The sequence below is a fragment of the Buteo buteo genome, chromosome 8 (assembly GCF_964188355.1).
Source record: "Buteo buteo chromosome 8, bButBut1.hap1.1, whole genome shotgun sequence".
In the NCBI taxonomy this organism is placed as follows: Eukaryota; Metazoa; Chordata; class Aves; order Accipitriformes; family Accipitridae; genus Buteo; species Buteo buteo.
Window position 1 is genome coordinate 43,922,920 of NC_134178.1, and position 70,083 is coordinate 43,993,002.

Here is a 70,083-nt window from a genome sequence, read left to right on the forward strand (position 1 = left end):
GCAAGTTCAGACACAGGTTTTTGCAAGCAGGTCTTTGCTTCACCCGTGGACAATTTTCATCTGGATGGTTTGCCTCCAGCCCCATCTGTTGTTGTGGCCTCACACGTACAGCTCGTGGCTTGTTCTTGCCTCCTACTCCTTGGCCTGCCAAAGTCCCATCCCTGTTGCAAATACCATAGCCCTGAAGCAACCAGGTACAGTGCTCCTCTCATGTTACAGGAAAATCCATCCTTTTCATCCACAGAGAACTAGAATGGCATTTAACTGTCTTCTGAGTCAGCGCCACTCTCGAAGCTAATGAAATGTCAGGATTTGGTCCACGGTTTCTGCAAGGCTGTCATACGGTACACCTAGGCTGATCCCTTCTACGTAGGTGAGGCCAAACTTTGTTTACAGCAGGACATTGCTCCACTGCTAACCTCTTGCGTGGACACACTTTCTGTCTCTAGTGTTATTGTCTAACCCTCCCACAGTTCAGACCCGGTGTCACCCCACCAGTATTGCAGTGGAGTGCAATATTGTCTCGCTGTATTCAGCAAGACAAAATCATGTTTGCAGGTAACATTTCAACAGCTCTTCTTAACCAGCCTGAAGCCTGGGGCATGTTTAAGGTGTTTGGCTGAGTGCAGGTAGCTTCATTTTGGCATGCTGATGGGACCTAATATTGTGGCCCCGTCCTCCAAGGGGTTCCCCTTAGCTGCAGTACAGTGTCACAGCATCCTTTCTGCCACCATATGGACAGACCTATGCCATGCCTTCCGCTTCTCCTGCGGCCAGGACCGCGGCTTGTATCACCTACACGTGCTTGTACTGGTATCCTCCTCTTCATGCACTCAGAAAGGGGAGGTTCTGCCTGTAGAAGGCCCTGGAAACCCAGTATGAATCCCCTGCGCTGGGGCTATTGCTGGGATACAGTTGTCATTGCACAGTAGACCCTTGTAATTCCCCCCAGCACGTTCTCGTACAAGCTTTCAAGAGCAGGTACGCGCTTTTCACCACCGGAGCAATCGCATCCTGCAAATCAAGGTGTACTTCACGTCGGCGGCTGGGTGCCCCCTCCCAGTGGCAGTTTTGGGTTGGTCACTGGGACACGTGGGGACCGCGCCACGTCCTCAGCAACCGGCCTCTGATAGTTCTGCCTTTCTGTGCTCGGCGCTGAATGGCTTCGCCTCCATCCCCAGAGCAGCTCTTCCACGGTTCTTTGGAGCTGTGGTCGGCCTCACAGGTCCCCGCTCAGGCTACATGCAAAAGAAACATCCTCCAAACCATAAATGATCAGGTGCTACTTCTATTGAGGGCACAACTGGGAGTCCCTGCCCTGAGACGAGAGTTTTCCAGTGGAGATCTGTGCCAGCAGACATGCTCTGTGCAAACTCCTGTGCCGGGTCTGCTTTCCGCCTGGGGTCTGAACGAGTCACATCTTGACTGCAGAAATGCAGTTGGTGATACAAACTGTCCTAATGCATACAGACCAATCACTGCCTGTCTTCTTGGGTTCCCGGCTCCAAAGGATGATTTTTGAAGTCCCTGGCAAAATTTATTCTGAATTTGTACTCTAAAAGGGCAGAAACCGTTCATGCATTTCCTTAGTGCAGAAAAGGCGGAAAAATTCTTGGATGGTGACCTACCGTTTAACATGCTGCTTTTGTTCGGAGGCTTTCTTACACTGAAAGCCAGGTCTGATGCTTGCTTAGCTGCTCTGAGCAGTGTGAAAATACTGTATTATGTGGTTGTCAGAAAACCATGATGAGGCTTGTCCACTTGGGAAATTTTACTGACATAACTTCATTGACTGTATGAATTATGCTGGTGTAGCTAAACAGATGATAGATATGACCACATATTATATGTCATTCCTGAGCTAACAATACCGTGCAAAGAACATGTTGTGGGCGATACCCTGTTTTGATGTCTCTGGCTTGCGTAGACAGCGGCTTCCTCAGAATGCAGTCAATTCCCAAGATTGCACAAAGGTTATGGACTGCCTCCAAGCTTCCAATTGGGGACCACTGTTGTGTGTAGGGGTATAGTAATAGCTGAACTATATAATTACTTCTGATCACATTCACATCAGGGACTTTAGGACCAGGCCTTCGCTGCATCTGCTATCAGTTAAGGCTGTGAAGAAGTGTGATCTTTTGCTTACTGAGCTGTGTCAGCAAGTCCCTGCTGTCTTGTACATGGAGGAGTTGAAATAAACTACAACTGGTAGTTAGTGTAAAGCCCCGTGTGTTTTGCCGTACAATATAGCAGTGAGCTACCTTGAGAAGGAGTTTCTTAATATAGACCTTGCAAGAGAGTGGCCAGCCAAGAGAGTTTTGCAGCTAGCAGCCTGCAATGAGCCTCACCGGGCACCTGCATGAAGACAGGGTAAGGGTTTTGTGGTCCGAAGGGCAGCAGGGACAGGTCCCAAAGCAACCGAGTCCTGCAAAACCCAAGCAGGGCTCAGATCCGTGCAGTGAGCTGTTTGATAGCAAAGCCTAACGACTCTTCACGTCCTGCCTGGTCCTCTCTGTCCACGGACACCTTGCCAGCTTCACCAGCTGATGGGGGAAGCGGGCTCGCAGCAAAGAGAAGCGAGATAGCCCTCTTCCACGCCGCTCAGTCCCTTAGCCTGACCAGCTCCATCTGGACACCGTCAGCTCCAGAGATGGGCAAGACGCAAACACAACTAACGTAGAAATGTAAGACATCTTTTTTTTTTTTTTTTTTTTTTTCTTCTGCAAGGAACAAGTGGACTCCGGTCTTTTACGTTCCCTTATGCAAGAGGGCTGATTAGCAAAGGGCAAAGCTGGGAGGCTGCGTGCCTCAGGTGTAACCGAGATCCACGTTATGCTAACGAGGAGCTTTGCTACACACGGTGCCATTTGTTATGCCGCTGTTTGGCCAGGCTCCTGCTGCTCAGCCGGTCACGCAACAACCGCTCGCTCTCATTAATGCTAGATTGGGTTCCTGCCGCCGCTCTCCCGCTGCTTTTAATCATGTGGCCACTGGCCAAGAACTGCTGGGGAAAACCCTACCTCTTATGTTGGGTGTCAGCTGATTCTAACTAAAGCATATAGCTCTTGGGATGGGGGGGGAGCATAAAGGAAAACAGCAGAAATGGGGACAATTAGTGGGAGAAAGAGGATGAAGGTCAGAGGGTTAAAAGTGCAAGAATAGGGAGCCAGGAGGGGACACAGAGCAGAGCCCCACCATTAGTGCCCACCTCTCCCTGCGAGCATCCGAAGTGCGGGGAGAGAAATAGTTACTGTGGTCGCCCCTCTCCATCTTCCTCCTCCTCCTCCTCCTCCTGGGGCTGCAGGGCCAAGGGCCAAGAGGAGACTGCCAAGGTCTTGTGACACGGTGGGGCCGCAGGTGGAGAGGGTGCGAGTAGAAAGGTGGGGAGGAAAACACGTAGCCCTTGGGATGGGAGAGGGGCTGGGGCACGTCGGGTGGATGTGTGCCAGGGTGTCTGTCATGCTGCAGAAGGGATTTGTGTCCGGGGACCCATAAACCATGCTTGTGCCTGCTGCTTCTGTGGGGTGTCAAGCTGGCTTGTGGAGTGAGCGGTCCTGCTGGTGTCCTTCAGCATCTTCTGAGTGAAAGGGCTGACTCCGTTTAGGGGTTGGGAAAAGGGAGCAAGTGGAGTCCAACCACCTGTAGTCCAGAAAGGCTCTGATCTTGGTGACACCTTGGTGACCATCTGCACACGAGAGGTGGAGGAGAGACTGACCAAGGACATCCCCCCTCTGTCCCTTGGTGGTTGCAGGAGACCTGGTTACTCTGAGATGGTCACTCTGGGCGCTCGTGCAGAGAGGCAGGGGTCCATGGAGAGTCAGAAAGTCCAGCCTGGTGGCACTTGCTGTACTGGGGTACCACTGTAGCACTGGTACCGTGGTGGTATTTTTTATTTTTATGGGCAATGACGCTTGTGTTCCCAGGCATACAGACACAAGGTCAGTCTGACCCTGGTACTCCTTTCTGTCCCCCAGCCCCAGAAAGTTCCCCACACAGGCCCTCTGAATTGCTCAGCAGCTTCCTAAATGTCCCTAACAATCCCTGCTGCCTGGACACGGGGTCTCGGGAGGGACACGGGCCACCTGAATGGAAGGACAGTGTGGTGGGTTGACCATGGCCAGCTGCCAGCCGCCCACCCAGCCATTCTCTCTCTTCCCCCACCTCAACAGAACAGTGGGCGAAAATAAGATGAAAAAACCCCCTCGTGGTCAAGATTTTAACAGTTTAACAAGAAAAACAAAAGCTGTGCATGGAAGCAAAACAAAAAGAGGAATTCATTCACTACTTTCCATCGGCAGCTTGGGAAGACAAACTCCATAACCATGAACGCCCCTCCTTCCTCCTTTTCCTGAGCTTTTATTGCTGAGTATGATATATAGTATAGTCATACAGTAGAGAATGTCCCTTTGGTCAGTTTGGGTCAGCTGTCCTGGCTGTCCCTTTCCAACCTCTTGTCCACCCCCAGTCTACTTACTTGAGGGGTGCAGGGAGGAGAGAGACAAAGCCTTGACACTGTGCAAGTGTTGTTCAGCAGTAGCCAAAACAGTGGTGTGATATCAACGCTGTTTTAGCCACAAATGCAAAGCACAGCATCATACAGGCTTCTGTGAAGAAAGTTAACTTCATATAACTCTGTCCCAGACAGACCCAGGACAGACAGTATATCTTGTCTCTTTTGTACACAGACTTGCAATCACCTTTTTTTTTTTTTTTTTTTTTTTTTTTTTATGCTTTTGCCATCTCACTTGGACCTGGGTCTGCCTCCCCAGTGATACCCATTTCTTAAATGCCATCGTGCAGCTCCATCATGTATACAATGAACCGTTCTCTGATGTCCTCAACAACCTCAGGAGTGCTCCCGCTCAGAGATGCCCATTTCTCTCATGCGTGCTACCACAAACACCGGCAAATGAGCCATTACACACATTTGTGCTCATACGCACCCATTCGTTCCTACCACAAATACAGCTCGAACACAAACCTGAACCCCTGCGCTGGCAAGCTACTTAGCAAGCTGAACTCTTAACATAAACTAGACTGACTGCACTGGTGAGCGGCGCTTACAGCAAAAATCTCGTGATCTTCCCTTCTGGCTTCCCATCCAGACAATTCTGGCAGCCTGGGAGTCATGTTAGGTCAAGAGATGTAGAAGTCTGAACTAGCTGCAGCCGCCTCCAACAGCTCTGGAAGGATCTTTGTCTTTGTTCGGTTTTGATCCTGCTTTAATAGGCAAGAGTAACTGGTTTAAGGAAGCATGCAGAGTCCCTGGGAAACCCACTGCTAGAGCAGACGCTTGGCTTTGTCCGGCGCCCGGGCACCTCATGCAGAATGGGGACTTTGTGTTTGCTTTTAGAAGATAACTAATTCACATAGGAGGTTCATGAATATTCAGCTTGTGCTTAGGGTTGGGAGAACAAACCCTAAAACAAAGAGGCAAATTCTTTTACCCTTCATTTGGGGGAATGCGGTTTTCAGCCTACAGGCTGCGAGTAGCCTGCGGTCCCTGTCTGTCACAGTAGGATCCATTAATGACCCATTCCCAGCCTGTGCGTGCGTGGCTTGTGAAAAAAAGGATGCAGTCAGCAAGGGCTTGGATTTAATGTTTCTGGATGAAGGAGAGTTTGGAGGTGAGTCCAAGAGCAGAAGGAGCCGGGCTGCAGTCAGTCAATCTAGCTGTTGTAGCTTCTCTGGCTTTGTCCCCTTTCTGTGGCTGTACCTGTCCTGGGAAGCTGTAGCAGAGCAGTCTCCCACCAGTGTGGACATGGCTTTTTCTGCTTAGCTACTGTAGCTATTCCTCTGCGCAGTGAAAAACAACCGGCAAAGACTTTGTCTTCACCGAAGAGGTTTGTCAGTAGCATGCTATTCCCAAAGTTGTATATGGCCTCCTCCCCCATTTTCCTTGCAGAGCACACATTTTAGAGCTTAGACACATTCTCAAGGTATTGATAGTAGCAAACTACTAATAAATAATGACTGTACCTTCTTTGTCTATGTTCAATGACCCTGCACGTGTTGTGAACTCAGAGATTCCTTCCCAGGCAATATGCAGCTGATAAGGAGGAGTTTGCTACACCACAGGGACCAGGGTGCATATCTAGGCTCTTGTATACATACTTCTCCATACAAAGCAGTTGTTGACATTGTTTGCAGGAAATTCCAAGTGAAATAAGCTTTCCTTGTAAAAGTGAAATAAGCTTTCCTAGTAAGAGTGCTCTTTTGCAGCATAACTCTACCTGCCCTTGGGTTGTTACTGCTCTGACAAAGTGTCGTCTTCCTTCCCCTTCCCAGCCTCCTTCCAAAACCATGACACTGACACCACTTTTAAGTACAGCCTTGTTTTCCTTGTCATCACCCTCACAGGAACCCTCCAGGCTCCTGTAACAGTTCCCTGTTGTCCAACCAAAGCAGTAGAACGTGTTGGGCGACCACTGTGTGACTGATCACCACCCCACAGCGGGGAAGGCAAACAGTCGGGGCTGGAGCTGGGCGAAGCGGGCACCTCTTGCACCAAATGAAGGCGGTGTTACTTTTGTGGACCTCTGGTCTGGTCCCAAAACTCTGCTCCAGCGGTGGCAGGTGAAGACGGTTGCTAACTGCGTACATCAGGGCTGCCTCCTGGGTGTGCAAGGCTCCTGCCCGGAGATGCGTGTGCTGGGAAGGAGGCTCTGTGTGACCTCTCGTCTTTTCCCACTTGCCAGCAAATACGTGCAACACCAGCTCCCGTTGCCAGGCCCTCCTCCATACTTCCACCCGTTGCCTTTCTTTTGCAAGAGTGTTTGCGTGCTCCTTTCTCCCCTTCCCTCTTTTACCCCAGGATCTCTACTTTCTCCTTCTGCTCAGCTCTAGCTTTTCCATCCTGCCCCATACTGCAACCCTCCATTCCCCCTGCCTTCCTTCAACCCTGTCTTCCCCCTCCATCACCATTCCTCTTTTTTTTTTCCCAGGAGAGGGGCCGCTCAGACTGTCCACCTGCTGACCAGGGAGCAGGAAGAAGGATGAAGGAGAAACGCGGTCCATGGGTCCTGGTCCTCGTGCAGCACACTCGTAGGCTGCTTTTACCCGGATTGATGATGGAGAGGGCTGTCACTTTGATATTGTTGTGTTGGTGTGGCAAAGGTAGGAGGGAGAAGGCAGGGGATGGAAGGGAAGGGACTTGAAACTTCAGCTGCCCCTTTGTCTTTTCACCTCCTCTGGTTTGTCTGGTGCCCTGTGGAATTTATGATCCTCCCCCCCCCAAAGGGCTGTTGTATTTCAAGTCACAGAGTGCCTTCCAGCCAGGTGATAGACCTCGTGTCGTTCGGCCAGCTAGCCTGCCCTTTAACAACCTCGAACGGCTTAATGAGCAATAACAATCTTTCTCCCAGCAACAGATTTGGGAAGACTGATCATCTCTGTTTTACAAGTGGGGAAACAGTGCAGATCCAGTCCAAGTCTCTGTGACGGAGCTGAGCGATGGATACAGCCCACGATTTCTCATACATTATTCTAAGGCTGCTAATGATCCCTTGTCCTTTCTCCCTCTCCACACTCAGCTGGATATTTGCCCAACTTAGGGAGAATAAGGACATTAACTCTTGTCATTTGAAGGAGCGGAGAACAGGTAAAGCAGAGGAGAATGGGAGCGAGTCCAGCAGAAGTCAGCCAGAAAAATCCCATCTCAGCAGCAGTTGTCATCTAGGCATTGCTTTTCAGGTAGCCCAGGCGAAGGACCTTAGCAGTGTCAACCTCATCTGCTTCTCATCTCATTGCTATAGTGGATTGCAAAGGGGACAAGAGGCATGGTTTGAGATGCAATTGGAAAACCACAGCTTCCAGAGCAGGCCTGCCAGCGATGTTTTTTAGAAGCAGAGCAGCCCCTCGGTGAAGTCCCAACACCAGCAAACATGAGGGGCACCCCACCACCCCGTGTCAGATCACTGATCAGGGTCCACCTTCCCCTCTCCTCCAGGCACGGTCACACATGGGATGGGTCCCGGCAGCACCGGGGCAGCCCTGACTCTTTCGGACCACCCTGCCTTTTTCTGATTAACAGGACACAGCTGAGAGGCATTGGGAATTACAGATAAGCCCCAGCTCGGGGAGCACGTCTTCTGCCAGCCCTGTAACGTGGTAGGAGAGGCAGATGAATGCAGAGGTGTGGATTTCACACCCTCTGTATGAAGGATTGAGGCATCCCCAGCTCCGGAGGAGGGAGGCGAGCCCCGAGCACCTGGGGACGTGGCAGGTTGACCAGAAACCCTCTGAGGACGTGGGTAAGTGCCGATGCAGCCACCGGCGTGCTGGATGAAGCGCTAGGTGCCAGGCTGCAAGGTATCGCGTGTTGCTCCACGTCCCTCGCCAGCTCAGCCAGGGGTGGAAGGACGCACAGACCTGGGGCAAGCAGGGCGCCTGGCAGGTATGGTTTTCTCTGAGCATTACCAGCCCAGCCTGCTTCGCCTGGGGACCTGGGGTGGCTTTGCTGCGCTGGTACAAAACGCAGCCGCACCAGTGCTGCTGCGTGCTCTCCAAGAGCACTTGGGGCATCACCCCGCAACCGTCCCGTTCCCTGAGCAGCCCGAGGGCCCCGTCGATCCTCCTCTCTGTCTAGGCATGTACAGTGCCTTTCGGGCTGTAGTAGGTAGCTATAAGACTGTAAACCTCTTCTTCCCCATCCCAAGAGGGAAACGCACAGATGCAGTCGTGCCAGGCAGAGCTCCCGTGCAGCTGAGACCCACGCTGCTGGCTTGACACCAGTGACCTCCTCTCTATGTGTAACCTGGCACTCCAGGTGTGTCAGTCTTCCTCCGGGATGCTACGTTTCAGGGGTCAAGCTGATACCTGTGAGAATCAGCTCTCTTGCCATCGCTTTCCTGCGTGTGGTCTCTCAGATCCTCAAAGGCAGGGACACATAAGCTGCAAACTTGTTGGGTTTGCATTTTGCTTTTTATGTTCATAAAACGTGAAAGGCCTGTTCCTCAATAATCTCCAGCGCTGCTGTACTGACATCCTCTCAGTGGGATTTGCAACAGGATAGCTGATGGGCTACATGTTTCTTGGATCGATTTCAGCTTGCCTGCCTTGTGGCTCTGCCACGGCTTCTCTGGTTACCACACGTAGATGTGCTGAAACCCAGATCGCTAACACACACCCGGCCTTCTGCTGCCCACGCTTGCAGGAGAGCAAGAAGAAAAGCCAGCTGCAAAGGCTCCTCCAGCTCTGCCGCCACATGCAAGCCTCGGTGCTAAGACCTGCAACTCAATCCACGGGCGCAACCTTTTTGGCAAATCAAGCCTAGTGTCCCAAGTTTCTAATTCTCCTGCATTATTAATGTTTTGCTCAGGAATTAATGTGGGTCAGGCTCTGCTTATGGGCCTATGTGCTCACTTCAAGTGTAAGCTTATCCGGAGTTTGGAGATGGCTAAAGGCAGGATTTTGGCTCCGTCTTTTTTTTTTAAAAAAGACCCTATGAAGTTATGACCCAGGGAGAAGTATCCTTATAGATGGATGGGACCCATGTTTCAGTTTTGTTTCTACTCCCTCACCAGGGAAATTGTTCACTTAGGGCCACGGGTAACTTTATGTTGGGGTCAGAATTCAGACTAAGTTTGCATTATATCGGGTTAAAGACTCGGAGACGTGAGCAAAAACTTTTAAGAGAAAGCAGAAAGCTGGGCAGAGGGCTCAGAAAACATGGCCTTTGAGGAACACGTGATAGAGTCCAGCGTGTTTTCCTCCTGACACAGCAACTGGGGAGAGACCAGAAAACCTGCCGTTTTGTAAAAGTTGCGATGTGTTATTCTCCATGTCCACAGAGGCAAAGCGGGCCTGGCTTGATTTACAGTAAGGATGATTTATGGTAGCATTGGGGAAATATTTTTCAAGTTTTTAAGGGTCGCTAGTCCTCCAATTAGTACCCATAGCCTCTGCTGCTGGGCTACCACCCATCAGTGCTTAAAAGTCTCCTCAGTTCAGGCAGGGTGGGGTAGGTATCCCTGATCCTGTCCCAGAGCAATGGGTGGGTTAGATCAGCATGAGCTAATCGGTGAGGCAATCGGGTACAGCCCATGGCCTTTTTCCTTGGAAGAAGGCGGCTTTTGTGGGCCTGGGTGAGCAGAGCCAGAGATCTCCCCCCTGTACCACTGTAGGAGAAAGCGTGGGGACACCCTGTATATAAGTGCATGGCCCAATGGGGAACTACAGGTTTTCATTTAGGATATAGCTGGAGTTTCCTGGGCTCCATGGTGAATCCTCAGCAATTAGTACATGGTGTTTTAGACTTAAGTATAGCTAGAAGTGGGGCAATGCCTGTGCAGTGAAGCTTACAGCTTGATCTTCCTCATGGTTCAGCTCTAAACCTTACCCCTTGGATCAAACGTTTCTTTTCCTTTCAGACTTAGGGTGGAAATCTAGTCTCAGAGTCAGACTGGTGTAAAGGTCTAGTAAGAGTGAGTAACATCTCAGCCACACGGTGCTAAGCACAGAATTAGGTGCAGTACTCGGATTACCTTTTTTATTACGCTACAATCTTCCTTCAAGGCATACCCTTTTATAGTGGCAATGACCCAGTTCATACTCATTAACTTGGGTGGGCTGACAACAAGGAGCTTGGCTTTCCTGCCCTGACCACATCAAACAAACACAAAAAAATCCTGCATCAACAGAGGCACAAGCACTACTTGCCAGCAGGAACCAGAGGTGTAACCTGCATCCACTTGCACGGTTGTTTTCCACCTCAGCCTTCTCTGACCATCACATTTGCTAATGGCCTTGCATCCACAAGAGACCTTTTGCAATCAATGTTCCCAAGCGGAGGAAATGAGGCCTCACATGGCACAACAGGAGAGTAGAAATTTAAAAAGTTGACAGTGTGAGGTGGAGCACCAGTTATGCCCACGTGCCTCTGCAGTCCTGAAGACCTTCAGGTGAGGAAGGGGAGCTGACATCTCTCTACTGCCCTCCAGCTTGGCACCCTGCCTGGAGTTCCCATCTCTGATCACACACCGGTGCTTGTTGTGCTGTGATTATTTCTCACCGCCTTAGAAAGTGATTTCAGGATGGCTCGATGGCCACAGATCACAAAGGCACCTGTTTTTTGCTACGGGGGACTTGGGAACCAGTGCCAGAATCTAGCCAGCTCCCAATACACTCCTGCCTGTGTTGGCAACACAGACAAAAAGTATTTCCAAAACTCAAATGCAGAGCAGACTCCCTCTCTGGAAGAGCAGTAAACAAATCTCCCTTCCTCTTTTACCCTAGCAATCCTTTTTTTTTTTTTCCCCCCCTTTTCTATTTTTTTCTCCTACTTCGGAGGGGGTTGTGCCCTTTTATCACCCTGTCTGTTCTCTGTTGCCTGAGAGAGGCAGAAAACCCAACATGACAGATCTGTCTGTCTTAGGGTGGGAGCTCTCCCAAAAGCCTCAGCATATTCAATACCTCAGAGAACCACCCACCTCACTCATGCTAAAACCATTTCTTGAAAGATCGCGTGAAACGGTCTGTTGCGCAAGTCCCAGAACATCAAACAAGCCCCTTATTTATAGTATATACACTTACAACAATAAACCTGCCTTCTGAACTGCATTGGCCAATATAGATTTAAAAGGCTTATTTCCTACTAATCAACATCTCCATTTGTTGTTTAAGCATTCAGTAATTTGGCTTGAGAGGAGCTGGTCTCATGACTTCCTGTAGAACTAGTTGATTAGGTTTGCAAAACCTTCTGTTTCCTCCACTGTTGTTCTCCGGGAGAAGATGGTACCGCTCCAATTTAGTAATGCCAGCTTCTTGCTCAATATGCTCAGCTTGCACCAGGAAGCCTGTGTTTTGAATTTGGAAGTACACCTGGGAAATGTTGCCCCAAAAATGAAGGAAGAGGAAAAGGGCATTTCTTCAAGCTGTTAAGCAAGATTAAAAAATATCTGTAAAATGCGAGAGGCCCTTTCTGCAATAGCTGCAGCCTGTAAAGGCCAGCAGCAGAGCATCAGCTGCTTGCAAGTAGTCCCCTCCGTGCCCACCGCAGCTCTTTTGGCCAGCCAGCTGAAATAAGATGTTACTGCCAGTGCCCTGGGCACTAAGTCGGCCTCAGAAGACACATATTTCTCTTAGCTCCAAGCTGGTGGCCTTGGCCAAGGCTGAGATGAGGTCCCCTGTGATGGCCAAGAGAGCCAGGCTAGCTCAGGCTGGGTGGCAGGTCCTAGCCTGGTGCTGGTCCTGACGGATTAGCAGCACCCTGAGCCCAGACAAGGATCACCGCAGCTGAGCAGCTTGGGGTGCACGGAGCCCTCTGCCCCGCTCTCCAGTGCTGCTGCCCAGCATGGTGGTTTTGGCTTCCCCATCACCCAGTTTGTTCCAGCTCCAGACCCCTGTTATTTCAGCTAGAGAACAGCTGACCCGCTCCCCTTCCTCCTTGGTCTTTTCCATCTCTTCATTGCTGGCGACTTCCTCAGGGCAAGGAAATACTTTTCTTTTATGCGTTGGTACAATACTTAGGGAATGATTTGCATGCTTTTATGGGCGGTGCGTGCCCTTGCCTGGAGATGCAGGAAAAGAGGATTGCATGGGCGTGACGTGCATTAGCTCTTCAGAACATACCTCGGGGAGGCTGTCTGGTGAGTTTGGCAATGCCCTTGGAGAGGTTTGTGTGCACACCGTGAGGGTAATAAGCTGCTAAGAACGAAGACAAGGCTGGTGGTGGTTGTTACTGGTGTCTTCCTATTCATCGGGGCATAAATAACAGAGAAAGCTCCCACTGTTTATGTAGGAACTGGAAGCAAGGCACAACATTCTCACCTGTCCACTGGGATAGACTGGAGATAACTCAGGCTGTTTTCCTCACTAGCTCTTTGCAATATATATATCTATTTATACCTATTTACTTCAGCAAGGTCTTATTCTTGAAAATTCCAGAAGAGCTATGCCAGCAAACCTTCCTCGTGGGAGTACTGCTTTTGCTGCCACAAGAGAGTTCTGTTGGTTTAGCTGATTTCGATAAGTGAAACAAAAATGACTATATATTGGCAAAAAGACTTATAAGTGGATTCAACAGCATTTGCACTAAGGTTTTTGCCATTATGGAAATTTCAGCTTCTCTACCAAATAAAAGGGTGGGGGAAAAAGAGATGTTCCTTAACAATATTGCTATTCTGGCACCAAAAAAATACTTTCATAGACCTGCCTTCAAATTAATTTTCCCAGGTATTCACTCAGCTCATGATTAGCCTCTCCCCACTAAACATTTTCAATGTAACTAGGGACTGGGCTTGAAGCAGGCTAGCACATCCAGCAGTCCTCCTGAACGCTCACATATGGGAACAAGATCTGAACTCTGACAGCCCTCAAACCAAAATAAAACCCTCAGGCTCTTTAGAACTGGGAAAATTCAGCTCTGGAAATGCTGGGTCTGGTGTTTTTTGCTTTTATCTGCAACAGAGGAATCTGCTGGATTTGAGCATTAGATCAGAACATCTTGAGGCTTAAGGGTGGATCTTAATTATGCAGGTCAGGTCTATCACTAACCATAATGGGCTCTCTGCATTGTTTCTGGAGGACGTGCCCGTGCAGACAATAGCTATGTGCTGGCAAGCCAATGTCTAAACGTATCTAAACACTATATAATCGTTAAAAAAAAAACCACGCTGGGGGACAGGGAGCTGGGCTGCTGTACTGCATGTACTTGGCAGATACCTGTGCACTGTACAAAGCAATGTCACCGGAGGGGCAGAGCGCGTTCTCCTGGGACATGCTATTCCTCAGAGGTGCTCCCCTGGTTGTCTGTCTCCACTGTAATTGCCTCTTGGAGAGCCAGATGTTAACACTATAGCCCCAGGGAATGCTGCTTTTTCAGCAGGCTGTGGGAAAGAACAAAGAGGGTGACAGGAGACACGGGAGTAGGCCTCTTTATTGGGGGGAAAAAAACAAGCTACAAGTCAGCAGATTTACCACAATTTCAGGTGCTGTTAACCCAACACTGCGGTCCTGGTATGCGTATGTCTTGCGTCAAAGTAAAGCTGCACTCGCCCAAAAGCAGCCAGTACCAGAAGGGTGTTGAAAAGAACCATTAGAATCCTGGTGAAGAGCTGATATCCACCTAAGCAGAGGCTGGGCTTTCAGATTTGCCTGGAACTGGGATCCCAAGCAGAATATGGGCAGATCTGAGGTCAGCCATGAACTTTCCAAGAAGCTCAGGCAAGACAAGTTTTGGTGCAACTCACTGCCCCTAACTTTAGCTTACTCAAAAGTTGAGGTCTCTGAGCAGGACCAAAGTTAGTGGAGAAACATGGGGTCTTCCAGAGCGATGCCTCACTCCAGGTTCAGTGGTGGATGTCAGCAGAATGAATTGCACTTTGGAGAGGTGCTCTTTAGTGAGTATGGAAACACCACAAATCCTACCCTTGCCCTTCTGTGTGCGTTTCTTTCTCCTGCCTGTACAATGTAGATAATGGCACCATGAGGCTTTTAGTGTGGGACTACACTTGGAGATACAGTTTTGCCAGCTGGGTAAATCCACAAGTGGCTAATGCAGTGCATCAAAGCCACTACGAGAGCGCAAGCGAGCTCTCAGACGGGTGTACCACGTGGACCTCTTGTCACTTATGACAAATGGACAAGCATCCTTAGCAGGCATTGCCTTGGGCAGCCAAAGGAACCGATGCATTATAAAGCCACATCATCCTCCCCAGAAATAACTTGTTTCCGTGTACATGGTCTGTGCTCCTGCCGGCTGTGAGCTCGTACTTCAGACTTTTGCTAATTTGGTTAAACACAGGACCACTTTTTCTTAATCTGGGTATAATCCCTCAGACAGAGCCTATCACAGCCGCTCGCCAATGCACAACTCTTTTATTTTCTAGGGCTGCCAGAAGCAGCACAGAGGGGCCACCGAGGTGCCTTGCTGGTACAGGGGAGTGCCTGGGGCAGCCTGGAAGTTGTAACTCAGAAGCACATCTGGACAGGTAATTTGGAGCAGCCTTTTGGCCATCTCAGAGCAGGGCTGTAAATCCCCTCGGCCTGCAGAGCCCCAGGGTAGGAGAAGGTGGAGGAAGAAATGGAGCAGCATCCTCCCCACAGCTTCTTTCTCCTCGGCGGCTGGCTCTGCGCTGCCAACAAGGACCGTATGACTTGCACGCCTGGAGGAGGCAACGTGGGTCCTTCCCTGGTTTGAGGCTGAGCCCCCGCTGCTCTGTACTAACTTTTGGAAGGATGATGCGCTCCTTGCTGCTCTGGTCTGCACTCAGAGCACGGCTATGCTCAGCATACAGTCATGCAGGAGCGCTAGGCTGGCAGGGTCCAGACACGATCCTGTGGGTATGTCGTACGTCCGTGCGACAAACCCTTTCTTTGCAACGCTTGCTGAAGCTGATTAAAGTACGAGAGCCTCTGTGTCCTCTGGTGTTTACACAGAGTAAGCAGCAATACAGACAACGCTTGCTAGGACTTCACTCTAATTTTCTGGGATCTAACAAACTTCATCAGCAGTAAAGGCAAACCTGCAGGTTTATGCAGGTTCTTTCTGAAACTGTAGGGGAACTACATCTTGTCCTTCCTGTTGCAGTAAACAGCCATCCCGAGCTTATTTAAAAAATGAAGCAAACATATATGCATGCATTTGTGTGAAACTCTGCTGGAAAAATCTCTGGGCTAGCACTTGTCCTTGTGGACACCAGAAACCTGAAGTAATGCCAGTGAAGGAGAGTGGGTTAAGCTGTGCCCTTGTGACAAAGGACAGAATGGATTTCTAAGTATTTGCTTTTGAAGAGATGCTATACCTGTCCACCGTGCAAAGGAACCTTTCTCAAGATCTCAATTACCACTAGTCGAGGCTGCTTTTCAGGCTTTCTTGTTTGGGTTCTGAACACACAGACACAAAATTTTTAAAATGACATTTTTGTAAAAGCCAGCAACTTTGTCAACTATGCCTGTCATCTGAGTTCTCTCTCTCTCTCATCAATCCTCTTCTTGTAATTACTTTCCTTACTTTTTTCCATCGGGTATTATTACAGAGTGTTGATAAGCAGTTCTTTTCTTTTGCCCCAGAACAGTGATCAGTGCAAACTGGTTTTAAAATCCTTGAAGAGAAAGATGTTCTGCAAACAGAACTTGTTACTGAATCAAAATTGCATTGCAGATAAGGAGGACTCATAAACTTAAAGCAAAAATCTCTAGCTGGTCAGCGTTTTGCTTGCTCATGCCTATTTGAGCTGCTCTGGGCAGTAAACACTCTGGGAATACAATGCATCCTTGGGCTATAGCCCATCTGCATAGAACAATTTTGCTGCTGAATGTGCATTTCTTCTAAGGGTAACTGCTCATCTCAAGGCTATAATGATACTGATGCACTCATGCCATGAACTGCAACCCACTGTTCTGGCAGTTCTCTTGTTTTATTTCCCCACCGCAAGAGCTGGAATGAATTGTATTTGTTGGTGAAGCTTATTTTTGCTGGCTTTCCATCTCAGGCAGTGGAGGATTTTATGGAGCTATCTTGTCTGTTTCGAAACCCTTTTTTAATCATCTTGTTTCCCAGCAGTTACATTGTCCTGAAATAGCCCCATACATAAACACCAATCATGTGTATGTGCTTCACATCTCCCAGGGTACAACACTGGAGAACTACTAGGCTGGCTGGCTGGCTGCAGCTGGTGTAGGTGACATCCTTGCTCTTTCCTAGACTTCTTGTGCATCTCAGCAAAGATGACAAGCAGCTTCTCTGCACGAAAACTCCAGGAGTCAGGAGTACTTCTGAGCGTCAGGGATTAGGACCATATTCAGACTGTCCCAAATCCAGACTGGGGTGTTTCCTAGCCCCTTCCCCAGCTCTGTCACTTCTGCAGGACCCCAGGGACATCCTACGTGAGGTCCTACCTCCATGCCTCAGGGCTACAAGAGCATTTCCTTATACTAATTCCAGGTGGGCAGGATGCTTTTCCTAACAGCTATGAAGTGCTTGGCCATTATAAGCTATGGGACCCGTGTAGGAACTGGACTCGATTACCAGCAAGTCTGGGGGCTCTTGGCTCCCACGCTGTGGTGGCAGTGCCAGTTTACAGCAATGCTGCCTTGTGCTGGAACTGCTGTTTGTGCAGACCTGATGTGAGAGCAGATCCCTGAATAAAAGACTCCAAGGAAAAAAAAAAAGGGAGGGGGGGGATGCTTTCTGCGTGTTTGCTTTAAGTGGGATCGGTTCTCCAACCTGTTTCACAGTGTTTGTCCACAGCACTTGGGCCAACACAGCTGCTGGGAGAGATGGGAAGTGCCAGGGCAGCAGAAGCAAGGGACAGGGGATTATGGTAGTGAGGCAAACCTTTTGCCCTGCTAGTGCTGACGGATGTTTTGGGACATCCAGGCACGGCCCCAGACTCCTGAATGATGAGATTACCCTCCCTCTTTCTTAGTGAGACATCCTTTGAATGTACCTGGGGGATATGGCTTTTTTCATTTTGGTTTCCTCCTTACCACGCGCTGCTTTTTAGACAATTACATAGAGGTACTACTAAAATGCCTGCTCTGTAGCACTTGCCTTATCACAATACCTGGTTTTGTAGCTTTTTGCAAAAATCTTCATGGGGGCTGGATTAAACCCAAAGTGAACCTGCACAATGACTGACTCCATTTCAGCACCCAATACTTTCAACCTTTTCTCTATAATCCTAAGACCGTATAGAAGAATTTCCCTGGTTCAGGGGGAAAAACCCCACCAAATCAGTACCACTTCTAACCAACAACTAGCTCCTTCCCCAAGCTCAAGCACTCCCATGCCAGTTTGATAACTACCAGCTGAAAAATTTGTCTGGTGGAAGACCCAGAGTGAGAGTCTGGGCCTTGAGAACAGAGTGCTAATCCATAACCTATTACTGTGCGCAGCACTTGCCAAGAGAGCCCACATAGTGAGGTAAGGTTGCACCATGCTCTCTCCTTCCTTGAATAAAAAGTGCCTGCTCTAATGAGAAGCAAGTCCCTGATTCAGCAAAGCACTTAAGTGTTTTGATGAACCAGAGCCAGACTCAACATCTTGTGCAGAACTCAGTCGTCTAACGAACAGTATCAAATATTTTATTGATGGATGCAGACTTAAGTGAAAATTAAAGAGATGGCTATTTAAGGCCATAGGTGCCCAAATTCATATTGTTCATTTTTTATTGTATTAAAGTAATCATTTGTACGGGAACAGAAGCAGCCACCTCCAGAAAATCCATCCCTGTCATGCTGGGAAGAATATTCTCAGTCCTCCCCCAGCACCCTGTCAGTTTGACGGCTTATGTAGCTTGCTTAGAAACTTGTCGCATTCAGGCTATTTCAGATCAACAAGTTTCAGCCATATCCTCTCTTTTCCTACCAGGAATGCCCAGCTTTAGTACCCCTATTGGCTGCATGAGGTATGGGGAAGTGAGGCACGGCCTCCTGTAGCCCAGAGCAGGTATCAGAAGGTATGATCGACATGGTGGAGCACCACTGGACAGGTCTTAAGATACTGCTGTCACCCTTACTTGGCCATCAGTCAACAGGCAGGGTGCTGAGCTCCGTGCCGACCTTGGTCTCTGAGGTTGCAGCCAGCAAGGGTCCCCATCAGCCTGCTCTCCTCTCTTTTAACACCTCCGGCCATCCTGCTAGAAGGGGCTCTCAAACTCGGAGAACTTTAGTCTTGGAAAACGAAGCATTATGGCAGGTGAAGATAAACGTCGGTCTGTTAAAGCTGGCTCCCTCTCATTCATTGTGCAGCATTTCACCCGACATGCTGGATGCGGCAGCGTGTTGTAACTGAAGGCTGCGCCACAGTGCGTGCAGACCGGTGAGAGGGCAGAGGTTGGACTTTGGCACATCCTGACTTTGGGGTGTTTCTCTTTGGAAACGTTGTATTTTTCTAACAAAAAATTTTAACGGAAAGTTATCAGTGCCTTTTATGTGTTTGAAAACGTATCTGTAGCATAGTAAAATGCCAGAGCTGTTTCTAATATGTCAACATATACTTTATTTTTTTCCCTTGGTCACCCTAGAGCAACAATCTTCAACTCCCTTTTACTTATCAATAATACACCCACTTCCCTTCTCAGCTAGGTAAAAAACAGTCAAAGTATGGATTAAAAAAAAGAAATCTGGCATTTTTCACCAGCTTGTATATACTTATATGCAGTCACCTCCCTGCCATGGAATACAGGCAGGTGCAAATGGGGGGGGGGGGAAGAGTACATGCAGATATTTTTGGCTCAACCTTATGCTCTTTTAGATATATTTCCATACAGCTACTAGCGCTCCAATGATTTACAGAGCAGGCGTAAGTTACATGGCACCTGGTTTATCTGCTCTGGAATGGCAAAGTGCATACACAGATATACACTGTGGTTCCAGGCAGTCTAGGGATTTCAAAGCTGCTTTATCTCCCAGATAACTCACTGGCAAAGAAGGGTAAATTAAAAACAGCATTGGTAACTAAAAATGGAATGATAGATTATCATTATGGGCTTTAAAAAAGAAGTGTCACTTAAATGCATGTTACAGATTTGTCCAGAGCAAGAGTTTAACCCTTTCTTTTTTTCATTTGTGGGTTCATAAACATTTTTCCTGGAGAAGCACAAATCCTTGAATAGTGTATTTCAAGCTACTGGTGATGGCTTTGCTTTTCGTGCTCTCACAGCATTCCCCCCTCCAAGCAGCCTTTGGGGCTTTGTGAACCAGTAGTAGAAACCCATCTCCTAGCAGTCGGACAGGAACCACGCTCTCCTAAATCCCACACATTGATCTGATTCACTGCATGACTCTACTAAGCCTCCACCTCCTCTCTGGTAAAACACAAAAAATCCACAGTTTTCAAGTTTTCAGGCTGAGGCACTTTGAGCTTACTATTGAGAAAGGCTGAGCAGCCAAAGTTCCCACCTACGGAAGTGCCAAGCGCCCAGGAATTTTGTACAGGCATAGCACTGAGGCACTTGAAATGACGGGAATGCTGCCTATTTCTGCCCTTCGCCTCTGCAGCCCGCAACGCCATGGTTCTGAAGCAAGGTAATACCATTTATATGCAACGGCAAAGGCCAGAGCCCTAATTTTCACAGGGCTTTTGAGGAGCCTTTGCCATGTTTTTGCCACAGTATTTGAATGACTTGGAAGGCTTCAGAAAAATGCAAAATACTGTAAAAAATGCAAAATGTTTGTATCACTCAGCCAGGGGGGAGGAAAAAAGGGCAGGAAGAAGCTTAGCCAAGCCTGACCGGGTACAGTGGATCTTGATCTTTGCTCACCCCATAGTTAGATATTGTTCTCCCACGCATTTAATGGAGTCACTGCCTTATCTCTTAAAGTGATCTCATTAAAGGCAGGGGACAAGACAGCAGGGGGTGTGAGAACTCCAATTACGGAGGGAAGGTCGATAGAAATACAGTTACATACAATCACCTTGTCTTCTCTGGGTCCCCTCTTAAGGGAATTATCCTTCAAAAAGCATGAATCCCTTTTGACCGCCTTTCTGAACCACACTGATGGAGACCTCATTGGTGGAGCCCACCTCGCTTTATCTGCACAGCTGCTGCTTTTGTTGCCTGCTTTAGTCTGCTGTAGGTAACCCCATCCTCTGGAGACTCCTGAGATACGGTACAAGTGGTTGAGGGAAAAGAGTTTATTTGGGCCCAGCTCCATTCCTTTTCTTTTCTGCTGAGTAAGCGGGAGCCACGGGAGCTTTTCTTCCCTGCTAGGAAGGGCGCTGTGCTGTCCATAGGCAAACCACCCCAACATGGGTATATTAATTGCCACTGAAGAAGCGGCTGTGATTTTCAAGGTGAAGGCCAAAGTGTGGCTCTTCTTGCAACACACGCAAAATGCTGGTGAACACAGGAGATGTCATAGAAAGAAAAAACAGGTGGGAGATAACATTCGTTCCTGTTCTAGGTAGTATCCACTGCTGGGGTCCTAGTTTTCCCAGCAAATGCAGCCCGAGGCTGTGGCAGTTGCAAAGGGATAAAGATTTGCTTCTCTGTGTCGAGCTACATGCAGTCTGTTACTGGAAGCAGGAATATGCCTGAGCAGAAACTGTTGTATCTAGCAGCAAGAGCAAAGGGCTTTCAGACCCTTGGACTCTTAACTAGAACCAGCTAAAGCTTTCCTGCATGCCTGCCTTCCCTCTCTGCGACTCCTTTTTCCCATCCCTAAAACGGCCAGAATAAAACTCCCTGCTGTAAAAGTCTCCCAGCTTCTCAAAGTAAAAAATGCTGCAGAAGGGCCGTGTGATGTCCACAGCAGCAGGTATTCACATAATGCCCTGTAGTGTTTACCTAAGGCCCACCCTCCTCCTTTCATCTCGTCCCATGCTACCTACCCCTGGAATTTGACTGCTGTTCAGCAGCCCACAACTGCACCACAAACAGTCAGCGGTCCGAGGGGAAAAACAATATATTGCTGCAAATCTGCAAAATAATGATTCACGATTACTCCCGGGATGAACCGAGGGACACGCAAGCCAAAGAGCAGGAATTTTCAGGTATTAAAACCTGATTTGGAAATGACCCACTGGCAGCAGTGAAGTTCCCTGTATGTTATCTCTGCTTCTCTCGGTCACCCTGCCAAGGTATCAAAAAGACTTTGTAATTGTTTGTAGATACTGGAAACAGAGCTCTCCTGATTTTTCTTAATCTCGCTGATACCTATTACGGGAGAACACAAGTACTCTACCCTCCCTGCCTGGTTTGACATAATAAAATTTCCTTTGACCCATATGGATTTGCTCTCTCTTTAAATCACTGCCAGTAACAGAATGGAGACGCATTTTTCTCCTGAAAGAGACACTAGGCCTGAGTTTACAGCACCACAGTTGCACACTACAGTTTCATGTTGTGAAGAAATGATAATGCATCAACTATCCCAAGGCAAAAGATGGATCAGACTGATAGTGTGCCAAATTAACTACACTGGTTAGGCGGCACTTCAAGGGGCAATATGGCTCAGAAGCCGTCTGGAGGTCTTCTTTTAGTGTCGTATTCATGATGCTTCACTGCCACATAGAAAGAAAACCAAGTTTGGTATGGTGGCTTGCTCTTGAGTGAAATGCTCTTAAGGAGTGAAAATGAAATGGTGATTTCAGGCTCTGAAATTTCTACCCCGTTCCTAATGCCTATCCCCTTCTCCCCACCCCCTTGCAAGAGCCAGGCCCTTCCTGGGAAGTCTTAAAAGAAAACCTCAAAGATGAGTAATGAGAGCTAACCGAGAGCGCTGCCTCGGGGTCAAGACGGTGCAGCTTGGGAGGGAGACGGCTGCCCAGGTGCCGTGTATTTTCTAGGTAAACCAAAAGCTTCAGTCTCCCAGTCTGTCAACACAGTGCCAGATCCAATAGAAACCATCAGAGGCACAAAACGGAGCTTATGCAGAAGGCTAAAAAAGTGTCTCTGAAATGCTGGCCTGCTGTCTAACATTGCATCTGATTTCACTGCTGATTTTTACTTTTAAGTTCACTACATTCGGTCCCAGAAGCACCTCAATACTGAGTGGGTTGAACTGTTTATAAGTCCAGCTGGAATCACAAAGATGGAGCATCCTGCACGTCTGCAAGCGCCAGATCCATCGGAAGCTCTAAAAGCAGGTCTAGGGCACAGCGACAGGACCAAGCCCCACCAGCGGTGGGGTGCCTCCACCACCTTTTTAAAAAAACGTGATGGTGGTAGTGGCATTCCTTCCCCTTACATGCATGGGTCTGTGGGCAAACGCTCTGATGAGCAAGCTCTTGTGCAGGATGTTTGAGACCTGAATTCAGTTCGCTTCTGCTGCGGAGGGGAGCTTCAAGCCCTGCTTAGCAGGGAAGTGCCATAACTATGTTCTTCCTCTGCAGGAAAGTTCCCAGCTAAATTTTGGGGGCCCTTGGCAGGTGAAGCCTCCTGCAGGCAAGAGGCTGCTGAAACACTTTCTCATTTCCAAGCTCACACATGGTCCTTGAGGTTCTGCTACGCCATCAAGAACGAAAAAAGAGCGGGAACCGATTTTCTTTGCCAGGGAACCTAGACAGAAGTAAAAAGCAAAGCGATCAAACGCACAGTCCCAACTTCTGCATCTGCCTTTCCCAGAATTTGAAGCGCGAGGCAAAGACGACGGTCCCCTGGGCAGGCCGCCTCCCCGAGCAGCAGAAAGGCTCCCCGCGACTCTTTGCCGAGCCCTCGACCACCAAGCGCGCCCATCGCCACGCTCTAAAGCGGCTTCTGGCACGCGTACCCCTCGTCCCCCAGCTTACGGGGCCGCCACCTCCGAAGCGTGGCGGGCGCCAAGCCACCCGCCCCCGTCCCTCACACCGCAGCCCCCCCCACGCAGCAGCAGGGGCTCAGCTCTGAGTGGAAAGGTCCCCTGCCCCTCCGTGTGATGGCGGGGGGGGGGGTGTGTGTGTGCAAGGCCGGCGGGAAACCCACGGGGCACGCCGAGGCTTCAGGCGGTCGGGCTCCCCTCAGGCGAAGGGGAGGCAGCGGGGGTGAGGCGCGGCCCGCCATGGCGGCGCTGAAGCCCGGCCTCGCCCCCGGGAGGGCGGGAAGAACCTTCCCCGTCGCGGAAGGAGCCCCGAACCCCGACCACCTCCTCCTCTCTACCCCGGTGAGGCGCGGCCGGGCCAGCCGAGGTGAGAACCCCCAAGGTAACAACCAGGGGGGGGGGCCGGCCCCGGAGGGCGAGCGGCTCCCGCCCACAGCCCGTCCCGTCCCGACTCCGCCAACCCGCCGCCTCAAGAGGGGCGGTGCGGTGGGGAGCCGGGGCGGGGCGGTGTGTAGCGAAGGTTCTTTTATGCGGCGGGAAGCCCGGCGGGCTCTCGGAGCTGCGGGTGGCTGCGGCGACAGAGAGGAGCGATCCGGGCGGGGGCTGAGAGGGAAGGGGGGGGCGAGGCGAAGGAGAGGAGCCGCCGCCGAGGAGGAGGAGGAGGAGGAGGAGGAGGAAGAAGAAGAAGGGGAGCGGCGGCCGGGGCGCTGCTATTGTTCCGCACCTGCCGCCGGCCGGGACACGTGGCGCCGCTTGAGCCCCGTTCCTCGCCCCCCCGAGCCGCCTGAGCCGCACGCCATCGCCCCGGCACCATGGGCAAAGGGGTGAGCGACGGCAACGCGGGCGGGGTTCGGCCGGGGCCGTGAGGCGTTACGGTCGGGAGTGGGAAATTCAAGGAGCCGGACGATTTGACCGGTCACCCCCCCCCCCTTTTTTTTTTTTTTTTTTTTTTTCTTCCCTTCACGGCTTGAGGGCGGGCGGGGCTCCCGCTTTTGTCTGGGGAGGCCACGTCGTGTGTGAGGGCCGGTAACGGCCGTTAGAGGGCGGTGCCGGTGCCCCCCGCCCCCGTTCCGAACAACGTGCCTCCCGCCGCCGGTAGAGGAAGTTAACGGGAGTGTGTGTGGAGGGGGGGGAGAGACCCCGGCCGCAGACTTGGCCGCGGAGGGGGCCCTGTTGCCTGAACCCAAACCCCGCCGCCTTCTTCTTAACGTCTGTGGGTCGTTCCCCCCCCCCCCCTTCTGAAAAAGGGCCTCCCACCCGCGGGGCGTGTGAGGCCCGCAGCCCCCGGGGCCGGTGTTATCTGATGCCCTTTTGGAGCTGAGCTGCGGAGCGTGGCTGCTCCCCTCGTCTCCTAAGAGTACTTTAGACCTCTTGAGACACGAGGGCCGGGGGGGGGGAAGGGGAGTTGTGGGGATTATTAGGGTTTATTAGGGCTAATTTGCCTATGGGCGTGCTGGGAGATGGTGGCAGGAGGCAGGCGGTCGCCCCTGACTTTGTCGTGCTTACCCTGTTAATTGGGGTGATAAAAGCACCACAGAAGGCCGTGCAGCGGTTTCTGCCCTGTACCTGCCTTGTTTCCACCTTGTAGCCCACAAGGAGGAGAAACCCTTAATTCAGACCGTATCTCTTAACTAGGGAAAAGTGGATGTGAAGGCGCTGGAAAACAGGCGTGAAGACTTTTTGAAGTGGGATGTTGTGATCAAACACCCGTGTGTGGAGCAGAAACACCTCTTAGGTTGCTCTGTTTTTATTTTATGTTGAAAAAGTGAGGAGTAGTTGCTGGGTTTTATTGTTTGGATGTTTGTTTTTTTCCCTTCAAATACTTCCCTGTGTAGCTTGTATAGTTGGATGCGCGTAGACTTCTACTTACTTTTGTTTTAGACCTGCTCCTGGAAAATTCCCAAATCTCTCTGCTGCTCGAGGAGAGGGTAACCACGCAGGGCCGTCAGATGCTGAGGTGGTGGCGTGTCCCTGCCTACAGGTGTTCCGTGCTTCCCAAGCACTGTTCAGACATGGACTTGACTTTGCATTGTCCTCATCGGTGCGGTACAATGGTGGCAATGTTGACATAACCGTGTGAATAGTAGGGGAGCTGCAAGAACATGGCTGAATGGACAGTTAGTTGGAAATGGGGATTGAGGAGTGTGTGGGATGGGTTTTCAGGATTTGGGGGTGTGTGTGTGTGTGTGTGCTCTTTCCTCAGTGAAGTCCTTTTGATGCTTGGCAGCCCAGCGTGATGTATTTCAGTTTGGTGGGCAACAGGCAGCGTGGACGGTAAGAGGTCACCTAAGAGATAAAACATTGAGAGGGGTTTTGGTGTTGTTGCAGTCTTCTGGATGCTTTAAATTGTCAAAGAAGCCTTAGGGTTGTGTACGTATAGATGACTGTAGTGCAAAAGGCTTCAGGGGCTCAGGCTGCCTTGGCTGGACTAATAGGAGGCACAAATGCTTTCTAATATAGAAAGAAGGCTGTTGGCTGTCTTGCTTCCATTTCAAATTTTGTAGGTTGCATGGATAATAGAGCAATTGGCCTGAAGCTGAAGTGCCGACACAAGGGATAATCCAACAGTGTATGGCTGCCTTAGGCTTTCTGGTAGTAAGTCACAAGATTTGTTCATTTAGCATTGAGAATGCGTGTGGTTAGTTGGACACCAGAAAAATGAGGATGTGAGAGAGCAAGGTTGTGAAAAAGGCACTGTGTGGATGGAACGCTGAACAGCATGTGCCTGCCCCAAGTTAGGGTGCCCGAAAAGGAAACCTCTTTCCCATGGGAGCATGCGATGGAAGAGAAAGTAAGAGCATAAGTGTGAGAGGACAAGTTCCTTGTCTTTGTGGCTGTGAGGAGAAGCTGAGCGGAGTGTCTGTTTTACTTTAAATGGTAACGGGACGAGGGGAGGGCCGTGAGCTGCAGGGGAATGTTGTTCAGCCCAAAAAGCAGATTATCCAAGGGGGTGTGCGTAGTGGAGGAAAGCAGACGAGATTTCATTTCTGTTCAGAGCTGCCTGGAAACTGTCTGCGGACAGCAGCATGTTTCGCTGTGTCTCCCTCACTCCGTCTCCCTTGCTGCGTAGGCATAGCACACGATCATTAGTGTGTGCTTTGAGCTGCTTCTGGAGGTCAGTGCTAATGCCTGAACCCCAGTTAAGGGTTTTTTTTCCTGTCAGAAACTAGGAAGGCTTACTGCGTAATGCACCAACTGAGGAAAAATTATGCGAATCAAAGCGATCCTTATCTGGTGCAATTAAGAAATCTTAATATATTACTCTCCCCCTCCCCCATCTTTTTCATTCCTGCTTTTTATTACAATGGCTAGAGGATACTCCTTTTGCCAGAGAAAACCCTGGGCCCAGTCAACGCATGTTTTTGTGAAAGCAGTGTAACAGGATGAAGGGTGTCTGGCAAGTGGTCTGTACCTGTGGGTTGCAATCCCACAACGCAGTGGGATCCTGACCTGCTGAAAACTGCAGAAGGTCATGCTTCACCCAGGCCTTTTCAAGGGGTAGCTCAAGTCACCAGCTCCTCTGGGGGAGAGCTGTGTCCAGTCTACTGATCTTCATGTGTTTGACTGCTAGAGATGTCTGGATTGATGGTAGAGATGCGCTAACGTTCCAGGCAAAGAAGTGTGGGACATGACAGTCCGTAGTTGGCACAGCGCCGAAAAACCAGGAGGGGCTGCTCAGCTCTGCAGCAGTGGCGTTTGGAAGGCCAGCTCTGCACTTGGGTCTTCAAGCAGCTCCACAAGAAGTAGAGATGTTTGTACTAATATCCAGAGAATTCTTAAGGTGTGTGGGTGGTCCTGTTTTTACCCTGATGATGAAAACCCTTGCAAGGATTAGATTCCTTGTTAAGGCAGGAGAGCTTGTCCTTTCATAATTTGGGAAGCAGCAGTCTGCTCACAACGAGCAATTAATAGCTGTTGAGTAAAAACTGCTTCGTACTGTCCTAGATGCTGAGAGTCTGTTCAATTGATGCAGTTGATTAGACTTGTGGTTAAAGATAGGAGGTTGAACACAGCTCTTGGGAGGGAGTAAGAAGGATCCAGAGAAGGCATTCACATCCCTTGCTAAGATTACATAGGGTCATGGAGTGGTGTTTCCACTCCAATAGGCATAGTCTCTATCATGACTCATCTGGTTAATATATTTACTGAAGACTGTCTCATGAGGCAGTAGGACAGTAACTTTTCTGTTTTCTCTGCACAGTTGATTATAATGACATAAGTACTAGAACAGACCAGGCCTCCAGAGACTGTGTAATTTATTTTGGCTGTTGCTTGACATTTCTTGTTGGATTAGGTGATGTTAGAATAGAGTACTTCTGAGTTTGTCTGCTGATTTGCACCCCTTCTGTTTCCTGGTCAATCATGGCTTGTGTTGAGAACATCAGCCATGAATGGCTTAATTAGTCCAGAGCGGAAAAGCATAAGCTGTATCTGAAAGACAACAGGATTTTCTGGGGGCTGTATAAAACTTCTTACACTGGTGTGTACAAATGTTGTGCTTAAGCCAATGCGGGAAAAAAAATCTTGCATGGAAAAAAAAAAAAGCTGTGTTGTTTTTTTTTCTGTGGCAGTTTTGATGAGTCAGAGTTCCTAGGCTAAATCAAGTAACAGGGGTGACATTTCTGATGAGACAGACCTTCCTTTGTGTTCAGGCCATGTGATTAGTTCTCCATAAGATGTGAATCTGGAGTACCGTAGGCTGCCTTCTCCTCCTATGGCAGGAAAAGGAGGGGAGAGCAGGGAAATCCTACAGCGCTGAGAGGTGGGATGAACCCCTTGCCCCTGGCAGCCCAGCCAGCACAAGTCTTTGTTGAACAGGTGGGGTTCGTCTTGCCAAAAGAGAGACAATGGCCCTGAAGGCACAGAACAGGGGCAGGACTTTGACTCCGATCTGTGTCGAGTTCAGATTTGAATGATGGAGCAGGAAGTTCAGACTCTGCATGAAATGATCCTATAGTAAGAGCTGAAACTGATTCTACTGACTTAGCTTTTCTGTAAGGGTGGGATGTGGTACTAAAGTAACAGAAGGGAAGGTATTGTGCTTTCTTTTTATTTTTTTTTAACTGAGGAACTCTGAGCTCCTCGGTAAGATGGACTTCATTAAGACCCAAATACTTGGGTGCTTAAAGAAAGGAGTAACTATCGGCTTTTTGTCCTGACTGCAGCTGATCACTGGGGTTTTTGTTCAGGGTTTTTTTTTTTTAAGCAAATTATGCTTGAACAAGGGCGGTGAGCCTTTTCCGTGTTTGCCCACTTGTAGGTTGTCTCTGCGGCTGAAAGGGCTAAACACTCCTACGTTCCTGTGCTGTTCACCGCTGCCCCTGACATGCTGAGTAACTGTACTTCTCACAGAAGTTTCAAAGTACCAGGAGGTTTTTAGATCACCTGCAAGAGCTTGCCAACCTTTTCTGGGGGGAAGGGGTGAAGCTGAAGGTGAGGGACTGCTAGTCAAGGCACCAGCTCCTTCACCTTCATTAGAAATCATGTCTTGTCTCCAAGCAGTAATCAAGAAGCATGTGTTTTGTGCAGGAGTGTGTTTGGACTTGTCTGCTAGAGCTATAGCAGAAATTAAAGTTTTTTCTTTTGGAGACTTAAAAAGAGAGATGCTTCATGGTGACTTTTTGTGAGTTGCCCCGTGGCAAATTCTTGTGATGTGATGCTGGAATGTGAGGACCGTGATGGTTTAAGTTCTGTGGCTTTTTTTTTTTTTTTTTTTTAAGAAATGAAATGGGAATTTAGGTGCAGGGAAGAGAATGTTAGGAATGCTGACAGTCTGTAGTTCTGTATCCTTTTCCTAGACAAGAGGAGGCAAACAACTCACCTCTATTCCACTTATTGAAAACTGTTTCCATAGCACAGCTCTAGCTGCATTGCAAAGATATGGGGGATGCAAAGCTTGCCTTTACTGAACAGGGCAAGAGAGGGCTTCTGTGCATGTGAACTGTATGACCATGGCTGCAGTGGTGTGCACAGAGCTTTCTCGGAACAATAAAAATCCTTGTCTAGATGTGACTGATGGGTTCTTTTAGAAAAGTCGTTACTTTTGTCCCTTTTTGTGTATGTAGTTTCACTTTTGGTTTTGTTTTCTACTTCTCTTGGAGTAAATAATAAAAATTTCCTGTGCTTGCTGCTCAACAGGACAGTTCTTGGATCTTAACAATAGTTTCTGTGTCCAGATCGCTCTCCGGAATCCAGTTTGTGATTTGAGGTGCTCATGCAAAGATCAAGCAAGGCGATGCCTTTGAAACCTTTTCTTAATCTTGTTAACGGTTTGACTCTGGTGCCACTAACTGCTGTTTCATCTCAAAATACTTCTCAGGGATCTTATTGGGTGAAAACCTCATCGCATAAAACTTGGCAGGGATGTAATAGGACCCATGCAGAAGGGAAGGGAGGAAAAAGCTGCTGTTGGAGGCTTGTAAGATGTATGGAGTACTTAATGAAGGAACTGCACTGCGTGGCTGTACTGGTACCTGGTTTTGGTATCGCGCAGGGTGTCTAAACTTCTTGCGGTTCAGGATTATTTCTGCCTGTAACTCTTATGTACTCTTTTTTTGTCTTTTAAGTGATGTTTATATGTGCTACGTCATGACTTGTTTGTCTGTAGATCCTTGTTTACCCCATCGTGACAAGACCTAAATCTCTGCATGATTTCATGTAGAATTAACCATAATGACAGTGAATGAAAATCCATCTGAATAAAGAGGCTTTAAGCGAATCATCTGCTCTGTGAAGTGTAAGCAGGACTGAGCACAGATTGAATCTGCAAAAGTGTCCTGCTGCTTTGTATACCATTCTTGCTGGTCCAACTGCCATAAATTGAAAGCAGATTTCTGTTGCGTAACCAGCCAGCTAGGGTGCCAAACTGAGAATGAAAGTGTTGGAATTTACCCCCAGATTCGACCAGTCAGAGATACCACCTCTTATTTACCTTCAGTTGATAGGCTGCTCCTTGCCAGAGGATGTGGAGGGAGGAGAAGTTAATGCCTTGAAGGGAACATACGTATGCACTCAGGAATTGGTTTCTTCTGCTCTTCATCACTGTTTCAGCTTGAGCTGGGGCTCGCACATCAACACTGACTGAGTAGCATGTAGCTTGCTTTCCTCCTAGCTAGGCTTGCACAATATCTGGCTGTGATCTGTGTATTGGGGATGCTGTTGAGCACACTTGTCTGCTCATTAGCTCTTTTTTTGTTTGTTTGTTTACTGAAGTGGCATAACTTTAATAAACTGTAATCGTTTTGTCTGCATGGCAGTCTCCTGTACATAGTTCATGTCTACTGAGACAAGGTCATACTACTGTAGAAGTTGACTGTAAGGTGTTTCTAACAGTGCTGTGTCTTTGCTTGCAGGCTGGAAGAGACAAGTATGAGCCCACTGCTACATCAGAGCATGGCGCAAAGAAGAAAAAGGGCAAGAAGGAGAGGGACATGGATGAGCTTAAAAAGGAAGTCTCAATGGTAAGAGTGCAGGGCACAGAAAGAGGAGCTTTAAGAACGTTTACTACCCTCAAAGTCCTGTGCCTCGTGTGACAAGAGAAAAGAGCTGGTGTGTTGACAGCATGGTGTGACTGAAGGCATTGATCTCCCTTCTTGTCCCCTCTGTCTCCAAGCCAGACATGCTGCAAGTGTTTCAGCACCAAGATGACCACGCAGTAGGCCCCGAAAACATCACTTCTCAAAAGGCACTTGACACAGAACCCAAGTTCTGCTTGCCTGCATTACCCATAGCACAGTGTAGCTGTATTTCCTCACCCAGGCAAGCGCTGTCTGGATAGCGCATTGCAGGCTTTATTGTCCTGTCATATGAGTGAGACTGCTGTTTTCATTCCAGCTGAGGAGTTGAGTCTGTGCAGCTCCATTTACTGCTGGCCTCTGCTCAGACTGACCTCAGTATTATTCCTTCTAATCATGTTTGAGTCTGTGGGAAGTGTCTCCCCTCCCCATCTGTGAATGTTGGATGGTGCTATACATCTGTCTATGAGCATCATCCAGCTTAGAGCTGCTCTCCTTGAAGGTGATGCAGGTTTTATTTCTGTGCTGTGGATCTGAGTCTGGGCTTTCACATTTTTGTCCCCTCTGTTAGGGAGAAGAGATGCTAAAGCTTGCTTTAAGGTGAAATTTTGTGTTCAGTAGTGATGCTAACTGAAAGCATCTGCTCCCTCCAGTATAACTTTTTAAGTGAGGCACTGCTCTGCACCAATAGGATCCAATTGAAAAATAGCCTGGCTGCAAAAAGGAGCCTCTTTGGGGGAAGAAACACTGCTTACGCTGACAGCATTACTTAAAAATGTGTGAAATTACAGGGTTAATCTTCTGCACATTCCTACCTTCCTTCCCAACTCCTTTCCTTTCCCCTCCTCACCCACCCACCTCCAAAAAAACCCCACAAAACCACCCTACTGAGGCTTCACAGAATCTGGGGGCATAAAGACTGCACTGAGATACAGTCAGAGTTTGTTTAAAAAGCTGTCATGTCATATCCAAATAGACACAATGCTGAAGATGAGGCTGCTTTGAGTTGTGGAATGAGATTGAGATTTTCTTCACAGAGAAGGTGAGCTAGAGGCTTGCTATCTCACCAGACTGTTACAGATAGGAAACCTGGGCTGGGGGGTGGACTTGCTGAGCTTTTGCTGATCTCTTTCCTCCCCAACCATTTCTTGTCTTTCAGGATGACCACAAGCTGAGCCTTGATGAACTTCATCGTAAATATGGAACAGACTTGAGTCGGGTAGGTAGACTTTGTTTTCCCTCTTTCCTTGCCCTGATCTGAAAAGGATCAGTCTTGGCTTAGAGCACTTCACAAAGGGAGATCTGGGTGGTCTGGGTTTTTTTTTTTCTCTTTTGTTTAATCTCCCCTCCTCCAGTTAAGTTTCCCAGACTTTGGGAAAACTGTCGAGCTCACAAATACTTCTTGTTGTCCTCCCACTGCACAGCCTGGCTGCAATACTTTAGTGACTTTGTTTCTAACAAAGTCACTGTTATCTGCCTCTGAATTGTTCCAAGGTCAAGTTGATTCTTGGATTTATTTTTTTTTTTCCCCAAGGAGCTTGTAATAAAGGCAAATGTTTGTTATATTGCAGATGTAGTCTAGTGAGCTAGCACATGCCCAGAGATTTAATGATGGCTAGTAGCAGTTAAAATTTTACCCTTTTATAGTAAGAAGTGTGCAAATGTCCTAGCTAACATCAAAGTCCAGTGCAGAAGCACTGCAGCAGTTTTGCACCTTTGCTCTTGTTTGTTTTGCTTGATGTTTTTTGCATGATTGCATATAGCAACAAGTCTGCTTTTACTCTATAACAGCGCAGAGACTTGCACTTTCTGTGAGAGAACTTGGCTTCTGAAAGCTGAACTTCCTGGAAAGCCAACCCAAAGTGTCATCATCTTTATGGCCCCCAGCTTTCACTTGTTCTATAATTTGATAGGATGGATTGCACTGGGCTGTTCCTCAGAGCTCAAAGTCTGCTGCTGTAGCCTTCTTGTCCTGCCCCTCTTCAGTGTTTGTAGGTCCATGGCCTGCAGGCTCCTCAAGGAGCATCCAACATCCCATAGCTCCTCTTTTGGCATTCAGCTTTCACATCCTGCACTTGTGTTGCAGAGCCCTGGCAGCTGTGGAGATCTCATTACCTGTTAGCACTCCTTGTTGCTGTGGTAGAACATGAACAATTTCAGGGCTACCTTCCCCAGTCAGTCTTGCCACAATGCCTATAAAAGGAACCTCTCTTCTAGGGTTTGACTCCTGCACGTGCGGCTGAGATTTTGGCTCGTGATGGCCCAAATTCCCTCACGCCCCCACCCACCACTCCTGAATGGGTAAAGTTCTGTCGGCAGCTCTTTGGAGGATTCTCGCTCCTGTTGTGGATTGGTGCTATTCTATGTTTTCTGGCTTACGGCATACAAAGTGTGATAGAGGAGGCCAACAAAGATAATGTAAGTAAAAATGTCTGGTTTACTTCAAAGGCAGGTTGAGCAGCCTGTTTGGCTCAAAGCAGATTAACTTCTTCCTCTAAGCAGTCAGTCCAGAAGCTTTTCCCATAAGCATGGGAAATTCAGTGTGTGAGCTTAACATGTCTTGGAGTGCTTCCACATAATGAAATGAACAGCTGACTTCCTTCGTGTTGTGTTAGCAACACTAGCTTGTGGACAGCCTTTGTGTACAAAATGTACAGAGACTGCAAGCACCTCCATGCTTTGTAATGGGGTACTTAAATACCAAGCAATTTATCTGGACAAACGGGAAGCCTTTCAGGCAGACTGTCCTCTGACTCACTTTCTCTGCTCCTTGTAGCTGTACCTGGGTGTTGTGTTGTCAGCTGTGGTTATCATAACTGGCTGTTTCTCTTATTACCAAGAAGCAAAAAGTTCCAAGATCATGGAGTCCTTCAAGAACATGGTGCCTCAGGTATGGAATACCTCATTTCCTTGAGATCTGCCAAGCTGTAGCTTGGGGTTATTAACTGTTTTGAACATCGACTTCAATTGCAAAAGGCCTGACTGTTAGTGTGGGTTACTAGCTCTTAATTTCGAGGGGTCTCTGAGACTCCTTCCTCTCTATAGTCCAAGTAACTATGCCAGGGCAGTTCCTGGCACCCTGTGAGTTCCACCAGCTTATTAAAATTCAGAGGACACTTTCTCGATAGCCTGGGGAGTTCAGTAACTGGTGTGATAAGTATTAAAACTCAGATTCCTTCATGGACAGTCTGTATTGTACCTAACTATCTTACTGTTACCTCGGCAACAAGGAACTTTAATATCAAGAAAACAAAAATAGCTATTTTTCTAAAATAACATACATATTGGAGATAAATATCTTAGTACTAGTAGAAACCTCATAGAATCATAGCACAATTATTTTAAGGTACTCAGATCTTCTGAGCCCCTTAAGAGTTGCTTTTGACATAGGTTGTTTCTTTACTGTCTTTCAGCAAGCTCTTGTAGTCAGAAATGGTGAGAAGATCAGCATAAATGCTGAAGGTGTTGTAGTTGGAGATCTAGTGGAGGTGAAAGGAGGCGACAGAATTCCAGCCGACCTTCGGATCATATCTGCACATGGTTGCAAGGTACAGCAGTGACATGCTGTTTGAAAACTTTATTATGAAGGATGATGAATTAGTCTGGTTTCGAAGAATGTCTTCTATGCTGTGAATGGGTGGTGGAGTGGAAGAGAAGGGCGGTGGGAGAGCCTAGTGTTTTATCTGCTTTCATTGCTGAAGTCATCTCCCCGCTTGCATATGACAAAGTAATGTCTTCCATGTAGGTGGATAACTCCTCACTTACTGGTGAATCGGAGCCTCAGACAAGGTCTCCAGACTTCTCCAATGAGAACCCGCTGGAGACCAGGAATATTGCTTTCTTTTCCACCAACTGTGTGGAAGGTATGTGACTCTCCCCTAAAGCATTGACAATGCTAGTGATTGAACTGCATAGGCAAACAATGCAAATGCTGTGTGAGTTCAGCGTGTTGGTAGCCTACTCCTACCATGCAAGAGCAGGCTGGAAGTTCCCAGTAAAGGCTTTGCCCATTCCAACTGCAATACCATACAATGGGCAAAGAAGGCTCCACAGCGCTACTGTTTTTTCTTTGTAGCTGCTCCTAGAGGAGTGGTGTGTCTTAAAGCATGACTGCCTTATTACAGCAGTGCTAAAGTGCAGATAACATAATGTGAACGCAAATGGTTAGGCAGAGCTATAAGAGATACTACAGCTGCTGCAGAAAGCAGGAACTTCAAACATCTCTGGCAGAACCTCCTGTTGCAGCAGTATGGTCGTAGGTACTCTGTGCTGAAGCCCAGAGTATCTTTTCCATACCCACAGGGTGTCAAGGTGTGACTGTTCATTGATGGTGTAGAATTCTGCTTGACTCCTATCGTGTCCTCTCCAGACAGGTTCTTACCACCAGACTGTCCCCTGCTCTTTCCCACCCCCCAAAAAAACCCAACCCAGCAAAACTGAAGGATATTCTTGATCTTTCTCAAGAGCCTCAGGGAAAGAAGATGAGCCCTTACAGAAGGGAAGAGAATGCTGTCTACTTCTTGAAGATGGCTTCCTCTCATTCCCTGCAATTGGCATTTGATTCCCTGGGATAGAAGGCAGAGGGCATACAGCTTGACCAGTCACATGAGAATCCTGTGCAGCACTTATCTCCATTTATTTCTCATGCTGCTAGAGTAAAAAAGGCTGCAGTGGGAGACTTTGGCTATTGGAATGCCTACCTGCATTATTTTGGGCAAAGCTCGCTAAACTCTAGGACAGGCTGAACAAACTCAGTTTAGTGTGTTTTGGGAAGGGTTTTTGTTTTCTAAAACCTGTCTCTCTTCTAGGCACTGCCCGTGGCATTGTTATTAGCACTGGGGATCGCACTGTGATGGGCCGTATTGCCAGTCTGGCTTCTGGACTGGAAGGGGGGAAAACTCCAATTGCCATGGAGATCGAGCACTTTATCCACCTCATCACTGGAGTGGCTGTGTTCCTGGGTGTCTCCTTCTTCATCCTGTCACTCATCCTTGAGTACACCTGGCTGGAGGCTGTAATCTTCCTCATCGGGATCATTGTTGCCAACGTCCCCGAGGGGCTGCTTGCAACTGTCACGGTGAGTGAAGTTGGTAAAAAAGATTGAATGAGTTACGTATATGGTTCTTAAGGAAGCGGAGTGCTTCATGCTCAGTGTGCATTCACAGGGGTAAACACTAAAGTAATGGAAGGAACTCTGTGGTGTGTGTGTAGGGCTAGGCTTTATAAATTTGGTGTATTCAGACTAGTTGCCTGTATCAGTGTCAAGTTCTGCAGCTGTTTTTCTAATGAAGATGAGTCCCTAAGCTAGACCTGCACAGAGGCTTGGCATCATAGAACTAAAGTGAGAAAGACTAGTTCTGGACTTGTCTTGCCTTTTTCTGTGGCAAGAAGAGGCCTTCCTGTTACAACTGTTCGGGGCCTCTATACCCACAGGCATACCAGCCCCTCCAACCCTGAAGGGCTGGCAGAGCATCCAGCAAGCTTCACTCTAGTCCCAGCTTTTGATCTGGGACCTGGCAGAGGTTCTTGTAAGTTTGGTTTCCTGAAGAGATGGTGGGAGTATCTAGGTGTGCTCGGCTGTGTAGAGGGTGGTGGTGGACAGGGCTAGGGGCTTCCATACAGCGTTAGGAAGCAGAGCAGCAGCTGAGCTGGGGAATGAACAGTTGGGAGCTGGAAGCAGGTTAAGAGCCTCTGGCAAGAAAGGGTAGCTGGGGCTGCTCACTTCCTACACCAGTAAGTTGCAGCCCTATCACCAGAGCTATTTTGGGCCTTCTCGTATGTGACCTGCCTTCACGTATTTTGAGAGTTCTTATGATTAGGGAACTGCAACTTTTAACTAAAATGTTAGTCTGGGGCATGTTATTTCCTTCCTAATGCACTGAGAAGCAGGGGACTGAAGCCTTGTGAGTCCTTTTCTGGAGGCTTTGTGATGAGGAAGATGTGTCATTTAAACCTAGCAGCTGGGCCTAAATGTTGCTATTTATTTTGCGTTGGCAGGGTGGGCATGGAGTTAGGGAATTGCTGCAGGGCACATAAGCCAGTTGTCATCCCATGCCCACAGTGTAGCAGTGTAGTAGTGCACAAGCACATCTAACCTGTTGTCTTCTTCCTTGTCTCCAGGTATGTCTGACACTAACAGCCAAGCGTATGGCTCGTAAGAACTGCTTGGTGAAGAACCTGGAAGCTGTGGAAACCCTGGGATCCACATCCACCATCTGCTCTGACAAAACAGGCACTCTGACACAGAATCGCATGACGGTTGCACACATGTGGTTTGACAATCAGATCCACGAGGCTGATACTACCGAGAACCAGAGTGGTAAGACCATCTTTGCGCTTGAGGCATTTCATTAAAAAATGGCTTTTCCTGGGGCTTCTTGTACGCTTGTACTTCTAAGAACCCATGTTTCTAGCTCTCCAGTCCAAGTGAAGTTCATAGTGCAAAGACTTCTAACATATGATCTACAGTGAGCCTTAAAAGACTTGCACTGACACATAAAAAGCTTTGCATTGTACCACAGTTTTTTTAATCAGACTCCATATAGGCTGCTTTTGCTCAGAATTACTCCATTGGAATTTAAGCCTCTTGAATGTTCAGCCCCTTATGTTTGTCCTGTATGTAGAAATATTTGCTGTTCTGTACTTCAGAGTACCTGATTATTTTTGCCGAAGTGTATCTGATGAAATTGCCCTATCTTAAGTCTGCTGAAAGTGTGGGCAGCAGAGGTGTTGACTCTGATAATAAATTGGGTCTAATAAACTGGACATAGATGGAAATTTCCCATGTTGAACTAGATGGCTGCCCTCGAACAGGGGTTTTCCCAGAACATCCTCGTTGTGTTTGCAGAGCGGTAGCAATGAATGAAGTGACTGTAAGACTTCAGCAGGAAGTTTCTTGTAGACACTGATAAGAATCTGAAATCTCAGTGTGCTGTGCAATTGAGAGAGGTACTTATCTCTCCAGAACTGTTTAGTACAACCAAATTCAGGAGTTTCCTAGCTGTCATCTACCTTGTGAAATGTTGTGCTTGCAACACATTATTAGCATAAACTTTTTCCAGTGGTGGTGCTGCACCCAGCCCCCAGCCACTCCAAAACATTGTGCTTGCCTGAACCACTTAAAAAAAAAACTGCGTTACTGTTCTTGGTCTTTAACACTAGTGCAAAGTAACAAGCTATAAATAAAGTGGAAGGCACTCAGTTTTGGCCTGGCAACGGTTGGCTTGGCTGCAATAGAAATAAACCTAGAAGACTTCACTTCATGGAAAGTACACTAGCTTATCAGTTAACTCTCTGTTCAGTTCATCTCCCTTGGAGCCAACTTAAGAGCCACCATGGGAGAAGCAGTATCTTTATTTAAGTGTTGTTCCTTTGGGAGCTATTTCATCCAGTTCCTGGGTGATAGATAAAGTGAGAAAACCTAGAGATGGAACCCAGCATCCCTGACTCAAGCCTCTCTGAAAGAATGTTATCTGTCCAGAATTCCTTGGCTTTGTCAGCATGGCCTCTGCTGCTGCTGGATGCAGCCATTACTGGAATCCTGAAAGCAGAGGTGTTCTCTTGCACTGTTGGTATTTCACCCTCCGGTCTTAAAATAATCAGCTACTCCTCAAGTATCTGGGAAGGGAGGAGGATTGAAAGAGATGTAGTGTGCCGACAGGCTCTGTTTCCTGTTTCTAAGGTAAAGGTTTCTTGCTCTTAAGCCTGTGGGATTTTGGGCTTATTGACATTCTTCCTTGGCTTTCAGGTGCTTCCTTTGACAAGAGCTCAGCTACTTGGAGTGCATTGTCCAGAGTTGCAGGTCTCTGCAACCGTGCTGTGTTTCAGGCCAACCAGGAAAATGTACCAATTCTTAAGGTGAGTTCCTAAAAGAAATGTTTGTCCTGTTCCCCACCACCACGTTCCTATAGAGGTAGTGAGACTATGTCCCATGGGTCACAGGAACCTGCAAAGTAGAGGTATCTGCCATTCCTAATCTTTTCTGCAGTCTGGCACTCTTGTAGGAGACATGCTGTGGGCAGAGGAGTTGAAACTGGGAAGACATTTCCCACAGCAGACTCCCTGCCATCCACTAGCATCTACAGTCTGTCTGGGAGGTCAGGTAATTCAGACAGGGCTAGGAAAGACCAGAAAGCTTTCCTAGGCATTTCCCAATCCAAGAATCGCTGTCTCTGGCATTTGTACACTTAAAAGCTACAAACACGTGGTTCTGGGAGCTGGGAGAAGTAGACACCAGAGCTGGGGGAGCAGCAGTCGTGGGAGACTGTTTGTCTTTAGCCAGTCTGTTCTCACTGGCAAGTCTTGACTTTTTAAGCTTTTGCTGGTTCATAGCTGGTGCAAATGCTAGCATAACATCAATTCAGATTCCTGCTTCTGAACTGTGACCCAGCAAGGGCTGAAATTAACTGTAAAGTGCTTATAAGCTGTCAAACATCAGTCATGTTGCTTAGTAAACTTCCCAAGGGTGTTCTGATGCTGTGGTAACAGAAATGATGGAAAAATTATTTTTCCCTAGCACTTCTCTGACTATAACTTCATGTCATGTTTTTTAGACCTAAGATAAAGAGCTGGAGTTCTTTCCATCCAAGGAAGACTTGGGAGGGGGGAGTCTTGAAAGTCTTTAGATACCAAAAAGCAGTATAAAAACGAGAAAAACAAACAAACAAACAAAAAAACCAAAACAAAACTTCTCATGGACAAAGAGACCAGAAGGGCAAGAAATATTTGGTTTAAATTGCAGCAAAGGAAACTCAAGCAGGACATTCAGAACTCACAGATCTCCAGGACTGAGAACCCCCATCTACAATCTCTACCAGTGCTAACTTTATGGGGCAGGAGGCATGGACAGATTAAATCTTACCTGCCAGAGGCTTGATAAGCTGATCTTATATTGGGGTGGGAGAGCCCATACAAGTCTTTCTGTGTGCATGTCATCAGTCTTCATCTCACATTTGCTATTCTTCATGGGAAGCAACTTACAGCAGTTCTTAAAGTTTACCCTCCAGCCTCTCCTTCTCTGACTGCACCTGCCTACCTTACTTTCTCTGCCCTTTAAATGGGCTTCTTGACTTTTGCACCAGAAGACTGCTGCTCTCTCTAGCTGGGAGGCCTGGCATTCTGAAATGCAGTATTTGTCAGTACTAGATAATAGAATTATTTATTCTTTGCTCTTGTATCGTGTTATGTAGAAGCTGGGACTGGGCAGAGATGAATACACTTTTTTTTTTAAATATCAGATCTTCTGTGGTGAGTCTGCTGGGATGTACGCTTTGATAGTTGTTTTCTTTCCTCAGAGAGCAGTGGCAGGAGACGCCTCTGAGTCTGCACTTCTGAAATGCATTGAATTGTGCTGTGGTTCTGTCAAGGAGATGAGAGAAAGGTATCCCAAGGTGGTGGAAATACCATTTAACTCTACCAACAAGTACCAGGTAAGCATGTGTCCTCTTGAGGGAGAGCTGCTGTGTGAAGCACTTAACATAAATTTGCGCACAGTGTGCCTCAAAACTTGTTTTGGTGCCAAAATCTTGTCTAGCCATTACTTGCTTGTAAACTGCTCAAGACTATAAATTTAAGTTAACAGCCCATACTTAGTTACACTGTGTAAGAGCTTCTGGAGCTGCCTTGACACTAAGGTGTCAGCTGCTGAGGAAAGACCAGACATGCTTCCTACCTGTGCAGCTGTAGTGCATGGAGAATGGAAGAACTCAAATCTGGGAATAGGAATGAATTCCTGGGAAATGACCTTAACAGGTTGAACTTGGATATAAAAAAGGCCATTGCAACATCTGTGGTTATATGTCAATGTTAAAAAAAATGCATAGTAATTCCTTAGTTTGTGAACCTTTTTAAAGTTGTGGGTCAGTGAAAACTAGAGCAGAATATCAGAAACTGTCCTGAGCTAGTGACAAAACACTGAGCGATGGTGATTACTTGTGACCTTTGTGGTACTTGTCAATAAAACAGTTTCATTTCTTCCACCCTAGCTGTCTATCCACAAAAATGCAAATCCATCAGAATCCCGTTACTTGCTGGTGATGAAGGGAGCTCCAGAGAGGATCTTGGATCGCTGCAGCACCATTCTTATTCATGGCAAAGAGCAATCACTGGATGAGGAAATGAAAGATGCTTTTCAGAATGCCTACCTTGAGTTGGGAGGCCTTGGGGAGAGAGTGTTAGGTAAGGAAAAGCAGCCTTAATAAATGGGGAAAGATTTGTCCCTCATGCTCCTGTGTGGAGTCCCCACAGATTAAGTGGAGGGTTGTAGTCTGTTCCTGCAGTGTAACCATAGTGTTGAGTCAAGGTCACTTCAGCAATTCAGAGGAACAGTCCTGTCTTTAGCCTTTAATCTAAAAGGCAGCCTGCAGGGTCTCGTCTTGCCCAGCAGCTGGGTCGCCTAGATCAAAATGAAGCAAAGCATTTGGTACCTTCAGTCTCCATGGGGCCACATGGTATTAGATTTGCTCCACTGTGAACCAAGCTGTGTCTGGGCACCTAGCAACAGCTATTAGTTATAAGAATATGAGTGTGACTCTTGCCTCAATAGCCCTGGCTAAACCTCTGATGCTGCCCTGTTATTCTTGCATAGCTGTTTGGAGAAGCAATAAGCGTTTGCTCTCTCTGCCTCCTGATACGTAGGAACAGAGTAAACATGGGTTTGATGTGTTACAGGATTCTGTCACTTGGCTCTGCCTGATGACCAGTTCCCTGAAGGCTTCCAGTTTGATACAGACGACGTGAACTTTCCTGTAGACAAACTCTGCTTTGTAGGACTGATGTCTATGATTGACCCTCCTCGTGCTGCTGTGCCAGATGCTGTTGGCAAATGCAGAAGCGCTGGGATCAAGGTAGTTTATTCCAGGGTTGAAAATCACCTTGCTCTATACCTGTAGATACAAAGGGCTTCTGTTACTCTCTGTGTTGCTGTAATGTGAATGAAGGGAAGTATTGATCAGGTTTTAACTAGTACTACTTCAGGCTTCATTTCTGAGTTACAAATGATTGTATGTTAATAGACTGAAAAATGAGTTAGACTCCAGACTGCTAGGGCACTGGCAGGTGCTGATGGCATGGTGTCCCCAAGCATGTGATTTGGCTCAGATGTGTTCTGCATGTCCCACAGTACTGACTGAGACGAGAGAGCAAAGCACAGGCTGGAAACGGAACTAGATCTATTGACTCAGTATTAACAATTTTCTTTGCCTTCTATCCACCTTAATCCCTTGCATACTGGTAACAGGTTACTGCCTGTACCTCAGGCGTGCCTTGTGCCAGGGCTTGCTAGTAGAACAAAAGCCACGTGGCCTTTTCAGTCTCAAGGGAACCTGCCTTTTGGGCAGTGTTGCTCTGCAGTACCGGCAAGGCTTTCATGGCAGTCTGTTTGCATTTCAGGTTATCATGGTTACTGGAGACCATCCGATCACAGCCAAAGCCATTGCCAAGGGTGTTGGCATCATCTCTGAGGGCAATGAAACAGTAGAAGATATTGCTGCTCGACTCAACATTCCTGTCAGCCAAGTCAACCCTAGGTACTGACTGGTGGGGAAGGCCAGAGCTGTTCAAAGAATTAAGCATTTGCCTCTCTCCTTGCCTTGGATAATCCCTCAGCATCTCTCCCTAGATATGAAAAGCTTGGCATCTGCTTACCTCAGCATGTTGTGGCTCCTCAGTGTGTATCATGAGTTATGTGAAGAATGCAAAAGGCTGTCTTGAATGTGCATGTCTCTTGTGCATGGGAATTAGTTAGGAGTAAGCTCAATACAGGAAATTCGGGCAGTTTCTTCTGTCCTTTCTCTGCCCTGTAGCTGCCTGTCCTGGTCTGTCCCCATGCTGGGGGAAGGAAACAGCCAGCTGGCTGGAGTCTTTCGGAGGGCTGACTTTTTCCCCTTGAGCTAAGCATTTGCCCTGCCTGGTTCATGTCGCTGCACAAGCACCATGTACTGGCCCAACGTAGCAGGCAGGAAAAAAGTATCTAAAATGGCATGGGGGAGGGAAGTGGCTGTTTGGGGACTGTTTTGAGCAATGCTGCTGCAGAGCCTGAAAGCACATGCTCCTGTGATTCCAGATCTTTAAACAGAGGCTAGGTCTAGTTTTACCCCCAAACATATACTTAATCAAGCTTATTTAGTAAGATAACTTACAGGTTCATGGGAAAACTCTGGTAAAAAGAAAATGCCTAGTTTGTTAGTCACAATCCAGACTGAATGGGCTACCGAAAGTAAACTCTCTTTAACTGGTTTATACTGTTTAGAGAGAAGAACTTAAATGCCACTTATAAACTTGATCATTCAAAGCCCAGTTCTGTCCCTCCTGCTCTCAAACTCTCTTCTGGGTGTGATTGTAGGTGGGCAAAGGGAGCAGGATTTGGACTGGGTAGAAGAATTGGCACTAGTTGGTAGCTACAAGCAGAATAAATGTGATAATGGAATTCTTTCCTCTTAGGGGTTAATGTTTGCCTTCATAGCTTAGTGCAGAACTGAGGCATCCTCAGAAAATGTGCTTTGGCATAAGCGGGCTGTTTGCAGAATGGCTGGGCTGTCTGCATTGCTTAGCTTGACCCAGCCTGTGTTTGGGCTGGAGGGTAGCCATGTAGCTTATGAACTGTGAATAGAGACACCCTGTGGAATGAAATTGCTTGGGGAAGACAAGTATTGTGACTGAATTCTTTTCTTTTTTTTCTTTTTTTTTTTCTTTTTTTTTTTTTTTTTTTATTTGAGGGTAACTTCACAACCTAGCAGTGCAGGCTGGGGACCACTGGGCTGTGTGACTGAGCAGGTCAGCAGCTGGCTGTAAGGGTGGAGAAGGAATTTCCCTGTCTAAACTGGGTGATAGCATGAGCTGTGTGGATAGTCTTCTAGACCTATAAGGGATGGTATGCTGGCTTAGAGAGGTGGTAGTTTGCTGTAGCATGCAGGGTACCAAACCAGTCTAAATATAACGTTGCATGCTTTTGTTGCTGAAGAGTGTAAAATAGTCTGAACTGGCATTGCGTGAGCTCTCTCTGTGAAGAGCCACTTGTAGATCATCAGTCTATTGCAAAAAGGATTGCCTGCAGAAGCCCACAGCATCTCTTGTGATGTTGGAAGCTAACTGCCTGAGCCAGGGGTTCCTTTCTTGCAGAGAGGCCAAGAGCTGTGGAAACAACTAGTCTTTGCCTTGATGTATTTTAAAAAGCCATAGAAAGAATTAGTCTGCTCATGGGTTTTTTTGCTGTTGCTTGGCACTGTCTTGTTGTCTGTGTTCCCCATCTACCTTTTAAACTTGGAGCATCAAACTTCTGTGCAGAGGCTGCCTGGGTTAGTATTCAGTTACAGCAGGCGTTGGTCTTTCCCTAGAGCACTGAAAAGCCATAGTTTTATGGGGCAAATACAACTAAGGAGAAACTTAGTTTAACTTGTGAAGTAAAACATTATATTGTTTCTTGATTGCAGGGATGCCAAAGCTTGTGTTGTTCATGGATCAGATTTGAAGGACATGACTAGTGAGCAACTGGATGACATCCTGATTCATCATACAGAAATTGTCTTTGCCAGAACATCTCCTCAGCAGAAGCTTATAATTGTGGAAGGCTGTCAGCGACAGGTAAAGAGAAGGGAGTCCAAGGATTTCATATCAGAGAAATCCCCAGACATGTAGATATATAAACTACCAACCAGTGCTGCCTTCTGAAGTGGCAGGGCTTATTCTTCTCAGTGCCCTCGGGTAAAGGGCCAGGCTAGATCTCAGTCTGTCAGCAGTCTTCAGCTGCTGATGTCTGGCTGCTGTACAATACATAAATAAAAGGGTCTTGCAGGAAAACACCTTCAGTTTGTACTGAGGCTTTCTTCTGATCCTAGGATGCTTAACACACTTAATTCCTAAATGCTCTGGAGGTGCTTGGCAGAGGAGGATTCAACAAGTTTAGATGTTGTCCAACATCTCCTTTGGAGAGAGCAGCATGGTTCTCTGATAAGCCTGATCAGAATGGGGAAAGGGGTGAGGGGAGGACAAGGAGAAACTGATGTCTCTTTACAGCAAAGTGAAATAGGGATTTTTATGCTTCAACTGCTGAAAGATAGAAGAAAGCTTTTTCTGCCCAAAACATCTCACATGATGATTTCAGTCTTTATATCCCTCTCTTTGACTAGGGTGCCATTGTAGCAGTCACAGGTGATGGTGTGAATGATTCCCCAGCCCTGAAAAAGGCTGACATTGGTGTTGCTATGGGTATTGCTGGCTCAGACGTCTCCAAGCAGGCAGCTGACATGATTCTGCTGGATGACAACTTTGCTTCCATTGTCACTGGGGTTGAAGAAGGTGAGTTTATCACTTGTGTGCAGTGGTGGCAAAGTGATATGCTTCAGCAATGTTGTTTACTCATTCCCTCTGAAGTAAAGGTGTCTGGAGGGCTGTCCTTTATTCGAGCTTGTCTCCATGACAAGTGTTTCGAGGAGGACAGCACTTCCCTCCTCCATTCAAAGTCTTCTTCTCCCTTTCCATGGGGCCAGCATGACCCTTTGGGATCGGTAACAGTAGAAAGCAGCTGAGTAACAAAAGCTACTTTGTCCTTTTGCCTGACACCGACCCTACAGTCAGTCATCTTTGCCAGCTGAGTCTGACACATTTTCCTCCCTGATGGAGCAGTAGCTCTCAAACAGGAGCAGAACAGAGGTTATCTCCAGGGGTTCTTGATGATCTTCAGAAACCAGGGCTTAGTATCTTACTGCTGTATGCAGTGAAGCCTGATTGTTCTGACCAAGAATGTTACTCTGTGTAGGTGATGCTGTGGTGGAGCACACAGTCTCACACTTAAGTGCAAGAGACCTCTTCAGTTTGCTGCACTAGAATTTTGCCTTTCAGTGTTACCACTGAAGCTGCCTGTGAGCTACTTGGCTGCCTTCTGCTGATAAGTGAGAGTTATGTTGTTCTCTCTTCCTTGCCCCAGGGCGTCTGATCTTTGATAACCTGAAGAAGTCTATTGCTTACACCTTGACCAGTAACATTCCTGAAATCACGCCGTTCCTGATCTTCATCATTGCAAACATACCCCTTCCACTGGGAACAGTCACCATCCTCTGCATTGACTTGGGCACTGACATGGTGAATGTCTTTTTTTTGTCTCAAGAAGAAATGTGGGTGTTCTTAGGTATCCTAAAGAAAGGACAAGTGGAAGGAAAATGCTTAAATACAGTTTTCTCTAGTGTTCTGATTTAAAACAAGTGACCATTTGATATTCCCTTAATCCACACTCCCTGTCTCATGGCTCTGAGTCTGAGGATCCTTCAGTACCATGTAAGGACAAACTGGGGATGGGGAAGGTGCTAAGATCCTTCCTTGAATACTACAGTTAGGGCTTTCGGGCAGTGCTGTTTCTCAGGCTGAAAACATGGGGCAGGGAAGGCTATATACAGTGGAAGATTGAAACAGTTCTAACAATGGTTCTACCACTTGCAAAGGTCCCTGCTATCTCCCTGGCATATGAGCAAGCAGAGAGTGACATCATGAAGAGGCAGCCTAGAAATCCCAAAACAGACAAGCTGGTGAATGAACGGCTGATCAGCATGGCCTATGGGCAGATTGGTAAGCTGGTCTGTTTTCTCTGGCACTGATTTGAACTCGGTGGTAGCAGGGGTTATACACCATCCTGAGTCAGTGACTTTTCTGCTTATTTTGGTAGGGTTGAGGTTTGGGATGTGCAAACCAGAACCTCAGGCTGTTAAGAACTTGCCGTGATTCTGCCCCCATGGCACATAGCGGTGGCTTGTGCAGCTTGATCCATTGAATCGCTTTCACAGTAATTTTGTTTAATTGCATAGTGCTGTAAAGGAACTGGCTGACAACCAGCTCTCCTCTGGTTCAGACTTGTTCAGCAAGAACATAGATCCCATTGTTAGTTTAATTAGAAGTAAAGGATTCTCTCCAGCGTATCCCTAAACACACAGTATTAGGAGCCTTGATTAAAGGCAGCTAGAGAGATGTGCCCAGTTCACAGGACGGGAGCTCATGCTTAATTGCAGCAGACCTTGGGAACCTTCTTGACTGTATTTTGCAAGGGTTGGGGGTGGGCAAGGCTTAATGAGAATACAAAGGGAGTTTTATCTTGTGTCCTTGAGTACCATGCCATCACAGCACAGGGCAGAACAGAAGTAACTCTGTACAAAGTTGGGAGCAGAAGCCGCTCAGCAAAAGGGTTGCAGCTGAACTTCATGTTAGTGTGAACTATTTCTATAGCTGTTGTTTGGCAGACTGAGCACCACAAGGAGTAATTTTTTTAGGTGGTTGGGGTCTCCTGCAAACTGCTTTCTGTTACAATCGCACCGCACAGTAGCTTCATCAGTTTTATCATCCTTTCTTGTCTGTTTAGGTATGATCCAGGCCCTTGGAGGTTTCTTTACCTATTTTGTAATCATGGCAGAGAATGGGTTCTGGCCTTCTGGCTTGCTAGGGATTAGAGTTCAGTGGGATGACCGATGGGTTAACGATGTGGAAGACAGCTATGGGCAGCAATGGGTAAGTTTTGAGGCACAGCTTAGAGGCTGCCAGCCAGAATACTAATGCCTGCTGAACTTGGTGTGAGCACCAGAGAGCAAAGGCAGCATGTCTGAACGAGTGCTCTCTGCTTTGTCTGCTTCCTAGACCTACGAACAGAGGAAAATAGTGGAGTTCACTTGCCATACAGCCTTCTTTGTCAGCATTGTGGTTGTGCAGTGGGCGGACTTGATCATTTGTAAGACCCGAAGAAACTCCGTCTTCCAGCAGGGGATGAAGTAAGTGAGGCTGCCCATGGAGGATTTAGAATGGGACTCTGTGTATTCTCCAACACACGGCATTCTAGTTCTTTGTCCCAGCAGTGTCTGGGCATCTTGGCATAAGTCTTGAACAGTCTGGTGCCTTGGCAGTGAATAAGGGGGACTGGGTGCTCTCTTGTAGTACCTGCTACAGTTGTCAGGCTGAGACAGTGAAATGCTGACTTCTGCTGGCATTGTCTGTGGGAGGTAGCCCACCTCAAAGGACAGTGACATACTCCAGCACACAGCCTTGTGCGGCAGCAGAGCAGCTGATGTATCAAGAGACCTGGTGGCATGAACCCCAGCCTCCTTCTGAATTTGTGATGAAAGCAATTGCTGGTTGACTTAGTTGTGAACTGGAATATCTCTGTCTAGAGACATAAGAGACCCTTGTGACAACCGTGCCATCATCTTGGATGGCCTGATAGTCCCCACCTGACGGACTTCTGGTCTAGCCCAGAATGTCTGTTTCCATTCACTACCATGTGGCCACTAGGTGTTTTTTTAGGATTTCATCTGTGAAAGTCCCTGACTGCTTTCCTGTTTCTACTAGGAACAAGATCTTAATATTTGGTCTCTTTGAGGAGACTGCTCTGGCTGCCTTCCTCTCCTACTGCCCTGGGATGGATGTTGCTCTAAGGATGTACCCTCTCAAGTAAGTTGCATCATGCTTTGTGTGCAGCAGGCTGTGTACCACAGAACAATAGTGCTTGGGTGGTGAGATGGATAAAAAGTAGTTGTGAGCTTGTGGATCGTGAAATCTAGTCTTAACACAAAAGAGCTGAGCCTAGAGGGTGTGAGTGATGCTTTGCTGTAATGTGGCACGCCAGGGGTTTGCTTTTCTTCACTTCTTATGGAAAGTTTGTGGGGAGCCTGCAGTTCGGTGCCCCACTAAAAATTAGCAACACAACTTCAGTTGTACCAGTGCGCTGTAGTGCAGCTGCTCTTGTACTTACTTGCATGGGGTATTTTTATGGGTAGGGGTATGTACCTCCAAAGAAAGCCAGAAAGCCTCCATAGGCCAAGGGACTGTTCTTTACTAAAGAACTGGTGATGACATCTTGTGCCTTTTTCTACCTTCCACAGAAATAGCACAAGTAGTAAAGTCTTTTGAAAGATGCTACATAGGTGCAGATGACCAGCTGGCGCACAGTAACTTTCCTAACAGTTGGGAGGGTGCCAACATCTTAAGCATTATTGCTCAACAGCATGCAACGTTTCATGGCAGGGTTTAGTCTCAAACTTTGAACAGTCCTCTGGCTTAAGTGCCATGAAATTTTCATGGCAAAAAAAATCCTGGTACATCTTGCATTTCCTTCAGAAGTGTTGTCTGGAGTTTGGTGCTGAAGTGTGAGCATTTCCTGACAAGAAAGCTGGCCTCTGCCCAGTGCCTGCAGCAGCTAGATGTTAGCATGTGTAAATTGTAAGGGAAACCAATACGGTTTAAGTGAGCAAGGCTGTGGGCACAAAGGTTATGTGTACTTAGAGGAAATATTCCTAGATTAATAGGTGGGGAGGTGCTGGTACAGAGATGAACAAAGGTGCTGTGACACACCTTATGTTGGAATTAATATCCAAAAGTGGATTAACCTATTGCAGCAGAAAACTTGGTGGTAATTCTTGGCTTGGAGGGTTCTCGGCTGACCCACAGCCTTGTGGGAGCTGGTATGCTGGCAAGCTGGGACACGCCAGCCTTCCTGCACTCTTCTGTGCCATCAAGTCAGAGCTCTGCTAGGCAAAGAGCATCTCCACTGCCTGCGTTCTCACTGTCTCCTCTCCCAAACAGGCCAACCTGGTGGTTCTGTGCTTTCCCATACTCCCTCCTCATATTCCTGTATGATGAAGTCAGAAAGCTCATTATCAGACGCAACCCTGGTGGTAAGAATATGCTGCTAATCTGTGTGTTTCCTTCCTCACCTCTTCATGCTGCCAAGTTCTGTAGAAGCTCTGATAATGCTCAGGGACCCCCAGTGCTGAGCTCTATGCAGGGGTGTATTTTGCTGTGTTTTCCCTTCCTCAGCATTAAATAGTGCAGTTAGTTCAAATTAAGGACTTTCTCTGTCCCTCTCCCTGCATTATCCTGCAGTATATGAAAGTAGCAATGCACTGAAGTAGATGGAAAAGACTGATTAAAGCTCGGGTAGTTCTAGAAAGCTGGAACGGGGCCTGAAAGCTGCAGCACATCAACAGTTTGGCAAGATGTTTCCATCGTGGCAGGTCACTTACTAGCTCAGGTGCTACAGTGCAAGTTTCCAGAGCTTATAAAAGGAGCTCTTGTGAAGCTCATAACCTGGTCTGCCTTAAGACTAACTCTGCTTTCTCCCTCCTTTTCCTTTAGGTTGGGTGGAAAAAGAGACCTACTACTAAAAAGCACCTGTAAAACATTCCACGCACAGCCCATGCCACCTCTCCACCATCTCCCCTGTGTGTGTACTTCATCTTTGCAAGTGCAGAACTTCCTGGACAGGAGCGAGCTGAAACGAAAGGAAACGTGAAGAAACATGGACTGGAGGAGAAAGCAAGGGGGAGGTTGGGGTGGGGGGAGTGTCCGACCATCAGTCCATGGGGATGAGAGTTTGAGTAGTTTTATGTGCCTTTTTGTTTTTGTAAAAGGAAACTGAAGATTTTATATGTGGATTTTTACAAATAAAGATGGATTATAAGAGGATGCCCCCACATGGTCTTAGGTGGATGTTTTTCTCAAGGCAGAATGGTTCAGAGCAGCCTCCCCTCCCTGCTTAGGGTGTGGTGGTGACAACATGGGTTAGCTCTTGGCTTCCCATTTTTGTAGCAGGGAAGCAGAGCTGCTTGACCCGGAGACAACAGCATATGTGTTTTTTAAAAGCCCTGATGTATCCCACTCTCTAGTTCAGTGCCTAATGTGACAAACTGCTTGCGAGCACTTGCATTTCAAAGCCTAAAGCTCAGGAGGCTTGCTGGCATCTAACTATGCATCGTGGCTACTTTCCGCAAACGTAGCATTGAGTGGAGAGAAGAGCTGGTGGCTGGATGTCTGCTCTGGCCTGCTTTAAGAGGCTGTGACTTGCTTGCCGGGTTCAGAATGAGAACAGGCTTCCACTGAATGGCACTTGGATCCAAGCAGCCTTGTTCTCAAAATTCTGACTCATTTTCCTGCTTGCTTTGCCAAGCAAAGGGATAGTGTTTCCTAGTGTCCTCTGTGCATGCACACGCTTGTTCCAGCATGGCACTTGTCCCCGTCCTGGTAGTGGCTCGTTCCTGCAGTGGAGTGAGGGCAGATGGTGATCATGGGTACAGGATCTTAAATATTCTGCTTCTGAGGAAGGCATTGCTGTTGTCTGGGTGTCAGGTTGGCTCTGTGGGCTGAAGTGGGTCATGCTGCCTCCTTCTGAATATCTAGCCATTTTCCATCTGTTTTGATTTACTGTTTAATGCTTGTATGGTTCAATTCTGCAAACTCGGTGGGAGAGCTGGCTTTTTGCATGTGGACAGTCACCACGAAGTCCTAACTTTGTGCTTCTGGTGCCGTTGTGCTAAAGCCAGCTGGAGATGCTTTGGGCCCTTGCTCCTATTCCTGAACTGTTGGTCTGTGTCTACCTCTGCAAAGGATTGCTTTAAAACCACAGCACTGAAATGATCTGTGGTTAAAACCCCATGTTGTTGTGCCTCCTTCCTTCCTTTTTTTTTTTTTTTTTTTTTTTTTGGTGTTTTAAAGCCCGATCACTTCTCTCGTGTACTGAACAATATAAGCTAAAATAGTGAAGAGAGCACTAGGGAGAGAACAAATGAGAGACTGAGGTTGGCAACTGTTCTAACTTGTCTTGGACACTCTAATGTGGAACCCCCAGTTTTCGATCATTAAAAAAAAAAAAATAAAGTCTTCCAATTGTTGGAGTCTGCCCATGCTGACAGCTGAATTGATGCAACTAGTCTTGAGGTGATCCTAGCTGGGAAGGGGAGATGAGTTGCACTAAGGGAGGAAGGAGGAGGTGGGATGAATTTTACTGAATCTGATGATGATGGAGTAGTGATGCAGAAATGATACTTGTTCCACCCCGGGCGTGACACTTGAACTTTTTGATTAGTGCCTGAGACTTCCTCAGAGTCCCGCTGCAATGAAGTTGCAAAATCAGTGTTGCTTGTATGATGCAGGCAAAAAAAAAAAAAAAGGAACCTGTTCTTCTTCCCCCTGGCATTTCAGCTTTAAACAGCCGTAGCAGTGGGCCTCTTGTTAAAATAAAAGGTGTAGGTGAGGAGGGACCCCTGAAGGTCCAGCTGCCTGCTCAAGGCGCAGCTACTTTCAAAGCGTGGTCAGGTTGCTGATGACCTTTGTTGAGCTGAAATCTGAATCGATAAGGGACGGAGGGCAAACAGGGCTCTGATGCTTGGGGAAGGGAGCAGCTAACCGGGGCCAGGGTCACGGTGAGGACAACACAAGGTGTTTTATATTGGCCCTAGATGTTGGGCAATATTTATAAGCGAAGCAATATGCGGTAGAGACAGCATTTACAAGCAGCTTCCCCTTAGTGCAATGGGCTCTTGCCACATGGCTGAGCTCATCCTCCTGACTCTTTTTTCCACCCTCAGAGGGCAGGGTGTGCTCCTGGTGGTGACAGAGTCTCCTTTAACCTAAAGCGACAGGGAAGACTTTGCATGAGATGTCCGTGAGTCACCCTCCTCCCGGCCAGAAAAGGGACCTGAAATAGCAACAGTCCCTGAGCAGACGGGTGCAGAAGGGCTCCCGGGGGACAAAGTCGACGGGACAGAGGGACAGAAGAGGCGTGTGCCCGACCCACGCATCTCCTTTGCTGGAGGTGGGGGCCCCAGGCAGAAGGGTGAGGGCAGGGCATGGGGCCAGCTGGGAATGGTGCCCACCAGAATTTGGGAGCCTCAGCAGACCCCTACAGAGCAGTTACCTTGCTTAGTGCCAGGCTCTCGCTGAGGTGTTGGGTTTTTTTTCCCCCCAGTAATCCTTCGTTTTCACGAGACCCACCAATTAGCGAGATGAAAGGCACTAGTCCCTCCCGGGGAGCTGCTCCCCAGCACCGTTCCTCAAGGGATAAAGTACTTTTCTGCCAGACCTGACGGCCTGCAAACAAGAAGAGGGCAAAACACCCCCCTCCAACCTATTAGGCCTCTGAACCAGCCGATTAGCCAAAACACAAAGCAGATTAACCCCAATTAGGTGGAAATGTATAAACAAACATATTCAGTAAAGCCTTTTGGATAGGCTCCCCAGGAGCCTGGCTTTGAACACACCTCCCAGGGACCTTCCAGAGCTCCCACTCACAGCTTCATCCTCCATCAGCTCCCCAAAAATACCGATGCTCGGGGCCCCTTCCATGCTCTCCCATAGCTCTCTGCTGCAGGCTTGCTCAGACCCTACCAGCACTTGCTTCACAGGTTGCTGTGTTCCTCCTCTCCCTCTCCTCCTTCTCCTTCTTCTCCCTCTTCCTCTCCTCCAGCCCTCCTCCTTCTCTCTTCCCCTTACTCCCCATACCGTCCCAAGAGACTCTGGACCCCTGGACTTTGGTGACGAAGAGTAAGGCAGAGGGTCTGTATCTATGGAAAGTTTTACTTTCCATAGGGAGGGATAGAAATTCCTCTCATTACAGTCGTCTTTCCTCCCACGAGCTCATCCGTCTCCCTGCTTCTTTCATCTGGCTTCCCGAACATGGTAACATCTTCATTTGCGTGAACTTCTGAGCCCTCTGACTTTTCAGAAGGCTGGAGAGCAAATACGGCCAGTTTGCCCAGCGCTCGTAACAGCAGCAATGGGATCTTGTATTTCTGTGCTTCCTTTCACTTTAAAAGGCCCCAAATTTCCTGCACGGTACACAAAAAAAAAAAATTCCCTCTGCCTCCAGGAGGCTTGTGCTGCTGCTGTCAGGCAAACAGCCAGTTCAAACAGCCCAGAGGGGAGATCTGATGGGGAGGGAGATACCGAAAAGCTTCTCCAGTGAAATGCCAGCAGAACTTTTTCCTACTGGAAAAAGCTGTGCTGCTTAAGGAGCACGGGACTCTGGTCCCCATGCCTGGGAAAGTTGGTGTCACCCCCCGCAGAGGCTTGCCCAGCCGGCACCCCCACGTCCTGTCTGCTTGCCAAACTGGATCCCCGATGGGGAGAAACAAGCCAGAAAGTGAGGGATGGTTTGAAAACCATCAGCTGTGAGGAATGGGAAACCTCTCCGCGGGCAGAGCAGCTCAGCTCCTCCCCGTCCTGCTGCAGAGAGGAGGTTGAACGGCCAGCAGAAAAAATTCACGGTAGTTTTTTTTTAAATGGTAAAGGGAAGGAAAAAAAAAAAGGATTCTTGACAGCACATCACGTGCATGGCCTGGGACCCACAGCTGACTGGAATCAGGGTTAAAAATAGACATCGGCGTTAACGGGCTCAGAGCAGCCTTCGGTGAATGAGTCCCAAGGTGAATTATGAAATCTAACACGCATTCTCTCCCTAACAAGTGTGGTTTCTATTGAGGGTTATTTACCTTGGTCTTCATACCTGCCGGACATAGGATATACGTCTCAGGTTTCACAACTAAACAGATCCGGGCCCGATGGGGAGATGGCCAAGAAGTCGATAGCAGCACCGTTATGGAGGATGCAGCTCAACTTCTCAGCAACTGCACCGGCCAAAGGAGTTTCTGCTTGTGGACCCTTGCCCAGACAAACTGACCCAGCTAAGACATGACGCTGCTTGGTGAATGCGGCTTTCAACTAACCTCCTGAAACCCTTCATTCGTACAATACCTACCTGCCTATCCATGCGTGTATTTGGCGATATGTATCAAGTGGTGAGGATCTGATAGTTTATACCCAACTGGTGCCCACCTGCATTACCCATCCCTATAAATCTGGTCTGCTGAGGCACGGTAACAGGGCTGCATTTCTGTCGAATGAGCCAGAGCATCGCATGGTGCTCGTGATGGCTTCATCCCACGTCTGGGAGGATGGGCAGCACCTGAGCCAGAAAAAAAAAAAACACAACAGAGCAGCACAGGCATGAAGCCTGGCTGTGCAAGAATTATTGTCTCAAAAGTTCACAAAAGATTTTGAACTGACAAGTTTATACTCATCTGCCCTGAGCATGGCACAGCTGGGCTGCGTTTGATCTGATGTCAGGAGCCCTTCAGTCAGGTTTACCACATCGTCAAGCTGCAACCTGAAATGGCTGGGAAGAGTCTCCCCGCACCTCGGTGCTGCCCCAGCACCCAAAGCTGGGCCCACGGGCAGAGGAGAGGGGGAAGAGGCTTAGCAGGCAGTTGGATTTTTTTTTCTTTTCCCCAGTTGGGCTATTTTCCCCTGTTATTTTCAATTGTAACTACAGCTAATCATCCAGGACCATTCCTGGTCCTTCTTTTTTTTTTTTTTTTTCTTTAAAAAATACTTTCTGAAAGCAAATCAGTGTGACAGCCAGTCTGAAACATGGCTGTCCCCAGCCTCCTCTTTCTCACAGGTGTGCTCACCTACACGCTCTTACTTCTCTGCTCTCCCAGGTTTTTTAGGAGGCGATTCATGCCCAGAGAGATTAAAATAGAAATGAAGAGTTTTTCCTTGGAGACAAGAATACTTCTGAGTGACCTTCTTTCTCCTCCTTGGTGAAACATGACCATCTTGGATGAACTGCTCCCAAAGCAACAGATACCACTCGCAGGCTTCGAGCAAAGTCTTCCCATTGCTGTAGACCAGGGGTCAGCTGCACCGCCGGCATCCAGCACAAGCTGGTGGAAACAGTGTCATCACCTGGAAATGTGAAGGTATGATAGGAAAGAAAACTTAATACTGGGATGAGCACGCTCAGGATCTGCTGGGGAAGATCTATTTTGGTCTCGGACAGAGCAGTCAAGGCAGGATCCTCACTACCTCCTCTGGAAGCAGTCAGATATAGCTACAGTTTGTCTGAGCCTGCTTCTTCCATGCTGGCTTTCAGTGTGGTTTTGTAATCAGCTGTCTGAACCCATCAACATCTTTAAACCCCCCCCCCATGTGTCATTACTGGCGTCAAGGAACTTGCACTGGTGTCAGCAGGGTCCCTTTTCACGCCCTCAGGATGTAGCTGGTTTCATTTTATCAATGAGGTCATGTGAAATCCCCCAATTACTACCAAATTTGGAAGAAGCACGAAGCAGCTCTTCCTCCTCTCTGTGCCTCATCCTTGAGTTATGCCCTCGCGTGAAGCCCTCCGCTCACACTGCTGCGTGCAACGCGGTTGCTGGATCCTCAGCCGACACACATGAATGAACCCACCTCCCCAAAACACACCCGGGTGGTGTATAACCACCATGCTATAAGAGGACTTTTCTGTTCGTGTTATCCTTAAGGATCGCCCTGTCTTCACTCACATCAGTGGAATATGAACACCTGGACACTCAGGCAAGGTGTAGTTGTTTCAATACATGACCACAGCCTTTTCTTTCACAGTTTCACTCCTATCAAGCCTTGAGCAGGAAAAGGGAAGTCGGTCCCTCTCTGAATTTGGGGCTAACATCTGTGATCCAGCCCCAACAAGGCCTGTCCCACCTTGCTGAGGAGCAAAAAGCACCCTCCGACGCCATGTGTTGCGTTACTGTTGGACAAACAGCTCTTCACACGTCCGTGGGATGAGTTTCTGCGCTCGCCGAGTACAGTGAGGACACAACCCTCCAGTTTCGCGGAGTTGAGGTGGGAGTTGCGCTGTCGGAGGGGTAGGTTTGACGGAAGGCGACGTGGCACGGGCAGGAGAAGAAAATCCCTTGAGATGCTCAGCAGCCCCGTACAGGAGCGCACGGTGCGCCCCACCTTGGCCCACTGGTTCCCCTTGAAGCTGTTCCTCTTTCTGGTACCCATCCCTGACAGGCGGTGGGATGTCGCCAGTGCACCCTGGACGGTTGTGGTGTCGGCTCTCACCAAAAAAAAGGTGAGAAAGGGGATTTTCTTTTGCTTTCCTTCATTGTAAAGCACTTGGGAGCAGACACATTTTTGCTATAAATGGCAACTTTTTGCTGCTCTATGGGGAAAACGATGTCACCCTTGGCCTAGGAATGCAGAACTAGCCAAATCAGAGGTATTCCTCTGTACTCACATCATTCCCAGCTCCCTAAACTTCCCATCACCAGCCGAGGCTATGCGTTAGGGAACACGGGACAGGGGGTGAGACGTAGGAGGAGCAGGGGTTCTTAGGAGAAGATCAAATCTCAAAGCATCATATTTGCCCTCATTAGGAAGCAGTAAAGAAGCCAGGCAGGCAGGGCAATTAGAGATAAGGGCAAGCAACACGCTGTTCCCAGCCCCATGTCCTGCCTGCTGGTAAAAGTGGGGGTGCAGCCCAATGCATTCTTGACATTTTGTTCTCCCAACTGATGCCAGCTCAGTTCTTATCAGATATCTCCACGGCCAATGATTTTTCACAGTGGATAACACCGCTGAACTGCATAGGAAAAAATTCATAAACCTCTGTCCAAGGCAGCTAAGCAGAATGTTCCTTTCCTGGCCTTTGTACGGGGGTATTTGTGGTTTTACCTTTTCCACTCTTCTTCACTTAACCTCTTTCCTGCCCTGCACATTTATGGCTCTGACTCACGCTGAGTTGCATGAAGGTGAGGAACCTCAGACCAGATCCTTCCTCCACTCTCCTGGTCTCTTCAACAAACAACCCAGACTCACTCCCCTTTTTCCTTTTTAAAGGAGATGCTGTTGCCACCAGAAAGATCAAACACGCTTTTTCATCGTTCCCTGCTGGTCAAACCAACCTTAAATTGAGGGGCCAGCTCGCAGGCTTGGAGCTGGGGCAGGGACCCCCCCCCGACTCTCCTCAGCAGGAATATGCCCCCGTCCACCCTCCCCGCTGAGGAAAACCACCTTCAGGCTCGAGGATGCTCCCAGCTTTACAGTTTCCACAAGGATGCTGTGCCCGCGGTGGTGGAGGTGCTCCGGCTGCCCACCACCATTTCGGGCTTAATGGTGGGAATCGCCTCGCAGCCAACGGAGCCGCCTCCGAGAGGAGTCTGACCTTGCGCACGCCAGCCTGGCCTCCCAGCAGAATTGGCACCCGAAGGGCCCTCTGGAGCGGATTTTGGCTGGATCTCAAGGATGCTTTTGCTGCTGTTCTTCCTTTACGCCGAACGACGTGAAACCGCGCCGTGCGAGAGAGACGCCCTCCTTGTTCTGCTCCGTGTCCAACTCGCTGCTAAAGCAATATTTGGGGAGCTCAGTTATGTGTGCCGAAGCCAGGGATGCAATCCAACCGCTTCCCTTTAGATTCTGTGCCCCAGGATAAGCAAGCTTTCCAGTAAGCGCTCACACCCCGGCGATAACAGTGACAAAAGCACGCCCTCGCCTAGAGTAACGCGTGGTGGTACCGTTAACGCAAGCGAGGTGCTGTTCTGCCCTCCACCCGTGCGTACGACGGCTTTTTCAGGATTCCCTGGAATGGCTCCTCACAGATTAGCCAACGAGGAGCACGTTAATTTTGGCCAGGCAGCATTTGCTTCAACCTACCCCAGGGGACTGTCGGGACCCTGAGCTCTCTGGGGCTATCGGTAGTCCTGGGGTTTCTTGGGGCTTCGGGCTTTTTGCAAGAAATCTGCCTTTTTCTGTGCGGCACAACTCGCGCTGCAGCCTGCCTGGACCGTCAGGGCTCTATCATCTGGCAGGTACTATGCCCTGTCCCACATCTTCCTTTTTCAGAGGAAAGTGGGAGAACAACAGCAGAGTTTGTTAGTTTAGGGCATCGCTATAAACAGCCAGAACAACCCGCCCGGAGAGCAATGCCCGAGAGCTGCTGCAGCACCCACTGCCGTCGTTCAGATTTGCAGGGTTCCTCCAGGACATTAGCAACTGCCGCCAGGAGCAGACGTTTTTCCTCGGATGGGTATTTCGTAGCCCCTGCGGGGCTCAGGGATCTCTTTCTGCTGTAGCACCTTCCTGCTCCCTAAACTCAGATCCTGGGGTGGGTGGTGGTTGTTTTTTCATCTTCCTTGTCTCTTTGTACTGCTTCAAATCCCCCCTGTCCCAGGCAGCAGTCTTTCTCTTCAGATTTCTTTTGACGGTGATGTCAGCGGGCAGAAACCCGCTCTTCATTAAGTGCTCTGTTGTAACACATATAATATATATAATAAGTACACTATATGTATGTTGCCTGTGAGCACATATATATATTTTCACACATATACAAACATACACTTGTATACAGACATACATATATCTCCGTCATCCGTGTCTACATTTACACACGCGACACTATTCTGCACGTTACTAGTTGCTCCGCAGTGCTTTGCAGTAGAAGTGTTCTTGAAATGGTGATAGCGGGGTATCTGGATGATGAGCTCTATGGCATGTTTCTGAACCAGTTTAGGCCCTTCTTTGGGTCTTTTTCGAAATAAGCAGGGATTATTTTCCATTTTGTCCGTTCCTCCATTGTATTGGTAATGATAGGCATCAGCAGCCACCAGCCTGAATCTCTTCTGCGCAGGCTGCTCTACCACAGACGCACTGAACTGTAGCCAGTCTCATGCATCACCATATTACAGCATCAGATATCAGCTATATCCAGCCAAGTTCATATTTTCGTGGCTTGCCTAGAGCCCGCAGGTCTGTGTGCAGCCATCCTTGACCCACACACCTTGCTCTGCAGGTCCTAACTCTCTTTTCTCGTGGTGCTGCGAATTCCCAGCTCTACAAACAGTTTCAGGGTCCCAGTTGCCCGGCCGTAGCCGTGCTTTTGGAGGGAATGCGCTGTGTTGCTTGGCGTAGTCAGGGTTAGTTCTGGCTCTCCAGCAGTTCTTCTTGTTTTCAGTTCCAGCCGTGGGCTGGTCTCCTCTAAGGGAGTTGGCTATGCTCCTCTTTTCCTTTCTCTTCCCCTAAAACTACCAAACCTATCAAGCACATCAGAGCCAGCCTGTGTAAGAACTAGGACTATTTCTCGAGGCCTTTTTGTTTCCTCGCACCTTGCGCAGGCAGCGAAACAGTCTTCGACCTTCCTCTGCTGCTTCCCACAGCTCCAGTGGAGCTTTTAAGCGCGTGCTCCATCCTTCTGCTCTGACGTTTCCTCTGTAGGTCTGGCCCTGTGCGATCATCAGCGATCACTCAGTAATAATTCAGGTATTAATTTGCAGGACAGGGGCCTGCCTATGGTCAATAAGGAGGTGCCCTTCTGTTTATTGCATGCAAGCTCTGCCCCTTCTCTGTGCCAAGAAATGCTTCCCAGCACCTATAACTGACGGAAACCCTTCAATACAAAAGCCTGGAAGCCACAGGACTGCCAGTTCCCAGCTTCTTGCAATAGCAGGACTAGATCTGCCAGGTGAAATCCTGGGGGACAAATCACATCCCCACAATTCTTCCCCACCCGACCAGAACGAAGGTTGTTTTCTGGCTTGGCTCTCTCTCCCAACCCGAGAGGAAGCTTACTGGGAGATGCTGGTCCGGTGTCTACCCAAGACCCCGGCAAAGACAGCCTGAAAGAGCAAGGTGCGCTGCCCCACTCATTTGGGTGGACACTTCGGTGCTGATTTCAGTGGTTAACAATTGTCTGCATCTCTGAGGGCCGCGTTGGCAAAAACATTTGATCTCCCTAGCAATATAAATGCACAGCTGCTTCCTCCAAAAATAGGAGGTAAATGGAAGCAAGCGAAAGTGTGCGCGCGTTTGTGGTGCTCAAGCTGCAGAGAAAGAGAGAGGAAATCAGATTTAGTGCAAAATAGCGGAAGTGGGAGAAAAACAACACAAAGCAAACGCTGCATCCATTGAACGGGACGTGAATTGGTAGCTTGGCTGCTGTTTGACTAACTTACGGTATCACTAAATCCCATTCTCCTCCCAGGGAAAGAAACCCTGCAACTGTGCATTGTCAGCGTGACGGAAGAAACAACGGCAGCTGATGCTGGTTGGGTCAGTATTACTCTCGGTCTACACAGACGGGGCTTTGTTCCCGGCGCGGTGACAAAGGGCTCCCTTCTTTCCTTTACCTCCCTCGAGTTGCTCATAGGCGTGTTGGAACAGTGCGTGTTTTAAGACTATATCGGCTATGGGTGGCATGCTTTGGCCAGGTCCCTGGACCATCGGGACCTCCGCCACCCCTGGCCCTTGGCAGGTCCTCCTCCCGTGCCCCGGTGCCCTCCGTGGAGGGCACACGCGTGAAGACGGACCAGCCTCTGTCCTGAGGCCTCCACGGGCAGCCCAGGAACACAGCTCAGACTCTCCTCTGGGGTTTGAGTCCCGGATTGTGGGTTTTTTTACAGTAGGGATGGGCCAGATGACTCCACATATAGGTAGGGTAAGTTCAGGAGAAAAATGAAAAGGGAAGGTAAAAGATGCTTTGTGGTGCAAGACATCTTGCTTAACCCATACGTCTTTATTTCCCTCAGCTCATGGGCTACTGTCCAGAGCCCCGCGAGGAGCTGCGGTGACACGTCTGTTTGTATCAGGGAGTGCACAACGGTAAAGGCTGTGCCAAATATGCGCCTTCTGGGGAGGTCAGCAAAGAAGTTTCTTCTTTATGCTAATAGGAGCCACCCATGCATCCCGATCTCGGGAGCAATGAGACCAGGGACTGTACTTCGTAGCTCGTGAGAAGCTGGGCAAAAACCCATGCCCTTGAGTCTATGACATTTGGGGGGGACTGACCTTCTGCGGCAGGAATTACAAGTTACCTACAGCATGGCTTAGCTAACGTTTCCCACAACAGAGCAGGGGGAAGAGCTTAAGCTTACTTGACATTGGTCAAGGGAGAGAGATAGCATTTGTCTCCAGAGCTGTTTTTTTATGGCACACATCTGAAAAGAGTTTACATTTGGCTAGAAGGAAGCGACTATGTTATTGTGGTTAAAATGACCCCTTATTATCTAGCCTCTATTTTAAGTAGGTGATGCATATATGTTCTCATGCCAGTACTCTTCAGTCTTTTAGCTGAAATAGCAGTTCTCTTTCACTGGGATTTACCCATCCGATGTATTAATAGGCAGCAATCATATGCCCTCTTAACATTCCTTTTGCTGGGCTAAAAAAAGCAAAGACCAGCTAGACTCCTACTCTCATCCCCTCTCTTTTCCCCTAGATCACTCTAGTGCCTTCTTTGCACTGGTTACAATTTTCTCTCTCTTTTTCCAGCTCTTCTGGAAGGTACTTTTCTCCTTCTCTGTACTGGCAATGCCTCCTTGTTTTGTCTCTTCAGCTAACATTTACATTTTTTCTCCAAGGTCATCAGTGAAGATATGAAATTAACTGGTGCCAAAACCGGTCCCTAAGGAATTTCATTAGCAATTGCCTACTACTTTATGTTTCAGGGTCTCTTCATTAAGCAATTCGTTACCCACTTTTCAGTTCAAGTGTGAACCCCTGTACTTCCCTGCTTTCACAACTTCCCAACCACCTTCTGTGAAACCTAGATACATTTCACATAGCACCTAACCCGTGTTTAAAAAATGATCTATTCTCCCCCTGCAAGCATAAAAAGAATTGAAAATACCTTTCATACAGCCATGTTGAACTTTGTCCCATTGTCTATGCACTTCAATATCTTTAATTATTCCTACTTTGTTCTAGGATAAAAAGTTGCTCTAAGCCCGTGGATCTGTAAGTAACCACATCCCTTTTTTGTTCCTTAATCAAATTTAGGTAAAGCTGTTGATACTGTGCAACTATGTGGTCCTCATCCAACCTTCAGTCAAACCGGTTGACTGAACATTGATGCTATTGGATTTACTACTTGATATGTCTCCAGGAACCTTCTGATTTGAACAAACCTTGTGAGTTTTGCCTTGACCTCTAATGGGATTGTTTCTATTTCCAGATACTTTCAGCCATCAACTTGTAGTCGCCACCTTCTACGCTGTCTTTCCTGCAAAATGAGGCAAAACTTTGGGTTTCTGAGGCATACCTTGATCTTAGCCACACTGTGCAGAGGCCTGATTTCTTGCCGACTTCTTTTTACCTTTCCAAAGAACTTCTTTCAGCAACTCTGCCAGGTCTATCTCGCCTTGATTTCTGCCGACTGACGTGTCTTTTCCCCTAAACTTTGTGACCTCTGCAACGTAGATTTCTTTGCTGACCACTCCCATCTTTCACTGAGGAAATTTTTTCACCAGAGCGCCACATTTTCTGTATGCTCTCCCACCAGTCTCTTGTTCAGGAAAGCAAGTTAGCTTTTGCCATGCTGAGTCTGAATGCCTTCCACATACGAGTACTTGAGACTTTTAACTCAAATTGCTTTATCACTTCAGTCCTATAGCTTCTCTGACTATTCCTGGTTTGAGGCTGAAAAATCTTAGCTGTGGCCCCATGCTATTTACTCTTCCATTTAATTTAAACAGAATCAGCCTGTGCACAGTCAAGGTTAAAAGTTATCTTCTGCCACATTGTTCTGCAATGTCTCACTGGTTACCGAGACCAGGTCAAACACAACAGTGGCTCTGATTAGTCTGCTGCCTCTTTAGTGAAGAAATATGTCAGCCAGTATATTCAGGAATACCTGGGCCCAGCCTATGCTAGTAGCAATTTTTCTCCACGTAAGAAAGTCAAACCTGTAGTAATGACAATCCCTGGTACTGCATATCTTTCTAAAAACATGAGGCCTTCATCAATACCCTGATGCAACCCTGGATAACTGCAGCAGAACTACAGCTGTCTTTCCTCGAGGTGATTTGAACCCAAACAGATTCTGTTTTATCACCTCTGCTTGTTTCATCACACTCAACAACATCATGCACAGGCAATACCACCACACACCCCACTTTGCTCTTCTCAGCAGCGCAAATCTTTCAGTCTCGGTGGTCCAGCCATGCCAGGTCTCCCTCCTACCTCCGAGAGCCCTGGCACACACAGTTTCATACCCCAGTTCTGCGTATTGCTCATGAGCTCCTTGTCTTAGTGTTAGGTACTTCCACCGTTTCTCCCAGTTTCCCATATATAATGGCTTTATAATCTTGGATGGAGTATCAGTTTTTCCTGCTCAAATTAATATTACACTCCTGCTCTCATATGTTCCTTTAGTCATCGCTCTATCTTAATATCCATGCTCTTCCTTCAACTACACATCAAAAGCCAGCATGGAAACCACACAAGTCCCAACTAAAAAGCCCACACAGAATCCCAAGCCCTTCTCCCCATGCCTTAGTCTAGAGCCTGTCTGGGCCACCTCGCTCTCAGCAGGCTGCGTTCCTCCACGTGCACGCCCAAGCAGCCAAGGAGAGCCCTCTTTCCGTGGATGCCTTCAAAGAAAGAGACAGCGCGTTGCTGGCAGCAGTTCCCAAGGTATCTGTAAAGTCTGGGCCATGGATTTGCCCTTCTTCTCCTACAACATGTTTCACTGAGGTATGTAAAGTGCCTTGAGCAGTATCTGCAGTCACCCTTCTTCCATTTCAGTGGAAATCTAGCTCCTTCATTTGTCTCAACATGAAGGGAATCACTGGATTATTCTTTCTTCCTGCCAGGCTCCTTTTCAGTTCCAGTTTCCCTTCGTAACAGGGCGATGATTGGTCTTAAAGGTTCCCCACTCACACAGACATATCTTTGCTCCTGGGGGTCTCCAGCTTCATTTCGTCCCTTCCCCTCCTCCTCTGCAGGCTCCTGGACTCACGCTTCCCTGGCCTCTGACCTCGAGCCATCCCCGTCTCCTCTTTTCATTCTCTGCTGGGTTTAGTTTTCCCTTTCTCCTTGTTGCTTTTCCTCCCCATTCCCAGTCCACAAGCTTTTTCCTGAACTCGAAATGAGGCAGTAGCAAGGAAGAACTTGCTAAGGTGCCTGATGATGAGCTCTGCTCTGATCTTTGCTCAGAAGGGACAGGAGGGGCGACCTGAGCGCATCCCTCTCTGTACTGAAAACCTGAACTCCCCAAAAAGGGCTGCGAGATTTCATCAGCACAGAAGCTGTAATCCTAATTTAGCCTTACCCAGATCCCAGCTCCGAAGTGACCTGCTGACTTCAAGCAGCAAGGGCAGGCTGCAGCAGCGCAAGGCCGGAACATACAACGGCCTTTCCCTCAAGACAGCAATTCCAATCACAAGTTTGAGTTGTGAAACTCATTTCCCCAGGAGGTAGGCAGCCGCTACGACTCGCGTCGTACATCACGGTGACAGACAGGGGTTAAGTAACCCGCTTGTTGTTATTGACAGAAGACAGCGATAGACACCGCTGCTGCCTGCCTCTCGGCTCTGGGGTGCCGGGACTTGGGACTTGGGCGACGTGCCTCTGTCATAGGTATCTCCACCTGACTGTGTTGCCTAGAATCCCTGGTCCTAGCCAATTAACTCAGGTGGAGGCAGAAACGATGGACACCTCTTCAGTACCCTAATCCAAGCGTGATACCTCCGGCCCCCCTCTGCTAACGCCTGAACGACAGTCCTTCCCACGGCTCTCCCGCCTCTTTCGCTTGGGGACCGCGCCGTTCGGCACGGCACCGCTGCGTGGCATCGCTCAGGTTTCTTCCGTTTAGTTTCCATCCCAGATAGGGTTGCGTTGTCCGGGGCGAGTGACACGACGCTCCCGCTTGCTGGGCCGAGAGGTAAACTGCCGCGGCACAGCAAAGGACGGCGGCAGCATCACGGGACCGTCTCCTCTCGCTTCCCATCAGCCTTGCTCAAGGTCACGCCGCGCGGCAGCGACAAGAATAGAGCTCGCGAATGCCACCTCCTTATCCCACTTGTCCCAGGGCCAGGCCCTGCTGGGAAAAAGCAACATCCATCCAAGAGCGGTAGAAATGCCCAGGTGTTGGGAAGCTGGAGAACAGGTTAACGCTGGCGCCGAAACCCCCGCCGCGCACACAATAGGCAGCGAGAGGTGCCAGCTCTGGAGGCTGGAAGCCTGGGGACACGTTGTGCTGGAAAAGCTGGAGCTCCGTCCAGCTGCACCAGCGCTCCCTCGCCCGTGGGACGGCGAGTTCCTCCCCGGGAAAGCAGCAACGCCCAGCTGACTGCGCTCCAGCCCCGGCAGGAAAACACTGATTTACGGACAATGCCCAGACCGGGTGATTAAGCAGCCCGTTCGGCAACGCACCGGCCCAAGGCACACCTGCACGCTGGGCTGTATTTTGTATTTTGTCCTTTTTTTTTTTTTTTCCATAGGTCTGCGCGTTAGGGGTGCCTTCCCCCAGAGAAAGAAGGGAGTAGCAGGGCATTTTCCCCCAACTTGGCAAGTGGCTTCAACTCTGCCCCTGGAGGAGACTGGAGGGGTTGTTTACCCTCATCGAGACAGCTATCAAATCTGTTAGCGTGGACCCTCAAGAGCTTGAAGGATTTGGGCACCCAACCACCAGGGAGTAAAACGTGCTGCTTTGATTTCGGTGGAAAAGGTCATGCATCACAGGCCACTGCCAGCTAATGAGAAATGAGTCTGGACAATTAATCAATACACAATCTCCTCCGCTAATCATATTGATGGAAGATCGGCTCCATCCCCCAGGAAGGGCAAAGGCCATTGAGCTAAGCCATTTAGCGGCATTTATTTATATCCTCGGTGGTTCAATAATTTGAGTCTTGCCTGATAGCATCAGGCCTCCGAGGGCTAGGCAATATTGTCCAGCTGGAAAAAAAACCACAACAGGTATTACTTAAGAGAAAAATAGCCTTTTAATGGAAATGAACACTTTTAAAGGCAAATGCATTCCTTTTCTCTGAATTTTCAACCACACAAATGTGTGCACAAAGAATTTCTGAAATATTCTATGCAAGTGGTCAAAAAATTGTCATTTTCTGAGGGGGATACTCCAAAAAATATTGGCAAGGTCTCAGGGCATACATTACTCTCAGTTGCACCAGAACACCCTGCTCTAGAAGTCTACCACGAAGCATTAAAAGAGAATTTGTGCCTCACTCAATCATCCTAAACCCATGCCTTTTCTCTCGCAGGCACAAACTGCTTTGTAAGAAAGAAACCTGGCCCTGGAGGTAAGGTGAGTTCACGCTTGTGTAATTAAAGCCTATGTTGAAACACATACGCACCAAGGGACAAAGATGATGTCATGGCACAGCTGTTTCTACAGCACAGCTGGTTTCCTGGCTCCCTGGTACAAATCCTGCTCTTGCTGAGCTGCAGCGAAGCGGGTGGGAAAACTGCGGCTGGGCAGTTGCAGGTCGTCCGTGCCTGTTGTGCGCGGTGCTTAGGCTGTCGCTGCAAAAGCAAGCAGAGCCTTTCCCTCGCACCCTCCGCCGGACTACGTAACCTGCGGAGAAAGGCACTGGTGCTCGCAAAGAAGCTGTTTACTTACACAGTTGCCTGCTGGGACTTATTTACAGAGTACTACTGAGAGCCACCAAATCTGCTTGTATAGCTCTGGAGACAGTTCAAATCCTCTGTTCCCAGACCAGTGATTAATGCTGTATGGAGAGAAGTTAGCACTGAGGATAAAACTGAGCTTTCAAAACAAGAGCCTCTGATCTCAAACTGAACAAACATTTCCCCTTGCCTGTGTCAGCTAGTTTGATTTCCAATAAAAGGGCAGATTGCTTTGGAAACCGCAGCCACGCCGGTGAATTACCTTCCTACTGGGCAGAGAGCGCTCCCCCGAGCACCCTGTCCTGCTCCCTCGGTCAGGTCGCAGGCAGAGCTCCCGCTGCAAGCAGCTACTGCAAAGTAAGCTCAGAGGTAAGCCTCCCAGCTCAGACCTTGGCAGGAACAAAACTACGCTCTTTAGAGCCCCACCGCCTCATTAACTCTTACTTACAAACACCCGTAAGGGCCAACGCGTGCTCAGAAAATGCACCTGATCCTGCCGGCAGCAGATCCGAACACAAAGGCATCGGCGCAACAGCTAAACTCTCCTTTTGAAAGGACTACAGAAGCCAGAACAGGGTTTTCTCACAGTTTAAAAGCATCTCTGGACAGGAAAGGCTTAACTGCATTGGCAAAGATGTGCTCTGTGCAAAAACAGTCTGTGGCAGCAACACAGAGAGTGCCGTGATGGCAACAGCCCAAGGCACGGTGTCTGGATAGTATGGCCCTCCGTAAGACGGGACCGGCCTCCCCTGCTGCCCTGTCGTTCCCCCCCCCCCCAGAATATATGAAACGTGGTGGATGATCATTAACAGCTCTTAAAATCTGTGGCTTTTAGGCTACACGGACAGAAAATGCATGCAAGTATAGACATCTATATGTTGCACGCACACACCATCGTTCCTATACTCAAGCCCATGCAACCCGCAGTCGTCGCCTCGGGTCCTGCCAAGGACCGCTGAGATCTTGCCAAAAAGCTCTCTAAGCCCGCCCGCGCTCAGGTTTCACTTTGTGCTAGCCTTTCCCAGCTGAGCCCGCAGAGAACGCCGCTATTGTGAGGGCCGGAGCCTTCCCGCCATGCCAGCGCGCGCAAAGGCTGACGTTTCGTAAGCCGCCTGCCATCGGGAGGACAAAGTCCCGTTGAGCGGGCATTGGCTCTGCCTTCCCTCGCAGATAGCGAGGGATCAGCTGAACGCGAGGCTGGCAGCCTCCCAGGGCATGGCACAAGGCTGGCCAAGCGCGTGAGGCAGGGTCATTATCGGTGCCCTGTTCCTAACGAAGCGAAGACATTCGCTTTCATCTCAAACTAATATTTGTCCCCGCTCTTTCCAACCAGAGGAAGAAAGAGGTGCGCCGTGCCAGATCCCCCGCTGTGGTACGTATCTTGCGATTTGTAGCTTGTACGCTTACAGGGAGGCTTGCAGGCGTGGGAAAACACTTTAACACCTGAATTCAGGAATAACATCCAGTCAAGGTGTAAAGCAGAAACAACAAATAAAAGCTCCTTGGGAAGGAGGGACGACAAAATGACAGTTCCGTGTGTCTTCCCATCACGACGGCTAAGGAAGCTAAGGTGTGCATGGGGCAAGTGAAGAAGGTTTGTCCATTCCCCTTTAGGAGAAAGAAGGTGCTGCGTGTCCGGAGCCAGTATCCAGAGCCCTGGTATCTCCTCAGTCACGTTCAACACCAGAGGCAAGAAAGATGAAGCTCTAGGACCTCTCTCAGCATTTTAGTCCCGGTTTAGGGCACAGACCAGTCAGCCTCACGAGTTAGCCAAAGTCCTCAGCACCTGAAGGGACTTCTTTCTGCTGAGAGTAATCCTAATTCGGCATGACATTTGTACATTTTCTTTATAACTTGACTCTATCCGTGAACCAGATTCACTTGCATTTTGCATAAACAAAATCCATCTGTAAACAGTGATTTATGGCTAAGCTGAGCCTAAGTGATACGACACATACTGGAGACATCCTGCTCCTGCTGGGACGCTGAATATTTTACACGGAGCTCTCCTGGGAAGCCGCTCGCACGCCTATTGCCCATGAAGTAGTGGAGATGCTGAGAGTCCACAAGGCACTGAGTTGCAAGGTGCTGGTCCTGGAGAGGCTGTGCGGTTACAGAGGGGTGTCTGTTCCTCTGCGAGGGTTAGACTGAGACTCTGACAAGCAGGGAGGCAGGAGGAGAGGGGAGAGGTGCAGCTCGGGGGGGTCACTGTGAACCAGGCCAGAACGACCTGAGAGCCACCAGTTTGCCCCCGTATCCTCATGCAGCTGAACTCTCAAGAAACCCCAATGGGGAAGGCACCAGAGGGCACTTTGCCATGCATACTCGCAGCTTTTACCATCAGCCAATTTTGGAACTAGAGGAACGACGTTCATTTAACATATTTTGCAGTTAGCTCCTGCCCAGAGCCGGTTGGTCACACACAGCCTCTGAGCTGCTCAGAGAGAGACGGAGAGGAAAAAGAGAGGAAAGCTCCCTTACAGCTCGTGGCAGCAGTAAACTTTGGGAAGCAGAAAGCGTGCGGACTACCGACACCGAGAGACGGGGTACAACGACTCAGCCACGGGTCTCACACACCTATGTCTCCCCTGAACCGCAGCTCTATTTCGCATCCAGCCAACTCAGCGCCCTGGCAGGGAGATGGGCTTTGCCCCCGCTCCCTGTGGAGATGTGCCCTTGCTTGCTTCCATGAGGAACAAACCAGTGCAGTGACCCTGAAGCAGGTCAGTCTTTCAGCCGTGCCTTTTATTCACGTCCAGGCTTTCCCCAGTCTTTGCAGATATGGGGCCCTTCGTACCGTCTCCCCATGATGCTGTCTGGAGAAGGGAATGGGGGAACGGAGTGAAGGAGAGTCGGTGACAAAACGGACAACACAGCCTTGGAGTCCCACGTATCAACCCCCTTTTCTCACCAGCTTTCCTGTCCTTTAGCAGAACCACTGAACGTTCTTTGCGGGTTACTCCAGACCTCTCACACGGCATCCACGTCCCTCAAGCAATAGCGGCGTCCGGCCGGCTGGCTCCGGCGGCCATCAGCGAAGCACGTGCCTCATCGAAGGGGCTGCGTCGGGCACGCGGCTATACCCAGCACCACCCGGGATGATGCCCAACATCCCAGCCGAGAGGCTCCAGTGCCGGCTGAGCAGCCACGGGCAGCCCACGGGGTCACCGGCGAGGAAGGTGGCCACAGCACGGCGCTGGTAAGGGGTGCGATACCTGCAAGGAGAGGGACGGGACCTCACCATATGCCTCACGTTCAGCCATGGCTGGGCTTTAGCAGGCCTCCAAGCACAGCTCGCTAGCCCGTAGTCGTCCCTGGAGCGTGCGTGTTTCTTGACCCCTCAGTCTACTCCAGACAATCCTGCATCCAGGGGATGACGAGGGTCGCTGCGGTCCTTTCACAGGGTGCCAGTGAAGCAACAGGGCAAGAGCCAAGGGAAGCTCTTGAAGAAAAGCGA

The 70,083-nt window shown here is 48.5% G+C and overlaps 1 protein-coding gene and 2 long non-coding RNA genes across 3 annotated transcripts in view; 2 read left to right on the plus strand and 1 right to left on the minus strand.

Annotated features, from left to right (window-relative positions):
• Positions 1 to 23,740: 23,740 nt before the first annotated feature.
• On the plus strand, positions 23,741 to 50,137 carry ATP1A1 (ATPase Na+/K+ transporting subunit alpha 1). The gene is made up of 23 exons (XM_075034385.1): positions 23,741 to 24,008; positions 30,537 to 30,644; positions 31,858 to 31,917; positions 32,916 to 33,116; positions 33,475 to 33,588; positions 34,112 to 34,246; positions 34,444 to 34,561; positions 35,507 to 35,775; positions 36,819 to 37,017; positions 38,446 to 38,555; positions 39,992 to 40,126; positions 40,682 to 40,874; positions 41,367 to 41,542; positions 42,087 to 42,223; positions 44,126 to 44,276; positions 44,822 to 44,990; positions 45,619 to 45,773; positions 46,130 to 46,253; positions 47,038 to 47,183; positions 47,310 to 47,440; positions 48,015 to 48,116; positions 49,248 to 49,339; positions 49,800 to 50,137. Exons 1-23 carry the CDS (start codon positions 23,997 to 23,999, stop codon positions 49,826 to 49,828), a joined length of 3,066 nt encoding a protein of 1,021 aa, XP_074890486.1. The 5' UTR covers positions 23,741 to 23,996; the 3' UTR covers positions 49,829 to 50,137.
• Positions 50,138 to 58,553: 8,416 nt separating this feature from the next.
• LOC142033870 (uncharacterized) lies at positions 58,554 to 65,367 on the minus strand. Its single transcript, XR_012651373.1, has 2 exons — positions 61,885 to 65,367; positions 58,554 to 60,079 (listed from the first exon to the last, which is right to left on the minus strand). It is a non-coding gene; the product is annotated as an uncharacterized LOC142033870 (long non-coding RNA).
• A 342-nt stretch (positions 65,368 to 65,709) lies between these two features.
• The window catches only part of LOC142033871 (uncharacterized), a 6,442-nt gene continuing 2,068 nt past the window's right edge, over positions 65,710 to 70,083 (plus strand). The window contains exons 1-2 of the long non-coding RNA XR_012651374.1: positions 65,710 to 66,303; positions 66,647 to 70,083. The exon at positions 66,647 to 70,083 is cut by the window's right edge and continues 2,068 nt beyond it. This is a non-coding gene — a long non-coding RNA (uncharacterized LOC142033871). The remainder of the gene's footprint in view (positions 66,304 to 66,646) is intronic.

Bases quoted from the DNA above. Each gene is read 5' to 3' on its own strand.
- ATP1A1 (XM_075034385.1), top strand. The intron at 31,918-32,915 runs GTAGGTAGACTT...CCTCTCTTCTAG, and splicing joins ATGGAACAGACTTGAGTCGG to GGTTTGACTCCTGCACGTGC. The intron at 33,117-33,474 runs GTAAGTAAAAAT...TGCTCCTTGTAG, and splicing joins AGGAGGCCAACAAAGATAAT to CTGTACCTGGGTGTTGTGTT.